Source organism: Lithobates pipiens, unplaced genomic scaffold (assembly GCF_037356315.1).
Source record: "Lithobates pipiens isolate NorthernLeopardFrog02 unplaced genomic scaffold, aLitPip1_a1.2 Scaffold_8, whole genome shotgun sequence".
In the NCBI taxonomy this organism is placed as follows: domain Eukaryota; kingdom Metazoa; phylum Chordata; class Amphibia; order Anura; family Ranidae; genus Lithobates; species Lithobates pipiens.
This window is the reverse complement of record NW_027507903.1, coordinates 305,236,779-305,308,867: the sequence shown is the minus strand read 5'-3', so window position 1 is coordinate 305,308,867 and position 72,089 is coordinate 305,236,779. Positions and strand designations below refer to the sequence as shown.

General features: G+C 44.8%; 1 protein-coding gene across 1 annotated transcript; it reads left to right on the top strand.

The window, feature by feature from the left end:
• The first annotated feature begins 31,343 nt into the window (after nt 1-31,343).
• LOC143963097 (uncharacterized) lies at nt 31,344-46,272 on the top strand. Its single transcript, XM_077472661.1, has 10 exons — nt 31,344-31,493; nt 34,389-34,477; nt 35,640-35,702; nt 37,579-37,635; nt 39,170-39,220; nt 39,950-40,015; nt 42,056-42,106; nt 44,034-44,066; nt 45,599-45,699; nt 46,120-46,272. The coding sequence occupies exons 1-9, from the start codon at nt 31,445-31,447 to the stop codon at nt 45,680-45,682; spliced, it is 543 nt and encodes a 180-aa protein (XP_077328787.1). The 5' UTR covers nt 31,344-31,444; the 3' UTR covers nt 45,683-45,699; nt 46,120-46,272.
• The last annotated feature ends 25,817 nt before the right edge of the window (nt 46,273-72,089 follow it).

The window sequence follows — 72,089 nt, the reverse complement described above, 5'->3', positions numbered from 1 at the left end:
TGTCTTAGGCTTCCCTTTATCTCTCAGATTCATCCTTTTTCTAATAAAGTTAATAATATCATCAGAAAGTATTGGTCCATACTAAGCAAAAATTATCCTTCTGTCCCTGAGTTTTGTTTCTCCCCTTTAACATCATATCGTAAGGGTAGGACCATATACAATCAATCGGTCAGATCTGACCAATATAGGGCACCTACTTCGCGGGTCACATTTTTGGGACCCCCTAATTTTGGTTAATTTCCTTGTTTATTATGCATTCAATGCACTAGTATGATTAAGGAGAAATCCTTTAATCATCCCAATCAAGGTTATAATATCCCTATAAAAGATAATTTTACATGTCAATCGACATATGTTATATACATAATTAAATGTCCATGTGGTTTAATCTACGTAGGTGAAACTACACAAAAGGTTAAAGATAGAATAGACATAAATATTCTATTAGGGATAAAAATGATAAATTACCTCTTTCTAGACATTTTTTTTAGAAATGAACCATACAGTTTCTCAATTAAGATACATGGTAAGCAAAGGTATTCCAAGTAACAGACGAGGGGGTAACAGAGAATTGGAAATGAGAAAAAGAGAAGTTTACTGGATAAATCGCTTAGATTCTTTGTATCCTAAGGGGTTAAACACGGATTTTGATCTTTATTTATTTTTATGATTATTTGATATTGACCGATACGATCCCACATTGTGAGATTGTTTTGGACATTTTTGTTTGTTTTTTTGTACATATTTTATTGTTTTTTCTATAGTATGTAGATATATAAATTAATCTTGATCATGAATTGATTATGTTTTTGTGTATATTTTTTTTTTGTTTTCAAATATTTTATTAAGAAATAATAAGCAGAAACAAAAATATTTTGTGGTAGAGCATATACAACCATACAGAACGAGAAAAGCAAGTTACATAGTAAGCATCACGTACAGTCAATGATGAAAGAACTAGTCAATGCATGTGAATCATTCATGTACAGTGAGATCCATATGGATAAAATGAGTATTAACATCTCAGATACAAGATACCACATGGTTCTAAAAAAAAATTTGGTATAATATAGAGAAGGGAAAGAGAGAACCCAAAATCAGAATGAGGTAAAATAAAATAAAAGGTTATTAAACCAGGGGAAGGGAAGAGACCAGCACATTCAATGCAGGAGCCTGAATACAGACCACGGTTTCCATTTCGCATCGAATAATGGGATAGAGTCATGTAGCGTGTGATGAATCTTTTCTATATGCATCATTAGGTCTATGAGTGAAAGGATCTGAGCAAATGGTAAGGAGGGAGATTTCCAGTTAAGTGCTATAGACCAGAGCATGGCCAGACAAATTGAATGAATCAGGCATCTTAAATGTTTAGGAGTATTAGGTGGGGCTACAAATAACAGGGCATGAGATATGTCGATATTAATAGTATAACCTGCTACTCTATTGATTAAGTCGAAAAGTAAACGCCACACTGGCTGGATCCGGACGCATTCCCAAAATATGTGTTTAAAGGAGCCTGGGCAAGGGCATCCCCTAAAACAAGTGGGGGAAACCTGGGGAAACATACTATGCAACCGATGGGGTGTATAGTACCACCTAGTGAGTAACTTAACTGCGGTTTCTCTAAGTGAGAGAGCTTTTGAGCACTGGTGCATGTTCCTCCAGGCTTTGTCCCAATCCATAGTGTCACAATCCAGTTCCAGCTCACATTCCCATTTAAGTCTGTATTGTAGACCTACTGCCTCCACTGCCGACGCCAAAGTTTTATAAAGACCGGAGATTAGGCCTCTCTGTCTAGGAGCCGTGTGGCAGATATCTTCAAAATACCCCGGAGGCAAGGTGTAAGGGCCAGGATAATGTTGAGAAAAAAAATGACGAATTTGTAAGTAATGGAAAAATTCAGTATTTGGGATTTGGAATCTGGATTGCAACTCCTGAAAGGTGGCAAAATGGGAGTCAATAAGGAAGTCCTTTAAGGCGACCAAGCCAAGTTCAATCCAAGTACGGAATGCAATTTGGGGATTGTGGGCCGATGTGAATCTAGGGTCACCTAGGTATGAGGCCCCCATAGGTGTCTGGGGTACCAGGCAATACTTATTACCATACATATGCCAGAGACGTAGGCCATCTAGAACAATAAGATTTGCGTGAATATGAGGGCATTTCGGTAAGTATGGGGACCACATAATGTTTGGCAGAACTCTAGGAAGTATAGATTCCTGTTCAAACTGAACCCACGGCACCCTAGAATTCCTAATGGACCATTGAGCCTGTTGGGAAAATCTACTTGCCAGGTAGTAAAGCCAAATTTGTGGAACTCCCAGACCCCCGTTTGTAGCAGAACGGTACAAGACGTCCCTAATGAATCTGGGAGGTTTATCTTGCCAAATAAACCTATTGAGATATGATTGGATATTATTAATATATGAGTTGGAAATTCTTATTGGGAGAGACCGGAAAACATATAATAGGCAGGGGATAATGACCATCTTAAGAGCCGTTATGCGACCCATAAAGGAAATGTGTAAATTTGACCATGATTTCAGGGTGGACTTAATTTTAACAAACAACGGAGGGTAATTAGATGAGAAGAGTTGTTTATAATTGTTCGACAGAACTATCCCTAAGTAGGAGAGGTGGGTAGAAGACCAATGAAAGGGAAAAGTCTGTTTAAGATGTGAGAGTTCCAGCAAGGGAATGCCTATGGGAAGAGCTTCGGATTTGGATAAATTGATGGATATACCCGAGACATTAGCAAATTTCGATAAGACGTCAAATAAATTGGGTAGGGAGATTAGTGGTTTGGACATAAACATCAGGACATCGTCCGCATACATGCAGAATTTGCTCGTTAAGGATCCTTTTGTATACCCAGAGATATTGGGATTATTCAAAATAGTTATAGCAAGGGGTTCGAGGGCCAAGGCGAACAGTAGCGGGGATAAAGGGCAACCCTGCCTAGTGCCCTTACCTACACTAAAGAAGTCTGAACAGCAACCGGGGATCTTTATCCTAGTCTTAGGGTTCCTGTAAAGGGTATGGAAAGAGTGCAAGAATTCATCACGGAATCCTAGTCTTTGTAAGACATTAGTAAGGTAGGCCCATGAGACACTATCGAAAGCCTTCTGAATGTCAAGGCTAAGTAACAGAAGACTACGCGAGTGTTCATTAGCATCTTGAATAATATTAGTTGCCAATCGAATGTTATCAGTGATTAGTCTGTGAGGAATGAAACCAGATTGGAATGGGGAGATAAGGGAGGGGATATGCGTGGCAAGTCTATCTGCAAGGATTCTACTGAAAAATTTTAAATCATTATTCATAACTGAAATTGGTCTATAATTTTGGGGGAGCGCATGATTCTGGTTTGGTTTGGGGATCAGGGACATGTTTGCTAATAACATTTCTTCTGGAAAGCTGCCGCCCTGCATCACCCAGTTAAAGAGGCAGGTGAGTCTGGGAGCTAACACTGATGCAAATTTTTTGTAATAAATGGCAGCAAAGCCATCAGGGCCTGGGGCAGAACCTTGTTTAAGGGATTTGATGACCTTTAAGACTTCCACCGTAGAGATGGTGGAGTTTAGGTGTGCTATTTGTGACTCAGATAGGGTTGGCAATGGCACCTCATCCAGTCAAGAGTTATGCACTGGGACTTTGATATTCGGATCATGAGCAAACAAGGAAGTATAGAATTTTTCAAAGATAGCTAAAACTTCTTTTGGGTGAGAAGTGAGGTGACCCTCGCTAGAGGTTAATTTATATACATGCGTTGTTCGCTGGGAGTGTTGTAATTTGCGTGCGAACCTTGAGGAGGCTGCACCATCTGACAGAATGTGTCACGCTTTTGCGAATCTGAGAAGTTTTTCTGTTTTGTTTGTTAAAAGGGAGTCAAGTTCCAAGCGTTTACGATCAATCTCCTGTCTGGTAGAGTCTAAGTGTAATGAGGACGTGTTCTTATACAAGTGATCAATCTCTCTCGTCAAGGTTAGAATCCTACCATTTAATAGTTTATTACGGGCAGCCGATATCGCTATCAGTTTACCTCTTAAAACAGCCTTATGCGCGACCCAGATTGTGGAGGGTGATAACTCTGGTAGGGCATTAATTGAAAAGTATTCCTCTATCGCATCTTCTATTTTGGATACTGTGTCTACATCTGTCAGGAGAGATTCATTAAGTCTCCAAGAATGTAATGTGGGGTATAACTTAATGAAAATGGTGGTGAAAGCTGTGGCGTGATGGTCCGACCAAACGCAGGGGTAAATACAGCTCTGCGTCGAATTTGCTAGGATAATGGGAGAGGCAAAGATGTAATCCAACCTGGCAGAACTGTTATGGGGGTGGGAATAGAAAGTGAACTCTCGAACCCCTACGTTATGTGCACGCCAGGTGTCCGAGAGTTGATACTCCAAGAGCCCATGGGTAAGTGATTTGGGGAAGGCCCTAGTGAGGGGGATGTGGGAGGAACGGTCTAGGTTGGCATTAGCCACCAAATTAAAGTCCCCACCTATAATTAAGTGAGGGGAGTGAAAGGAAGCTAGTTTAGCGAAAAAAGTTTTAAAGAAGGTAGCTGGGGCATCATTGGGGGCATACACACTTGCAATTGTCAATTCCCTATTATGTATCATTCCCTTGATAATAACATATCTACTATCAACATCTCTATAAACCCGTTTCACCTCCATAGGAAAAGAGGAATGTAGGAAAATGGCAGCACCCCTTGATTTAGAGTGATATTGAGAGTAGAACGCTTGAGGAAAGTTTCTATGAAAAAATTTAGGATGGGAATTATGTGTGAAGTGGGTTTCTTGAATGAGAAGTATTTTGGCATTCGTTCCCTTGTAAAAATCGAACGCCTTACGTCTTTTCGTGGGGGAATTAAATCCCTTAACATTATGGGACACACATGTGATCGCCATAAGCAGGAACAGAGGGAGTGATCAGCCAAGAAGCCCCAATCATAAAACAATAATTGGGAAATATAATTTGGGGAGGACCATAACAAGGGAAAGCAGATAGGGGTGCAGCCATTAACCCGTTAAGAAATACATATATACGTAACATAGTCCAAAGCAAGCCTAATAAAACGTGGCAATGTCTGTAGCATTGAGAATAAAGAGATTGGTCAAAAAGTGCTGGACCCCCAAAAAAAAGGGGGAAGAGGAGAAAGAGAAAAGAGAAAAAAAAAGGGGGGGGGAACATATAAATGTTGAAAAGGAAACTTTTTTGAGAAACCAAAACCCCTGAACAAAACCATAGTCCAGAACACGTAGAGTCCAGTCAGGATTTGTATATCTGGGGGATCAGGTAGTCAGGGGAGCCGACAACACCAACAAAAAGAGAACCGCCAGGTCCCCGAGCACCTGAAAGGAACAAACAACCGGAAAAAAAAGGTAACTCCGAGACACCAAGGTCTCAGTCCCAGCTTGATATGGCAAAAAAAAGAAAAAGAGGCACAACAAACCGTTCAGGTATTCTGCTGGGGGGGGGGAGGCATGTCGCAGCACCGAAGGACACCAGCATGGAGCAGTCATAATGGGAACAGAGGAAAATGGGGGGCATACCTGCTTCTAAAAACACAGAGGGTGAAATGTCAAAAGAGAAGCATAGTGAAGTAGAGAGCTTCAGCGAGGACTTCCTCCGTTAGGTTCACCGATCCCGTAACGAATCCTCCTCCTATCCCTCCGTGACGGTGGTGTCTGCCAGATAGTAGACATGTGCATTCGTTTTCGTCCGAATGCATTTTCGTCCGAATTTCAGCTATTTTCGTTTTCGTTTTGACAAACGATAACGAAAGCACAAAATCCGAAAAACGAAAGATCCGACATAAATAAATGCTTTATTTTCGTTTTCGTTGTTACAACAGTTCGATATAGAATAGGAGATTCGACATGACTCTGACAACGTGTTTATAGAACCTATGGTCGAATGTGCCTAACCTTACCTCTATTAGTCCAAGATTATATAGAGAAAATATTCGACAGAGAAAAGATTTGACGGAGAGAAAAGATTCTGCAAGTTACTGTCCTAAAAAGTGTTTGGGGACCCGGGTCCTGCCCCAGGGGACATGTATCAATGCAAAAAAAAGTTTTAAAAACGGCCGTTTTTTCGGGAGCAGTGATTTTAATAATGATTAAAGTGAAACAATAAAAGTGTAATATTCCTTTAAATTTCGTAGGGGGGGGGGGGGGTTGTCTATAGTATGCCTGTGAAGGGGCGCATGTTTCTGGGGCTTAGAACTGTCCCTGCACAAAGTGTCATTTATGCAGGAAAAAAAGTCCTTTAAAATCACTCGCAGCTATTATGAATTGTCGGCTCCCGTAATACAGAGAACACTCATTGAAAGTCATTGATAAAAAAATAAATAAATAAATAAAAAAAAAAAGCGTGGGGGTCCCCCAAATTGAATTACCAGGCCCTTCAGGTCTGGTATGGATATTAAGGGGAACCCTGCCTCAAATTTAAGAAAAAATTTGACGTGGGGTTCCCCCTAAATATCCATAACCAGACCCTTCAGGTCTGGTATGGATATTAAGGGGAACCCCGCGTCAAATTAAAAAAAAAATTGACGTGGGGTTCCCCCTAAAAATCCATACCAGACCCTTTATCCGAGCACGCAACCTGGCAGGCCGCAGGAAAAGAGGGGGGGACGAGAGAGCGGCCCCCCCTCCCTCCTGAACCGTACCAGGCCACATGCCCTCAACATTGGGAGGATGCTTTGGGGGTCCGTGACCCCTCAAAGCACCTTGTCCCCATGTTGATGAGGACAAGGGCCTCATCTCCACAACCCTGGCCGGTGGTTGTGGAGGTCTGCGGGCGGGGGGCTTATCAGAATCTGGAAGCCCCCTTTAACAAGGGGACCCCCAGATCCCGGCCCCCCCCCGTTTGAAATGGTAAGGGGGTACAAAAGTACCCCTACCATTTCACAAAGAAAGTGTAAAAAAATGGTTAAATAAAACAAACACACTTTTGAAAAATTCCTTTATTAAAAATAAAAAAATAAAAAAAAGATTCCAGCGGCGGTAATCCACTCTTGCTATCCAGCGACGGACGGTCATCTCTCCCGCGATGTCATGTCATCCAGCGCAGCGAATCCTTCGTTCTTCTGTCTCCGCAGAGGAGACAATGCAGGGATTCCGGCTGGCTGACGTTTCTTAAATACGGAGGGCGGGGCCACCCGTCACCTGACCCCGCCCCCCTCTGACGCAAGGGGAAACCCGGGGTTCCCTGTGACGTATAGGTGACCCGCACCCCTCTGATGTAACACAGGCAGGTTTCCGTTACATCAGAGGGGGGCGGGGTCACCTATACGTCACGGGGAACCCCGGGTTTCCCCTTGCGTCAGAGGGGGGCGGGGTCAGGTGACGGGTGGCCCCGCCCTCCGTATTTAAGAAACGTCAGCCAGCCGGAATCCCTGCATTGTCTCCTCTGCGGAGACAGAAGAACGAAGGATTCGCTGCGCTGGATGACATGACATCGCGGGAGAGATGACCGTCCGTCGCTGGATAGCAAGAGTGGATTACCGCCGCTGGAATCTTTTTTTTATTTTTTTATTTTTAATAAAGGAATTTTTCAAAAGTGTGTTTGTTTTATTTAACCATTTTTTTACACTTTCTTTGTGAAATGGTAGGGGTACTTTTGTACCCCCTTACCATTTCAAACAGGGGGGGGGCCGGGATCTGGGGGTCCCCTTGTTAAAGGGGGCTTCCAGATTCTGATAAGCCCCCCGCCCGTAGACCTCCACAACCACCGGCCAGGGTTGTGGAGATGAGGCCCTTGTCCTCATCAACATGGGGACAAGGTGCTTTGAGGGGTCACGGACCCCCAAAGCATCCTCCCAATGTTGAGGGCATGTGGCCTGGTACGGTTCAGGAGGGAGGGGGGGCCGCTCTCTCGTCCCCCCCTCTTTTCCTGCGGCCTGCCAGGTTGCGTGCTCGGATAAAGGGTCTGGTATGGATTTTTAGGGGGAACCCCACGTCAATTTTTTTTTAAATTTGACGCGGGGTTCCCCTTAATATCCATACCAGACCTGAAGGGTCTGGTTATGGATATTTAGGGGGAACCCCACGTCAAATTTTTTCTTAAATTTGAGGCAGGGTTCCCCTTAATATCCATACCAGACCTGAAGGGCCTGGTAATTCAATTTGGGGGACCCCCACGCTTTTTTTTTTTATTTATTTATTTATTTTTTTATCAATGACTTTCAATGAGTGTTCTCTGTATTACGGGAGCCGACAATTCATAATAGCTGCGAGTGATTTTAAAGGACTTTTTTTCCTACATAAATGACACTTTGTGCAGGGACAGTTCTAAGCCCCAGAAACATGCGCCCCTTCACAGGCATACTATAGACAACCCCCCCCCCCCCCCCTACGAAATTTAAAGGAATATTACACTTTTATTGTTTCACTTTAATCATTATTAAAATCACTGCTCCCGAAAAAACGGCCGTTTTTAAAACTTTTTTTTGCATTGATACATGTCCTCTGGGGCAGAACCCGGGTCCCCAAACACTTTTTAGGACAGTAACTTGCAAATTAGCCTTTAAAATTAGCACTTTAGATTTTGAACGTTGGAGTCCCATAGACTTTAATAGGGTTCTAAAGTATGCTATATAGTTAGCTCCGTCGAATCTTCTTTATACATTCGACAGACACCATAAGCCTTCCAAGACAGATTCGACCGTAATTCATGTGGATTTTCGGACGAATGCAATTTTTGAACGAAAAACGAAATAAATAAAAACGAATTTCGGGAGTAACTAAATAAATTAAGCTTTCGGACGAAAACGAAATTCCGAAACGAAATATTTTACTCTGCACATGTCTACCAGATAGGTGCCTGTCTTGGGGTCAGTGGAGGTCTCCGAGCTTCTGCAGCATCCAGGAGGCCTAGTTTCACCAACAGATCTTGGCCCTCTTGAAGCGTAGATACCGAGTAAGTGCTGCCATTATGAGGGACTATCAATCTAAACGGGAAGCCCCATCTATAACGAATGCGAGCGGATTGGAGTGTAGAGGTGATTTCTTTGAGGGACCGTCGTCTCTTAAGGGTGGCGGGTGAGACATCCGGGAAGATCTGGATCTGGGTGTCGTCAAGAAAAATACGTTGTTTGTTTCTGGCTGCACGTAGGATCTCCTCCTTCACCAAGAAATCCTTAAGGCATAGGATGATATCTCTTGGGGGTTTGTCTGCTGGTGGTTTCGGCCGGAGGGCCCTGGGAATGCGGTCGCATTTAAACGCAGCAGATTCATGGTCAGGCAGGAGGGATTTAAACAAACGGATCACTGTGGGAATTAGGTCCACTTCTGTTTCTGGGATTCCTCGGAGACGTAAATTGTTATGCCTATTCCTGTTGTCGAGGTCCTCGACTTGCATTTGTATCATGGGGAGAGCAGAAGCAAGAGTTTCGTGTTCTCTGCTTAAATCATTGTGAGCTATTGCTAGCTCATCATGTTTACTTTCAAGTCTCTCCGTTCTGGAGCCTAAAGCTGCTATTTCCTGCAATAAAGTGTGAGACGTTTTATGTAGTTCGGTCTGGAACTTAGCAGCCATCTTGTCATATATGGCTTCCAGGCTAGCATCAAGATCAGCTTTAGAAAGGGTGTTAGACTCACCAGCCCTTGTCAGTGGTGGGAAGAGATCCGAAGAGATCTGCGGCACGGAGGCCGGAGTGGCGGCGAAACTGCTCTGATCCACGCCATCTTGAGACATCACGCCGCTGTCCCTCGTCCGGAGAAGATAGTGGGTTAGCGTATGTTGGCTCGATTTGCGGGAGTTCTTCTTTTTTGCAGGCATGCACCGTGGTGAGGGGACCTGGGGGGTGTCAATGTTAGGGCGATAGAGAGGTTTTGTAGCCCCCAGGGTGCTGATTAAGTCCCGGTCTGGACGGAGCTCTCACTCTAGGCTGCCATATCGTTCAGCGCCGCGCATGCGCCCCTTTGTGTATATTTTTTATAGATGAACTATATTATCAAGTATATTATCATCTAGGGAAGGATCCTTTTGTCCCTTTTTTCAGCTGTTGTTCTAAATACCTATAGATAAAAAATTATGTTTCTTGATCATACATCACGGGACACAGGAGCTCATTACATAGTGGGTTATATAGTCACCTCTGGTGATTGGACACTAGTTAACCCCAATTAAGGAGAATTCCTCCCCTATATAACCCCTCCCATATGGGAGGCACCTCAGTTTTGTCGCCAGTGTCTATGGTGGTTGGTCACGTAAAACATGTGCTATGAAGAAAGCTCTGTGCAGGTCCCTGTGGGGGCCTAAGGGCTACAACAAACCGGATCCATATCTCGGGCCGATATTTGACTCCCAAGATGGTATGGAACCCGGGCCTCGTCAGCCGAAGAAACGAGGTTTGGCCTGTAAGTCCTCTCCTATTGGAAGACTGGGCTCTGGGAAAACCAGACTTGGTGTACTGTTTACACAGAGCGCATAAAAGTTTCTGGCAGAGTCTTTTACAAGGTCCAGGTAGGAGGCTCTTCTGAGAAAGAGCCCCAGATAAACCAGAAGGTTGGCTAACACTGCCCGCCGTGATGGGTGAAGGCTGGAATTTGTCTGTTTCAGCAATTCCTGCGGCGAGGACAGGTAAGGGAAGTTAATCCTATATATAATTATATGATGGATTTCTTCATTTTGAGTAGTTGTATGTCTTACCTGGTTTCCACCACTAGAGGGAGTAAGAGCAGCCTGATGCATACTTACATGCCTTTCAGTACACACGCTCAGTGAAGCCTGGTTCTCCAGAAGTCTCACGTCTCCACTGCAGTCCCTGCCACAACAACGTAATACAGGGCTCCCTCCTAGTCTGGGGGTCCCACGCAGCTCTGATGAGACTCCTTTCCCCCCCCTGGATTCGTGCATGCGCGCAGGCGCGTGCATGCGCGCTCCTGGGCTAATGGAGGAGGGGGGAGTGTGGTTGTGAGCCGTGCACGTTGGTGTGCATGGCACTGTACTGCGCAGGCGCCAGGCGGCAGTTTTTAAAAGCCAAGAGCGTCAGGGGACTGTAAGTGAGAGACACAGGAGCTGTGGGCAGTAAGCATCCCAGGGGATTGGATCCAGGCAAACCTTAGACACCTACTCAGCATCAGGTTGTGCAGTATTAAGCATATATATGTTATTGTGAGACTTTTAGCACAACAGTGATTGCACTTTGTACTAGTACCTCTGCTTTGTAGCTTAGGACTATGTCTCCTCGTAAGAGGGTCTCAGGGGGAGGTAACAAAGGCACTGGTAAATCACCGCCTAGGTCCAGGGGTTCTAAAAATGCCTGTAAGTTACCATCCCCCCCTGCAAGACTGGAGCCAGCCTCACAGGACGAGTCAGTGGAGGAATCAGAGGAAGAGGAGAGAGTCCCCTCCTCCCAGGCACTCAGAAAACAGGTGCAGTATTATACTGAATTGGTGCGTACCACATTCAGAATGCCTGCTGCTGAAGTCGCTACGTCCTCTGTTTCTTCCCTAGGAGTCAGGAAAATCCCACAGACTGCTTTTTCCTTCCCAATTCATCCCTTAATGGATAAATTGATGTATGAGGATTGGGGACATCCCGATAAACTGTTTACTTCTCCTAAAAGGTTTTCTATGCATTATCCTCTGGAGGAAAGTTTCACCAAGAAATGGGGGGTCCCATCTGTCGATGTGGCTGTTTCTTGTGTGAATAAAAACCTGACCTGTCCTTTGGATAATGCTCAGGTATTTAAAGATCCAACTGATAAAAGGTTGGAAACATTATTAAAAGCCTCCTTTTCCATGACTGGCGCTGTAGTGCAACCTACAGTCGCAGCCGTGGGGTTGTGTCAGTTCCTCAAGGAACAGGTTAAGCGGATGCTTGGCCTCCTTCCCAGTGAGGAAGTGGAGAATTATGCAGAAATACCTCAATTCTGTGTTTTATGATTGATGCGATTTTGGATTCTGTCCAACAAGCATCTCGTTTATCTCTCCTGTTGGTACACATGCGAAGGGCCCTATGGCTAAAGAATTGGGCAGCTGAGCTATCTTGCAAGAAGCATTTGATTGGGTTCCCATTTAAAGGGGAACACCTGTTTGGAGAAGAATTAGACAAATTCGTCCAAAAAATTTCAGGGGGTAAATCTACTCTCCTTCCAGTCAAAAAGAGCAAACGTCTGTCATTTAGGCGTTCTCTCTCTCCCGGAGCATCAAGCTCTAAGCAGTGGCGACGGCCTTCTCAATCCTCCTCTACAGGAAAGGCTCAGGGCCGGGCCCAAGGGCAGAAAAAGACTTGGGGGCGGAAGCCTGCCAAGCAGAGCCCGAAAGCTTCCTTGTGAAGGGGCGCCCCTCCTCGGCCGAGTGGGGGGAAGGCTTTGGCAGTTTGCGGAAGCCTGGCGGGAAGAGATTCGGGACAAGTGGGTAATCTCTTCGGTGTCTCTGGGCTACAAGCTAGAGTGTCACGGTCGATCTGTCGTTCCGGTCGTACATAGGAGACCTGCCCGCAGGTTTCCTTTACGGAGAGCTCGTCGGTATCCTCAGACGCGTGTTAGCGCGAACGAACGCACGCGAGTGCATGTAGATTCCAACAGGCGCACGCGGGTGCGCGTCGGCACGAACGAGCGCACGCGGGTACGCGACGAAGTGAACGGCCATACGCGGGTGCGCGGGGTCACGAACGGGAGCGCGGTTACCCGCGGGGGCACGCAGACTCGCCGTGCGACCGTTCTTGGCGCCCAAAGGGCTACTTAAGGAATCAGCTTCTGTTCCTTCTTGCTGTCCTGTCTATAGCGTTACCTGTGACTTCTGCTATCTGTTCCTGCTTGTTCCTGATTACCGTACCTGGCCTGTTCCTGACTTCGTTTGATTGCTGCCTGCCACCGACCTCCTGCCTGCCTGACTACGTCTCTGCCTTCTCCTGTGTACTTCTGCTGCCCGCCTGATACCGACCCGGCCCGTCCACCTGTGCCTGCTGTTCTCTCGGACTTCTGCCGGCTGTTCCAGTCACCCACCTGTGCCTACGCTGTGACCGCATCCCGTCTGCCATCGGGTTTCTACTCTCTTGGGCTTCTGTGGATCTCTGCTGCTGCATACCCGGCCTGGCACTTGTGCCCTCCGAACTCGTGAATCCCTGTCCCCACTTCCAGGGACTCTCGAGCCGGAGGCTTACGAGGAGCCGCTCCCTGCATTCTGGGCTCTCCAACCAGGTACGTGACAGTACAGGACAGCCATGTCCGAGCCCACGCAGGGAGCCTCCCCTATGGACGAACTGTGCCGCCACTTAGCCGGCCTTACCCAAGCCGTGAAGAATTTGCAGGAAGGTTACGGTCGACTGGAGGAACAGGTCCAGGCCCTATCTGCTTCAGCACCAGCTATCTCCGGACCCTCTGCTCCACCTTCAGTGGTAATGATGCCACCTGAACCTAGGGTTCCCACTCCAGAACGGTTCTCCGGCAACCGGAATAAATTCAGGGCCTTTCGCAACTCCTGCGAACTCTTTTTTGCTCTACAACCCCGAACCTTCTCTCTCTCGAGGCAACCAAAGTGGGGTTCGTCATTTCTCTACTGACAGACGAACCCCAGGCCTGGGCGCATCGTCTCCTGGAACGGAAGGACCCCTCTCTGGACACCCTGAATGCCTTCTTCCAAGCGATGTCTCGGCTGTACGAGGACCCCCAGCTTGCTGCCACCGCAGAAGCAGCCCTGCATGCGCTCCAACAAGGCAACAGGCCCGTGGAAGATTATGTGTCTGAGTTCAGACGCTGGAGCTCAGACACGGACTGGAATAATTCAGCCCTCCGCTACCAGTTTCGCTTGGGCCTCTCAGAGTCGTTAAAAGACGAACTGGCCCGAGTGGGCACCCCTGAAACTCTAGAAGCCCTCATAGACCTTTCTGTCCAGATAGATAGACGCCTGAGAGAACGCAGCCAGGAGCGTTCTTCCACAACCTCTCGCCCTGTCTGGATGTTGCCACGTGTCCCAAGTTCCAACCCTCTGGTTCCTTCTGCTCCTGTTACTCCAGATTCTTCCGAGCCATGCAGTTGGGGCTACTTCGTCCATCCTTGACGCCTGAGGAACGCCAACGCCGCCGGTCCGGCAATCTTTGTCTCTACTGCGGAGAACCCGGACATTTCGTTCGCACTTGCCCTGCCAAATTGCGTAAGTGCCTACTTCCTCCTCCTGTTTCCTCCCCTGCCTTGCTTAGTAACACCTCTCATCTGGCTGTGCCTCTTCTTTTGCAGCTCCCAGGAAGGACTGTCAAAACCAGCGCAATTATTGATTCCGGGGCTTGCAGCGGCTTCATGGATCTGTCCTTTGCCTTAAGTAATGACATCCCTCTTCGGCCTAGGGTAAAAGGACTTTCGATATATCTGGCCGATGGTTCCATCCTTAAGTCAGGTCCAGTGACCCAGGAGACGTCCCCACTGCTTGCCATCGTTGCTGGAACCCACCAGGAGCTTCTGTGCCTGGATATCATTAAGTCTCCTCTCTTCCCCGTTATACTCGGCATGCCCTGGTTGAAGGCCCACAATCCTCACATCAACTGGTCCACCGGAGGAATAGAGTTCCCTTCTGCCTACTGTCTTCAGCACTGTTTCCCTGTTGATAACAAGGACTTCTCTTCGTTGCTTTGTTTAGAAACAGATGCTGAGGCCCGACAGGCTGTGCCCAAGGACTACCATAACTTCTTGGACGTATTTAGCAAGAAGGGCGCTGAGACCTTACCCTGGGGTAGAGATTCCCTTTGGGAGAATCTTCCCCTTATCTGAGACTGAGTTGGGGACCCTGAAAACCTATTTGGACGATAACTTGGAGAAGGGTTTCATCCGGCCTTCCACCTCCCCGGCAGGCGCAGGGATCTTCTTCGTCGAGAAAAAGGATCACTCCTTACGCCCGTGTGTGGACTACCGGGCACTCAACAAGGTCACAATAAAGAATCGCTATCCCCTACCATTAGTGCCTGAACTATTTCTGAGACTGGGGTCAGCCGAAGTATTCTCTAAGCTGGACCTTCGGGGTGCCTATAACCTCGTCCGCATACGTAAGGGCGATGAATGGAAGACTGCCTTCCGTACTCGTTTTGGGCACTTTGAGTACTTAGTTATGCCCTTTGGTTTGTGCAATGCCCCCGCCACATTCCAACATTTCATAAAAGACATCTTCAGAGATTACCTTGATTTGTTTGTGATAATCTACCTAGATGATATCTTGATTTTTTCTTCTTCTTTAGCCGAGCACCGGGAACATGTGAAGAATGTCTTAGCCCGACTCCGTCTTCATGGTCTGTACGCCAAGCCCGAGAAGTGCGTCTTTGAACAACAAAGGATCCAATTCCTTGGTCTAATAATTTCGGTGAAGGGGATAGAGATGGACCCCCAGAAAATTTCAGCCATCCTGGATTGGCCCGCTCCCTCTGATAAAAAAGGAGTCCAACGATTCGTAGGATTTGCCAATTTCTACCGGAAATTCATCAAGGGATTCTCCTCCATCATTTCCCCCATCACCGGACTGACCAAGCAAGGTCAGAAGTTTCAATGGACTTCCAAGGCACAAGAGGCTTTCAAGACCCTGAAAGACTTGTTTATATCAGCTTCGATCCTAAGGCACCCAGATTCGACCCTGCCTTATATCCTGGAGGTGGATGCCTCGGAAATTGCGGTCGGGGCGGTGTTTTCCCAGAGACAGGGGCCTAAGTCTCTCCTGCATCCGGTCGCCTTCTCCCGCAAACTATCTGAGGCAGAGAGGAATTACGATGTCGGCGACCGTGAACTGCTGGCAATCAAGGCGGCACTCGAGGAGTGGCGCTACCTTCTCGAGGGCGCCACCCATCCGATCTTGGTCTACACCGACCATAAAAATCTAGAATACCTTAAGTCTGCCAAAAGACTGAAACCAAGACAGGCCAGGTGGGCACTCTTTTTCTCTAGATTCGTGTTTCATATCACGTACCGTCCGGGATCAAAGAATGTTAAACCTGATGCCCTATCCCGCATGTATAGTGAACCAGAGGGTCCCTCTTCTCCTGACACAATCCTCTCCTCCGGGAACTTCCTCCTGCTTCAGGGAGACTTACTCTCCCAAATTAAGCAAGCCTCCTGCAGTCCGGTCCTCCCACCTTACACTCCACTAACCTCCAGAGATGGTCTTCTTTGGCACCAGGACAGGATCTACGTCCCCCAAGAAGTGCGTGTCTCGGTCCTCAGCTCCTGCCACGATCACTTGCTGGCCGGCCACTTTGGGGTACTCAAAACCATGGATTTGCTTCAACGTACTTTCTGGTGGCCACAGATGAAGAAGCATTGCAGGGAATATGTGGAGGCATGCACCACGTGCATTCGAAATAAAGGCAGTAAAACAAAGTCTTGGGGCCTGCTGAAACCACTGCCCGTTCCGGATAGACCATGGAGGATGATCTCCATGGACTTTATCGTGGAGTTGCCACCTTCCGAGAATTACTCCACAATCTTTGTGGTGGTTGATAGGCTCACCAAGATGGCCCACTTTTTACCCATGAAGGGCACCCCTTCGGCCGCAGAGACAGCTAAGACTTTCATCAGGGAAGTTGTGAGGCTTCACGGCATTCCCGCTAATATTACTTCTGATAGGGGGGTGCAGTTTACGTCCAGGTTCTGGAGAGCACTCTGTGGGGCCTTGAAAATTGAGCTTTGTTTTTCCTCGGCCTACCACCCTCAGACCAACGGCCAGACTGAGAGAACCAACCAAACACTGGAGCAATATCTACGTTGCTTTTCCTCCTTTTCCCAAGATGACTGGGCATCGCTCTTGCCACTAGCGGAATTTGCGTACAACAACTCTGTCCATTCCGCCACCAAGCAGTCTCCATTTTTCGCAAATTTTGGCTTTCACCCGCTTTTTCTGTCCAGTGATCTCCCTGAATGTTCAGTACCGGCGGTACAGGAAGACCTCAATTTCTTCGAAACCAATAATAAGCTCCTACAAGAGACTTTAACTAAGACACAGGAATACAATAAGGGGGTCTTTGATAAGAAAAGAAGAGGGGAACTCAATCTCAAAGTCAGGGATCAGGTCTGGCTGTCCACCCTAAACCTAAAGTTGGCTTGTCCATCCAAGAAGCTGGGTCCCAAGTTTGTGGGCCCATTCCCTGTTGTGAGGAAGCTGAACGACGTGGCATTTGAATTGAAGCTTCCGGAGTCATTCCGGATCCACCCGGTCTTTCACGCTTCCCTACTTAAACCTACTGTCCCAGACTCTTTTGCCAATCGGAATGCCAGCCCTCCGGAACCTGTGGTGATTGACGGAGAAATGGAATACAAAGTCGAATCCATTCTGGATTGCAGGAGAAGACAGAATCAGACTCAGTTCCTAGTTAAATGGAAGGGTTATGGCCCTGAGGAAAACTCTTGGGAACCGGAATCTAACCTACACGCAAAGAGGCTAATCCTTGCCTTCAAAAGGTCTCACCCGGATAAGATGGCGCAGTTGGGTATCCGGAGGCTGCCCCTTGGAGGGGGGCAATGTAACGGTCGATCTGTCGTTCCGGTCGTACATAGGAGACCTGCCCGCAGGTTTCCTTTACGGAGAGCTCGTCGGTATCCTCAGACGCGTGTTAGCGCGAACGAACGCACGCGAGTGCATGTAGATTCCAACAGGCGCACGCGGGTGCGCGTCGGCATGAACGAGCGCACGCGGGTACGCGACGAAGTGAACGGCCGTACGCGGGTGCGCGGGGTCACAAACGGGAGCACGGTTACCCGCGGGGGCACGCAGACTCGTCGTGCGACCGTTCTTGGCGCCCAAAGGGCTACTTAAGGAATCAGCTTCTGTTCCTTCTTGCTGTCCTGTCTACAGCGTTACCTGTGACTTCTGCTATCTGTTCCTGCTTGTTCCTGATTACCGTACCCGGCCTGTTCCTGACTTTGTTTGATTGCTGCCTGCCACCGACCTCCTGCCTGCCTGACTACGTCTCTGCCTTCTCCTGTGTACTTCTGCTGCCCGCCTGATACCGACCCGGCTTGTTCCCGACCTCGTCTGCTGTCACCCGCTGTTCCTGTCTGTTTGCCAGTGCCTGCTATACCCGCTGTTCCTGCCTGATTGCCTGTGCCTGCTGTACCCGCTGTTCCTGCCAGATTGCCAGTGCCTGCTGTGCCCGCTGACTGCTCCAGCCCATCCACCTGTGCCTGCTGTTCTCTCGGACTTCTGCCGGCTGTTCCAGTCACCCACCTGTGCTTACACTGTGACCGCATTCCGTCTGCCATCGGGTTTCTACTCTCTTGGGCTTCTGTGGATCTCTGCTGCTGCATACCCGGCCTGGCACTTGTGCCCTCCGAACTCGTGAATCCCTGTCCCCACTTCCAGGGACTCTCGAGCCGGAGGTACGTGACATAGAGTTTCAGGAGATTCCACCTTCTCGCTTTCTAAAGTCAAGGATCCCCAAGGATCCAGTAAAGCAAAAACCGCTATTTCTGGCCTTGGATCATTTACTATCCCAATGGGTGATAGTAGAAGTGGACCCAAAAGAACAGGGTTCAGGGTTTTACTCGAATCTCTTCACCGTTCTGAAGCCAAATGGAAGTGTCAGACCTATCCTAGATCTGAAGGATCTGAACAGTTTTTTACGCATCCTGTCCTTCCAAATGCAGTCAATTTGTACTGTGGTCTCCTCCCTGCAAGGGGGAGAGTTTATGGCATCAATAGACATCAAGGATGCATATCTCCATGTACCAATTTTTTTCTCACCAAAGGAATCTAAGGTTCGCGGTAGAGCGGTGCCATTTTCAATTTGGCCTTGCCGTTCGGGCTCGCTACGGCCCCTCGAGTCTTCACAAAGATTCTGGACCCTCTCTTGGCAAACCTAAGAGCTCAGGGTATAGATCATGGCTTATCTAGACGACTTGCTTCTCATGGAGAAAACAGTAGCGTTCCTGAACCACAGTGTTTCCAGAACACTAGAACACCTGAAACGCCTAGGTTGGATTATAAACCTAGAAAAGTTGTCCATACAGCCTGCTACCAGTTTGGAATACCTGGGTATGTTTATCGACACCGCTCAGGGCAAGGTGTTTCTTCCAAGGCCAAAAGCCTTGGCCATCGGGGATCTGGTGCGCCTAATTCTGGGCAGGAGATCTTCCCCCATTCGGCTATGCATGAGACTGTTAGGGAAAATGGTCGCCTCCTTCCGTTCCATTTGCCCAGTTCCACTCAAGGCCTCTGCAAAGATGCATCCTTGTGGCCTGGAACAGGAAGCCCCAATCCTTGGATCTTCCTATGCGTCTATCCCCAGGGACACGCAGGAGTCTCTTCTGGTGGTTACAAACCGAGAATTTGCTGAAAGGCAAAACCTTTCTTCCTCTTCCATGGAAGGTTATTACGACAGATGCCAGCCTGACAGGCTGGGGAGCAGTGTTAAAGGAGACATGCTCGCAGGGGAAATGGTCTGCGATCGAGAGGCTATTGCCCATAAATGTCTTGGAGATCCGGGCAGTTTATATGGCTCTCATAAGGTGGTCTTCCAGACTACGGGGTCTCCCTGATCGGGTTCACTCCGACAATGCCACAGCAGTGGCCTATATCAATCACCAGGGCGATACCAGGAGTCTGGTAGCGCAAAAAGAGGTGAATCGCATACTTGTCTGGGCAGAAAAGCATATTCCATGCCTTTCTGCAGTCTTCATTCCAGGAGTGGAAAATTGGCAGGCGGATTTTCTGAGCCACCAGCAGTTGTGCCCAGGAGAATGGGCTCTGCATCCCGACATGTTTTGGGACATATGTCGCAGGTGGGGTACTCCAGACGTAGATCTGTTTGCATCCAGGTTCAACAGAAAACTGGACAATTTTGTGTCAAGGACAAGAGATGCACTTGCTCAGGGGTCAGATGCTCTGACAGTTCCCTGGGATCAGTACAATCTGATTTATGCTTTCACCCCGTGCCTGCTTCTGTCGCGGTTCCTGGGAAGAGTCAAGAGGGAAACAAAGTCGGTCCTTTTGGTAGCCCCGGCTTGGCCCAGGCGACCGTGGTACGCAGAGATCATGAAGTTGGCCGTAGGCAGGCCATGGATCCTCCCTCTCTGGCCAGATCTGCTCTCACAGGGTCCAATCTACCATCCTGCTTTACACAGTCTGAATTTGACAGTTTGGCTGCTGAGACCCACATTCTGAGAGACCGTGGGCTTTCGAGGCCAGTCCTTTCTACTCTGGTTAATGCCAGAAAGCCGGCCTCCAGGCTTATTTACTACAAAATCTGGAGGGCATATGTTTCCTGGTGTGAACTCAGGGGATGGCATCCTAGAAAGTATGTCATTAGCAGGATCTTGGCCTTTCTCTAGTCAGGCCTAGAAATTAATTTGGCCGTAAGCACTATCAAGGTGCAGATTTCGGCCTTGTAAGCATTTTTTCAGAAGCCACTTGCATCGCATTCCCGGGTGCGGGCTTTCATCAAGGGGGCTATGCGGATAAGGCCGCCAGTCAAACCTCTGGTATGCCCATGGGATATAAATTTGGTTCTCTCGGCTTTGCAGAAGCAACCTTTTGAACCTTTGCATCTGGCTTCATTAGTTCTTTTGACCAAAAAATTGGTTTTCTTGGTAGCCATTTCCACGGCTAGAAGAGTGTCAGAACTAGCAGCTCTCTCCAGCAAAGAGCAGCATCTAATTGTTCATAAGGACCGGGTGGCCATGCGCCCCAACAGGTCCTTTCTACCTAAGGTGGTTTCGGGATTCCATTTGAATCAAGATGTAATCCTACCATCCATTTTTCCGGACCCACAGTCCGCAGAAGAAGAATCCTTGCACACTTTGAATGTGGTTAGGGCAATCAGTATCTATCTTCAAGCAACGGCTCAGATAAGGAAAACTGCTTATTTATTTTGCCGGAAGGCCCTAGGAAGGGCCAGGCGGCATCAAAATCCACTCTCTCAAGGTGGATCAGACAGATTATTTCTCAGGCCTATAGTGTTAGAGGGAAAATCCCTCCTTTTCAAGTGAAAGCGCACTCTACTAGGGCTTCTTGGGCAGTGCATCACCAGGCCTCCCTGGCTCAGATCTGTAAGGCTGCAACTTGGTCATCAGTCCACACATTTACCAGATTCTATCAGGTGGATGTCAGAGGGCAAGAGGATATCGCCTTCGGGCGCAGTGTACTGCAGGCTGCAGTTTAGGTCCTCCGGCCCATGGTGGTCTATAATTATAATCTGTGTCTCCCTCCCCTCAATCTGAGCATTGGTTTGGGACATCCCACTATGTAATGAGCTCCTGTGTCCCGTGATGTATGATCAAGAAAATAGGATTTTTATATACAGCTTACCTGTAAAATCCTTTTCTTGAGAGTACATCACGGGACACAGGGCTCCCGCCCCTCTTGGGTTTTACGTGGTTTCCTATTGCTTTGATACAAAACTGAGGTGCCTCCCATATGGGAGGGGTTATATAGGGGAGGAATTCTCCTTAATTGGGGTTAACCAGTGTCCAATCACCAGAGGTGACTATATAACCCACTATGTAATGAGTTCCTGTGTCCCGTGATGTACTCTCAAGAAAAGGATTTTACAGGTAGGCTGTATATAAAAATCCTATTATAAGAAACACAAAGGGTTTATTATGGAGAATGAATCCAGCTGAATTTAATAAATTGATCAGTGGCATATGTTAGCCATAAGCCTTTATATATGGACATTGTTAAATTTTTCATTGTAGGTATGTGGTCATGAGGAAGGGCGATATCATGTTTAGCCCAAAATGTCACCAGAATTATACCTGATGTAATGTAAATTTTTATCAATAAATTTACTCTTGTTTGTGCAGCAATCCCTTTTTTTTTTTTATATATTGAGTTTCTGGGAAGGACTGGTTGCTGGCACATTTGTTTGACTGATCGTTTAAGCATCTTTCCCACCACCTTTTATATATATAAATTAAATACACTGCAGCTAACTGAATCACCTGCCTGCCTGAAGTATATTAGAAACAGTACACCAGGAATGGCCTGCAGTCAGATCTAGCTAAACTATATATATATATATATATATATATATATATATATATATATATATATATATATATATATATATATTTATATATATATATATATATATATAAGCCTGGATGAATATACAAGAATGGATGTATACTTTCTCTCGGTCAACGGCAGCAATGCACTAAACAGGGCTGGCATGCAGGTGGCCTTATATAGTGTGGGGTGTGGACTTAACCCCCTGAGCCATAATTCAATATACATACATACATATACTCTGCATTCAGTGTAGCCTATATATACAGTGCATCCCTGATCATGCCGCACTGGCATGGTGAGAAAAAACTGAGCTCCCCTGACCCTGTCCTGGTGCCGTAGTTGCACAGGTACTCATTGATGGCCCTCTGCTGCATGTGCAGCCACTGCAGCATGGCCAACGTTGAGTTCCACCTGGTGGGCATGTCACATATAAGGCGGTTCTTGGGCAGGTTCAACTTCTTTTGGAGCTCAGCCAGCCAAGCACAGGCAATAAATGATCGGCGGAAATGCACACAGACTTTCCTGGCCTGCTTCAGGACATCCTGTAAGCCTGGGTACCTGCCCAAGAACCGCTGCACCACCAGGTTAAGGACGTGAGCCACACAGGGCACATGGGTCAGTTGTCCCTGTCAGAGGGCGAAGAGGAGGTTGGTGCCATTGTCACAAACCACCAATCCTGGCTTAAGCTGGTGTGGCATCAACCACCTCTCGGCCTGCCCCTGCAGAGCTGACAAAATATCTGCCCCAGTGTGGCTCCTGTCCCCCAAACAAACCAACGCAAGCACAGCATGGCATCGTTTTGCCTGCGTACTTGCATAGCCCCTTGAACGCCTATGGAGCACCGCTGGTTCAGAGGACAGAGCACTGGAAGAGGCCATGGAGGAAGAAGAAGTGGAGGGGGTGGAGGAGAGAGCTGTGTCACAACCAGTAGTAGCATTTTGGAGGTGTGGGGGTGGAACAACCTCCAACACTACTGCACCTTGTCCTGCATCCTTCCCAGCTGCCAGAAGAGTCACCCAATGGGCCGTGAAAGACAGGTAATGTCCCTGTCCATGCCTGCTGGACCATGAGTCAGCGGTAATATGCACCTTACCGCTGACCGCCCTGTCCAGCGAGGCAAGGACATTGCCTTCCACATGCCGGTAGAGAGCCGGAATCGCCTTCCGTGAGAAAAAGTGGCGTTTGGGGACCTGCCACTGAGGAACCGCACATTGCACAAACTCACGGAAGGGGGCCAAGTCTACCAACTGAAAAAGTAGCAGTTGAAGTGCTAGCAAATTAGCCAAGCTAGCATTCAACCCCTGGGCATGTGGATGGCTGGGAGTGAACTTCTTTCTGTGGTCCAGCTGCTGGGTCAGGGAAATTTGCCTGCTACAATCGGACATGGGTGTACTGCTAGCAGAGTCCCCGCAAGCACTTCGCTGTGACACACCTAATTCTACACCTTCATTCCTCTCAGTGCAGGTTTCAGAGAGGACTGAAGGTCTAGTGGGGTTGGAGATCCCAGCTGATGAGGAGCAAGGAGACGTCCGCTTTGTTCTTTGGTGTGGGCCTATGAGGTAAGCTTGCCAATGAGCTGCATGGCAGGTCAACATATGTCTGGTCAAGCATGTGGTGCCCAAGCGGCTGATGTTTTGGCCACGCGAGATATGCTTGAGACATATGTTGCAAATAGCAGCGGTGCGATCTGATGCACTCATCTCAAAAAAGGCCCACACCAAAGAACTTTTAGAATAACGTGTAGAGGCAACGCCCTGCACAGGCGGAGCTCTGCGGTGTGATAATAAATAATTGTTAAACATATATTTATTTGTTCCTTTGACAATAGTGATTTTACAGATCTATGACGGTAAGTAAATGCATAGTTACAAATTTTAATAAAACATAGTTATGACATAAATAACATGACACATAGCATAACATGATGTGGATGAATGATCTCCGTGACAGAATTCCCTATAGGACTATATAACAAGTAGGGTCTAAAATATATTGCATTAAAAGCATGGTAGACCGTCTGTAGGACAAGGTGCATCTGTGTAAGCCCGATGCATTTTGTGGGACAATGCCGACTCTTCAGGGGCTGATGCAGCATCATTCTATAGAAATACAAATGTGTATAAGTAGCTGAGTGTAATGAGTATACCTTTTTCCTCTCCCATAGACAAAAATTAGAAGTTAACCCGTGCAGTGTATTTATTATAGTTGTATTATGTATATGAGCTGAAGTATTAGGAATAGTTAACTTTAATCATTCTGCTGCATCTGCTCCGCTGTAGTTTTACTGCGGCAGGTTGGCTCGGCTGGGTAAATTGACGTTACCTTACGTCACTTTGCCTTTTGGTCACTAGGGGCATGCCCGCAGCATGTGCCTGGAGCCGTTGCGAGTGCCTAGCGGGGGCGCAATGACTGCCGGGCACCAGCGATCGCTCATGATAGAGCGAGAACCAGGATCTGTGTGTGTAAACACACAAATCCCAGTTCTTTCACGGGAGTAGAAACAGATTGTGTGTTCATATTAAGTATGAACACCGATCTCTCTCTCCTCCTAGACAGACCCACCCCCCCCCCCCCCCACATTTAGAACACAGTGAGGGAACACAGTTAACCCATTGATTGCCCCCTAGTGTTAACACCTTCCCTGCCAGTGACATTTATACAGTAATCAATGCATTTTTATAGCATTGTCACTGGTCCCAAAAATTTGGCAAATGTGTTCAATTTGTCCGCCGCAATATCACAGTCCCAATAAAAATCACAGATCACCGTCATTACTAGGAAAAAAATGTAATATTTATTTGAAGCACATAGTCACCTTTAGATTTTGTTTTTATTTTTTCATTCTCAGATATATTTACGATATGATTTTAAAAGACTGCTGCACTGATATTTACTGGTTGTTTGCATTACCGTGTTTTAGTGATCCCTCAGAAGTGTTTAGCAGCTCTTGTTACAGTATATAAGCATTAGTATTTTTTCTGTTATTTTTCACGATTCTAGTAGTGCAGGGGTACATATTTTATTACATTTAATATTATTTATGTGTATTGCCTGGACCGATCCTTAGCCTTTTTGCTGACCATGTCTTTGCCTGCCATCTATCTGTATCAAAAATGATATCAAAATAATTTGGGTACAGTGTTGCATCATTTTCATTTAAGGTATGACAGCACAGAAATCGAAAAAAATGCCTTGGGCAGGAGGGAAGTGAAACAGTCAGAAATTGAAGTGGTTAATAATTTAAGTTAGCCAACAAAGAGTATCTAAACATTCTGTATGAATAAATGTCTAACATGGTGCAACTCTCTACTACTGCCATCCTAGGCCTTGCATAGACAGCTTTAGGTGATCATATGCTGGTGTTTTAATTTCAGTCATTCATTTTGAATTAGGATAACAATGTGAAATGCTTCTCTAATAAGGCTGGGAGTGTAACAAGTTGCAGGAAACTTACAGAAACATTATGCAATAGTAAAAATCTTTTCAAGGGACCCCTTGTAGGTTAGTTAACCTCCCTGGCGGTATGATTAGTTCTGGTTTTAGGTGCTGAAAGTGGTACAAATATTTTACATGGAAATTTGGCGTTTTATATTGTAGTCCTGTAATTCTTAGGAATAACTCTCTTAAATCTGTTCAAACCAGAGTCTAGCAGACATCCCGGGTATGATAAAGTTTATAATATAATAAATAATAATAAAAATTATTCAATAATGTAATCAAATCCAAAACACTGAAATTTGCTCATTTGCAGAATTGTCGCTGTCATTAGATTTAGTGTTTGATGACGAATTTCTCCACAAATCGCTATCGCTCAATTCTGCAAGTGATTATAATTTATTATCACTGTTTTCTAGTTGGTCTAAAATCACTTTTGACATAAAGGGACACTTTTTGGTTGCTATGGACAATCTCCAAATTCCAGGCAGAAAAAACAGTATTTATAATATAAAAGTGCATGCAGGGCACTGCACAGACCACTAGGGATAAAGGGGGTGTGTAATTTTTTTATACAGTACTGTAATCTTACAGATTACAGTACTGTGTGTGTTTTATGTGTTTTTACTTTTTTTAATTTGGCGCCGATCTCCGCTCCCGTGCGCCGTAACGTCGCAGGGAATGGAGCTCGGTGGCATTCGGGCACTGTGTGAATCGAGCGGAGGACAGCTCAATCACATCGCTGGATCCAGGGGACAAGGTAAGTAACTTCTCCCTGTGTCCTCCCTGTATCCAGCGATGCGATCCCGAATCTGGCTCGGGGTTACCGCTTATGTTGCTAAAATCACAACCCGAGCCAGACTCGGGATTACCGCTAGGGAAGTTAAGATGCAATTTTTCTTATAAACATAATGGAGCCTTTTAAATGCTGCGCTACAGACTGTCTAGACATTAATCTTTCCATCTCCTCAGGTAAAGTCTGGGTGTCACCCTCAATAGCACAATATCTTTCCAAGCCCACATCAGTATGTCACTCAGTCAGCATATTTCCATCCGTTTCTCACACCCAACATAAACAGCACTGCCATTCTCATTCACAATCTGGTTACGTCTCACATAGATTACTGTAATTCCCTTCTTTTTGGTCTCAATTTCAAGTCCCATCATAAACTGCAAATGTTTCAGAACTCTGCTGTTTGCATCATCACTAGGATCCCCTGTTACTTACTTTAAGCCTGGGTTAACACTGATGCAAATTTACAACGGGTTTGATGCGTTTAGAAACACACAGATGCACAGGTCATGTAAAAAGCATTGTATTCCATTTTTCTTTCATTAACATCTATGCGTTGCAAATTTGGTGTGAGGAAAAAAAGGGTCCTGTGCGTGTTGACTGCGGGTGTGATGCAAATTCCTATGGTGCAGTGTGAATTTTATCTTCATAGGCTTCAATTGAACTTGCAGTAAACTTGCAGCACACAGTTCACATCTCTGTGAATTGTTCACTGTCTGCCTCCTGAAATTTGCAGTAAAATTGTGGTAAATTTGCAGTAAATTTGCACCTGTCCACTTCAAAATGCAAGGCAAATTCGCACCTCACACAGGACAAAAAAAAATATCAAATTTGCAGTAAATTGCATCTCAGTAGTGTGAACCTAGGCTTAAGGTCATTCATAACCTCACTTCTCCGTACCTTTCTAAACTCCTGCATATCAACATACCCACTTGCACTCTTAGGTCTTCTTCTTCCATTCATCTCAATTATCCATCTGCCTGCTTGACCACTTTGGGATTAAGAGCCTTTAGGTGCTCTGCCCCTCGACTTTGGAATACCCTGCCACCTGACATCCGCAGCATTGATTTCCTACCCATCTTCAAATTATATTTTTAAATCCTTCTTTTTAATCTAATATACTCTGACTTAATCAATTTGGCTTTGTAATTCACTGGTTATGTAATGTATTTTATTTCCTTTATTTATGTTTTAGTTGCTTTGTTTTTATCTTTGTAAGGTGATCTTGGGTGTTCTGAAAGGCATCTATGAATAAAATGTATTATTATTATTGTTATTATTATTATTATTAATAATCAATCTGGTTGAATTACTAAAGACAAATTGTTGGTGCACTTTGCAAGTACAGTTGCACTTTGCAAAGGCATTTGCTCCAAAGCTTAGTAAATGACGGGAAGCTATGCTGACTTCCAACATCCAATTATGCGCAAGCAAAAATGCTGTTTATTTATTTATTTATTTTTCTTGCACGTGATTGGATATTCTTTGCACAGTGAAGTTTCACTTAATTTACTACACTCTGGAGCAACTGCACTTGCAAAGTGATCAGTCTATTTGCCTTTAGTAAATCCAACTCACAGAATCATGTAAATTAGGGTTGCTTTAGTAAAGGAGTAGTAATTGTTCTCTTCACTCTTTACGGTAAAGGTCTGTTCACTTCAATCAGCCAATTACATATAAAGCAAAATCATGTTTTTACTGTTTTTTATTTTGTTTAATTTCGCCTGGGCAAAGTTAACACAATTAACCTTTTTTTTTTTAACTAAGCTTAATGAGCATTCACTAATTTTAAGTAAACATTTTTTCTTTTAGCAAACTTTATTGCTTCAGCAGATTTATATTATACAGTTCATATTTATTGCCAAGAGGCATTAGACTGATAAAAAGTTCAAAAGAATGTAGTATCAATGTATTATATGAAATTACCCACTTACACCATCTCTATTTGTCCTAGAGAAAATTGTCAGTTCAAGAGATTCATGATAGATTCTAAAATGTTTGCTTTGTCTCCGAAACAAGATTTGAGGATAAATCTTTTTCCTTTGGTTTTAGTTGCATCTTTGGGACAGGGACAAGGAAATCTCTATAACACCACACAGACAACAGATAATAATAATCTGTGGGTAAACACGGGCCGAATGTTGGGACACATTGGCTGGTTAAAAAAAAAAATGTCCGACATCCGGCTCGTCTATATGTTGGTCTGCCCGACAGAAGCTGGCTGTCCAGCCGGCTTCTGTCGGATGTGCATACTGAAAAACCAGCATCTGACCGCCTCCCGATCAGTGCTCTCCACCAGTGAGAGAGAGCACTGATTGGAGTGTTCTGGTGGGGGGCCGTCTCCCTTTCAGAACACAACAGCTCAGCAGGGGAGATCACTGAACTAACCTTGCATGGCTAGTGCAGTGGCTCCAACCAGAGTTGACAGTTTTTTTTTTCATTTAACCTGGTTGGTTGAGTGAAATTGCTCCTCTAGCACGCACATGCGCTGTGTGCATGTCCATGGCCGTGCGAGCGCGCGGTGTGGGCGGGCGGACCCCTGTGACGTCAGACGCCGTTGTTTAGCGGTGTGCGCCTGATGCCGGAAGGGTTGGGAGCTTAAATAGTGGTCTGTGTTAGACCACTGTTGAGCAGTTTCCAGGACTCCACATGCCGGGTTGTGTTGTTGGACATGTTTATACAGATTAGTGTATTGCTGTTTTGGTACCCAATTACTAGGACCTCTAGTACCCTAGGTCTCCTAGTCTTATCTTACTTTATCACTTTTTTCATATGTGCTTAAGATGATTGCTCTGTGTACCCCCACAGATGGCGATCAATGCCCAGGTTCATGTTTGTTTCCTGGCTAATGAATTACCATATCAATTATCAGGATTACCTGGTGTGCTAACCTGCAATACACCTGTGGTGTCTATCTACAACAGCAACCTGTGCATACATGCTTACCAGTTCCTCTCTTTGGTGAGTGTATCATATATATAGTAGGTGATACTTGCCCTGCACACTATTACATTTGTATTCTTTGGCTACTATGGTGTTGCCCTGTTTTATCTACTTCTATGAACATGGGTGGAGTGCACTGGATAATATAGTCCAAATGGTATGTTTGGCTTTCATTTTCACTTTTATCTCACTTATATCCCTTTCACCATATCCTTTGTGGTGGTTTCCCTTTTTCCCCAGATTATTTATTTCTTTTTCCTCCTCTTCTTCCTAACTTGGTTAGGTTTTTTGGTATTTTTTTGTATGTTTAGGACACCTTAGGATGTACAATTAAGCACCCTCTTTTTAATAGGCTCTTTTTATAGCCCTTATGCACACAGTCTATTTTTCACCTCTTTCCACCCATATATCGCTCTTTAGGTGTGTATAGGTTAATGTCTCATCTTACTTTAACTCTCATATCATATATATCTGTTTAAATTTGAAGAGTCCTTTACAATCCCCCGCATCTGCCGTGGGAGGAAACCGATGGGTCCTATGATCTACTGCTTCCTCCTTTGTGGGTGAGCTGACTATTTAAATATTTGCAAATCTTCTGTTATGTCATTATATGATTCGCTGCTATTTGATTATTTGCAAATATTTTTATCTATTCTGTAGACTAACCTCCTGAAGAAGCAGTTTTCTGTGAAACCGGTAGAGGAAACGTTTCTATACCCCTCTTTAATAGATACCTTACGGGGTTACCCATCAATAGTTTATTAAATTGTGGTGTATACGATTTTAGCAATATGGAAGTTTTGATGGATTTCATTTTTTTGCCCTTATTAAATTATTTGTAATTTTTTATAATAAAGTCTTCTGTGAATCTTGTATTTAGTACCGCAATAGTCCCCTTAACAAACATTTTTGGGTGTGGATATCAAGGGAGCAGCCTCAGCAACTGCCCCAATATCCTTAGAATTCCAAATTCTTGATAATTATCAATTGAGATGATGGTATTGTTATATGTATTACGTATATTTTGTATTTGAGGCTATACTCAGTCTAAAGCCGCATACACACGTAGCGGTATGTCCGACGTACTTAGTCTGGCGGACTTCCCGCCAGACTGTCCGTCGGACTTTCCGAACGGGCTACTTGCCCACACACGGCACTTTTTCAGTGGACTAATACGGCGTACTAAGTCCGCCGTACTATCCGCCCTACTTTTGAAATGAACGGACTCGCCCACACACGCGGAGGAAAGTCCGCTCATTTCGAGCGCGTCTCCAGATTGGAGTGCGACACGGCATTCTAAGTCCGTCGTACTTTCGGGTCAAAAAAGTATGCCGGAGGCTACACACGGGGGGATTGTTTGGCGGACTTGAGTTTGCCGGACTTTTCCACCGGATTGTTTGATCGTGTGTACGCGGCATATGGCTGCTTGGTTGATTGAAAAAAAACCTTATAGTGTGTACCTGGCTTTAATCTAAAAAGTCCTTTAAAAGAGCTCATCTTTTCACTAAAGCTTTGAATGGCACAGGGAGGCTCAAATTACCAAAATTGTAAGTGGTTTTAGTTGTTCATTTTAGTTTAAAAAAGCACTACATTATGTGATCATATGTAATAAGTAGAATGGTAAATATCACAAATAATGTATTTATATTGCTTGTTATTTGCAGATCTATAAACCCAATTCATTCCATAACATTTGGCAAATAGTAATGTAAGGATAATCTGGCATCGCTAAGTGGTGTGGCTTGGAAACTTTTCAGAAGTGCACTGCTGACAAAATGTTATGTGGAATGTCACCTGATGATATAACTACTTCTTCCTAATATTATAATAATAATAATAATAACAAAAAAATATCATGTATATTAATATTGGTTCATCAAATCTAAGGCAATCCCTACATATTCGTCAAGAACCCCAATACCCACTGTCACCATGAAAACAGCAGTTGTCATTCTATTAGTTATTCTAAGATGTTGCTTTGGTAAACCAACATGAATGCAAAATTGGCAATCTCTAGGTATACATTAAGAACCCACAAAGCCACTGTCATAAAACCGCAATTAGCTTTTTATGGGTTATTTTAAGCTGTTGCTTTGGTAAGCCAAAATTAATATTGATTCCATAACATTTGGTAAATTGTAATTTAAGAATAATCTTTGCTCTGGCTTGGAAACCTTAAGTACTGACAAAATGTCATGTGAAAGGTCACCTGATGATATAAGCATCTTCCTACAATATAAATACCATCTAATTTAGCATTGGCTCATCAGATCTTGTGGCAATCTCTAAGTGTTCCTCAAGAACTCACAAACCCATTGTCATCATGAAAACAGCAGTTGTCTTTCTATTGGTTGCGCTAAGCTGTTGCTTTGGTAAGCCAAAATTAATCGAAATATTTCTCTTAAGAATAACTTTCAATAATTATGTTTAACTTGATGTTACCCACGTGGCAAAATCAGATTTTAGACATGAATGTATTGCATAAGCGGTCTTAGTTATTCAACTAAATTATTTTATTTTAATTTAATCTGTGCTGATTTTAACTTTTAACAATTATGTTCTAGTTTTAAATTATTAGATTGTCAGATCTCATATGTTTTTATGATGATCTTCATAAACAGTATTATTGGACGTTTCTCATTTGTGTAAAAATATTATTCTAGATTGGCTGGTTTATTCAATCTAAATAATTCATTAGTAAACTCTGAAAATTCAATGCTCTACTATTTGTGAGGCATATCTTTTATTGAAAATATAAAAACGTGTTTAATTCATTATTATGCATACATTTTGATGCATCTACCCCCATTCCAGTTAAAGGTTGTAGAAATCACAGACATAGAGTGTAGATCAGAGATGTCTTTGCATGTGTTATGATATACTGCAAGTAACTTAATTTTCATTAAGGCTGGGTTCACACCGCTGCGGCTGGGAGACCCGAATGTGATTCGCACCGCACTGCAGTGCAAATCACATCCGATCTCTGTGCGATGTGAGTTCAGCCATACAGATAGTATGGCTGAATTCGCATCGCACCCGCTCCAAACTCGCACAGGACCCTTTTTTTGGTCCGCAGCAGAATCGGATCGCATAGGTGTTCACATAGGTGTTCACAGGTGTGAACCCAGCCTCAACTAGTTGTTGGATATGTCACATTCTTGTAAAATTCAATTCATGTATTGACACCTAAAACTGTAGAAGCCTACAGGAAATGCTAGTGACAAGTTCCTTGCTCTCGATTTACTTTTTGATAACAGCTTCTATGGTTTAGATCCTCTTTAAATGTGTTTCTGCATTATATCCATTATGTTAATACTAAAAGGCAGCTGGGGGACATAAACAACTCATTCTCAAGGACAACATTTGATGTAAGAGTCTTTACTTGCATTTCAATGCAAGAGAAAGGCCCTGGTCAGATGTTGCTTGTCTACACATTGATATGACATTATCAAACCGTTCAACACAGTGGTGGACAAAGTCACCAGGGTGCCCCACATTCAAACACTGTCCATATACAAACTCTTATGTATTGTGAATAGATAGAATATGAAAAGTAGCCTTTGCTACCAAGAACCCTCTCATAATATTCTACTAGGGTTGAAGAATGAACACTCCTTCTAGAACAAGGGGAAATGGGAGAAGTCTCCTGCATATCTCAGTGCCCATTAGACTGTAATGAATGTGTTTGCTATGCTACAACATTTGGTCATTGCAAACCAGGAACACAGTTGGAGAATATGAAGAATGATTTCCATGCCTCACCTTTCTAGACAGGAGGAGACACCAGATCCAAATCTCATAGATGAGGCCCTAAGTTTCAGAAACCCTTGTACAGTTGCTCAGTCTTCACAAATGGTATATCTAACCCAGGTGCCAGAGAAGAATGCATTACAATAATGCCCATCTAGCCTGTTGATGTTAAGTAAACAGTACTAATAATATACATGATAAACAATCATTTGTTAAAGCGGGAGTCTGCCAGGACTCCGCGTTTTTTTTTTTTTTAAAAGCCAGCAGCTACAAATACTGCAGTAGCTGACTTTTAAAATAGTGACACTTACCTGTCCAGCGCGCCCGCGATGTCGGCACCCGAAGCCGATCTCTAGATTGTCTCTCGGGTCCTGCCGCCGCCATCTTGGGTATGGGAATCAGGAAATGGAGCCTTTCGGCTTCATTTCCCGGTTCCCTACTGCGCATGCGCGAGTTGCGCTGCGCAATAAGGACGGTCCCCGCTGCCTCTGGGATCTGTGTGTTTCCCAGCAGGCAGCGGGGCACTTGCGGAAAGGGGCGGGCACTTGCGGAAAGGGGCGTAATCTACACCCCTTTCCGCAGAGAGTTATCCCGGAAGTGGGTGCAGATACCTGTACTGTACAGGTATCTGCACCCCCCTCCCCCCTGAAAGGTGCCAATTGTGGCGCCGGAGGGGGGGAGGGTTCCGATGAGCAGAAGGTCCACTTTAGGGTGGACCTCCGCTTTAACCTTGCAAATCTTTTGGGGGTTGTACTTTACAATTATTTAAAAGCTAAGTGCTTTGAATAGTATCTATGAGGGATTGTGCTTCACAATTAATGGAAAACTGAGTGTTTTTTATGAATTAATGTTTTCCAATGCAGATTTATTTGAAAATATAGATTACTAATAGGGGAAAATATTGTCCTTGGCATTCTGCATTCAAGACTAATAAATCTACAGAAGCATGCAGTAATAATAAATTGCTTTTGCTTATCATTTACCATAAAGCCCAGTTGAACCTTCCTGTTTAATTATGTCAACAAAATAAGGGTACATAAGAAATGCAAGTGCTTAAAGCTTTTGTTTACAAAGCACCTCCAGCTCTCATAAACAGTCTGTCCCCCATCAGTGGTCTGCAGAGCAGGACTGTGCAAGAGGTCCAACACACCCCCTGTGAAACAGTTAGATATCTCCAATCAGCAGGAAGTGTGAGCTTTGCTAATTGCACAACTTTAGCTCAAACTCACAGGGGACATGGAAGACTGCTGCAGAAAGTCTCACAGACTGTATAAGTTCTTCTATGAAAACTATGGGTGAGAGACAGTTTTAAGACAGCTGTATCAGCTTTACAAACAAAAAGAACAGTGAGGCTTGCACACTTGTTATTTACATAATTTATTAGGAGGATTTAATTGAGCTCTAAATTAACAATAGCACAAAATAGAAATGTGAAATAGCAGTAATAATTATAATAATAATAATAATAATGAAAATGACATCACCCTTATCCTTGTCATTATCTATTTGTTTTGCAGACATCCCTGCTGCTTCTAAAACTCATGGAAAACATACTCACCCTGCTCCCAGTCCAGTTTCACCTGACTGCATAGTAAGATTATTAAAGGTATGTCAGATTAAGATCGTATGAGAAATGGCTTGGTTGGTTGGTTGTTTGATAATGCCAAAATTAAGATAACACCCAAAGATATCTGTGTTAATAGCTACAGTTAAATATCAATAGTTCTATTAAATTCACAATCAATAAATCTTTATGAGAAAAATAATCACTTGTTGACTGACTTCCTGTCTCAGTTCAACTTTCAGTATGCATCTGCTTAAAGTCCAACTTTACGCACCTTTTAAACAGTTATCCAACAAGAGTTAAAAAAAAAATCAGCTCTAGCTGCAATATTTACCTCCTTATCTGTTGCAGCCCCCCACAGGACATCTCAGTCTTGTGGACTAAATGACACCCAGGTATTTAGCCTGAAAGACTGAAGGTAACCTGTGAGAGCAGAGCATCATGAATCACCTACCAAGGTGCCCTGAACTCATGTATAATGATGCAGAGATTGGTGGTAACATCATCACATAGTGCTGTTCTCTGCATCACTGGGGACCACCCACCACTGTAGAGGATCAGAAAAAGATGAAGCCCATCGGACCAATTAGAAAGCAGTAGGGAATGGGCTGTAGGGAGTGAAGTCGAAAGGCTTCACTGCCGGATTCCCTTACCAGGAATGGCATATATAAAAAGTCAGCAGCTGCAGTATTTGTAGCTGCTGACTTTTAATTTGTACGTGGGGGGGGGGGGGGGGGGGCTGGACCTCCTCTTTAACAAGAAGCATGCTGATAGAAAGATTAAGCAACAAACAGATGAGTTTAACACTGTGCTGCTTCTCCATTTACTGTCCAATGCCCAATGTTAAGTGATGCTGGCCATCAGACTGGGGACATCTAGTGGCAAAAAAGTTATATGGGGACATTTCTGGATTGAAGGTGAATAACACAACAAAAGGTGTTTTTTATTTTTATTTTTTTATTTTAATTATTATTGATTATTGATTTTGTCTTGTTATTTTTGGCTGAAGTGTATTACACGTATATCATCTTCCATTCAGGTGAAATCGAATGAAACTAGTGCATGCGTTTCAGTGATGTGAAACCTCATTGAAAACAGTTTTTTAATTTGGCAGAATATAGATCAAAGTGTCAGTATTGTTATATAACTTCTATCATGCCATTCAGCAAAATGCATTAAAATAAATCATTTTATATATTTACAGAGTTCTCTCCCCGACACTCTTATCAGACTCCAGGAAATGTTGTGCTGGTTTTCGCAAGCTGAGGTAAGGGTTTTTTTTTTTTCTGTTACGGTACACTGACCATTAAGAAATATAATTTCAAAATACACTGCATATTGAATAATAATATTAGCAATAATAATAATAATAATAAAAGTTATCAGTATCATTAGGATTAGGGAAACATATAACTGCTTCAAGTTATCTTAAACCTGATCTTCAGTGAGGAGCTTAGAACTAGCGAAAGGCATATACTGTACTTTCTTTTTAATGTGCTCATCCTGGAAAAAGTATATGTCAGGGACTGACTGCTGGATTACAGAACTCTTTTCCCCCTCCATATGTGTATATTGATTTCTTGCCAGTGAATCTTTACTGCTTTGCAGGCCACACACAGGGGATGATTTACTAAAACTGGACAGTGAAAAATCTGGTGCAGGTGTGCACGATAGCCAATCAGCTTCGAACTTCAGCTTGTTCAATCAAGATTGACAAAAAAAAAATGGAAACTGATTGGTTTCTATGCAGAGCTGCACCAGATTTTGCACTTTCCAGTTTTTGTTTTCAAAAATCATCTTATTATACCCATTTAAATGTGCACAAGCCTGACTCAATTTTGTCATCTTTGCTATTTTATGTACTTCTCAATCATGGCTGTTGCTGCACAATATAAGAAGCGCTTTCCCAAACTTCAAAAGGGGAACCCTAAATGATGGAATGAATAACTCAAACACATTGCAAAAAAAAAAAAAAAAGCATCTACAATGTAACCCCTTACTTTATTTTATTTTAGGCAATTATATCTTGAAGCAAAGTTTTGCAGTTGTGCTAATAAACTAAAAGCTGCAATAAGAATATCACTAGGATACTACAAATATTTAGTATTTTCCTTTATTTATGAAAACCTACAAAATATATGTATTTCATTTGTTTATTAAAATGAAACTGCCATTTTTAAAAATATCAATAATAATAATAATAATGATTTGTTAAGATAGACAGAAAAAAAAATAGCTGATGTAATCATAAGTAGGAAAAAGTGATTTGGTATTATCAAAAGGCAAAGAGTTTGGGAAGTAACTGTTGACTCCATTTACAAATAAGGACAATTAGTGATTCCTAACAAATCAGATACATTTGTATGCACTTGCCCTAGCAGTTATTAATGATTGGTTGGTGATTGGCTTTTGGCTGATTTTAAAGCCCCTTGATTGGCTTGATTGGCTTTAAAACAACCTATCTGTGCCACCATTCTTGGTCAGGTATATAAATACACCAATGAATGCAGTTATTTATTAAAAATTATTAAAGGTATTTTAAATGCAACTAGTGTAAATATCTAAACGTTACTCAAGTAATCCCCCTGTGGGGATTGGGAGAGACAGTCCAGGAAGCCAATGATTGCCCTACACCCATATGTGCTGACAGAAGGTGACAGCACAGACATACCCCATCAGACTGTTACTGTTTTTAAAGTCCAATCACAAGCCGGTGGAAGGAAGGTGACAAAGCTATGTTGCTTAAAGGCAGTATGTGTAGCAGGGCTGAGTAAATCACAGGACTGGAGGGACAAAATTCCAAATGCAGATACAGTAAGACAGATACTCTGTGGGTTTATTTTACTAAAGACAAATAGGCTGTTTACTTTTCAAAGGAATTTTAACTTAGATTACTGAATGGGGTGAAGCTTTGCTGAATTCCATCATCCAATATTTTAAGTAGAGCAGAGAGAAGTGATACAACTGACTTGGCTAGCTTAAACCCAGCCATCATGCTACATAATTACAAATACATATCTATTTATATCAATCAATCAATCAGAAGAGGGATATTACATTTGTCTTTGTTCAATGCTGTGCATTTTTTTATAACATGTGTTTGCTCTAAAAACGGTTATGTAAGAATTGTCATTCTGTAACAGAAAACGAACAATGCAGAGTTATATCGCAAGTTCCTCACTGCATTCCACCAACTTCTGGTAAGATGCTTCTGTTATTTCCTCCCTTAAAACTTTTTTTTATTTATTTTTTAAGATAACTGTGCTGGGAAAAAAGTATTATCAGCAAGAAGGCAGCAATGGCAGTTTATATATTTCACTCAGATAGCTTCCTTTTAAAGCAATATAGCCAGGGCTGCTGTTAGAAATCACAGGGCCCTGTTCAGGCTACCTAACCCCTCCATCACCACCAAATGGAATCAAAACAATATTTTCACAAAAAATTTACTAAAATCATTATTAGTGGACACAAACACAGCATAACATACACAATTCATGCAAAGTGATAAGACTGTACTGAGTTAATAAATCAAGATCTATGTGAATGAGATCTTGGGGCTTGGTCACATGGGCACTGTGGCCTGTACAGTTTTAACTAGTGGTTTGTTTATGTGACTGGAGCTGCCTGTAGCTTTGTGCAAGCCTATGTTATGCTATGGGGATGCAGCAGTTGTATGAACACAGCCACAGGTCATAATTTGACAGGTGTCTGGGTGCAAGTGTACGGCCCTGAACACGGACATTGTGCATTCAGGGCCACTGAGTTATTCCTGCATTTACAGTTACTGCGTCTCCATAGAGTAATAGGCAACTCCAGTCACATGGTCTGACTCCTCATTCACATGGCCAGAGTACCTATGTGAGGGAGAGTAGGAGAAGCTGGCTATGCTGCAAGGGGAGTCACAGGGGAATTGAATTTAGCAATAAAGCAATACAGCCAGCCATTCTGCTTGTAAGGTGCCTGGGCCCCCTGTTGAACTGATGGGGTCCGGGCCCTGCACAGGAGAGCTGCCTGTAGCCCTAAGTATAGCTTAGTATTTGCTAACAGAATAATTACATCAACAGATTATGGGGATTTTTTAGAAGAAGGGTTAGGAAAAGTTTAAGAAAAGTAGGGTAAATAAAGTTGAAACCAGAAACAATAAATACAATCTCATCTGTTGCTTTTCCACAATAGGTAATTAAATAAATAAATAATAACTATTGGATACATGGCTTAATGCAGGACAATTTTTCACAATTACTCATTTTAATTGCTGATTGTTGCAGCAAAGTGGTTGTTAACTCACATAGATTAATTGTACCTATAGGTAAGCCTATAATCAGGCTCATCTATAGCTACTCTAAATATCTCCTAAACATGCACCATTTAGGAGATATTTACTGTATATGTAGCCAATTACATCATCTACGCACACGATCTGAAGGAACAGCCACCCATGCCGTTCCTTCAGAGCCCTATGCCATGACTGGCAGCTCCTGTGCACATGCTAGGAGTGACGTTAGGCAGCTTGGGCTAGTCACACAGCTCACCCGGAAGGATGACGAGTCCGCGCACCCGGAAGGAAGACGGGTGAAGATGGATGCATCCTCCAGCGGTAACAACGCATAGGTGGAGGGCTTCTTTTGCAGGTAAGTTTCATATTATGCCTTTACTTTGCAGATCAGAAAAAATAAATAAATAACACTGCAGTTTACTTCCTCTTTAATATGGTATTTTATCATATCTTAACAGAAAGATGCTGGATGTGGTGTGGATCAGCTTCTGAACATAGAAGACGTCTTGGTAAAACAGATTTTGATGGAGATGATCATATCATTTCACAATACACTTGACTGTTGTATATAATTTCTTACGCTGCCAGTACAACAATTGGTTCTCCTAATCACCCACCGCCCCCCCCCCCTCACCCCCCATTTGCATACTCTTATTTTGTTTATTCATCAGCTACTTGGTTCAGCTGCCCAAAAAAAAAATGTTTTATATAAGTTCCAAACTTGTTTTAATAGGCCATTACAGAGGGATCTGGACTCTCCCCACCACTCATGTGACATGGCTAGGCCAATCACAGAGTGAAAATCACATTCTTCTCTACAAAAAGGCCTAAAAAAGGCACAGCAGAAAGTACTGAAAAAATACTTATGTGCAGATTTTAGATGTCAGCCAGCCATGCATGCACAACCTCAAATGGTGTTTTAAACAATTGGTCATTGTGTAAATATGTACATTAAACAGTAAACATTTGTAGATCTGTAGTGGAGCAAACACTTGAGGCATGGTTTAATGTGAGAGAAAATATGGTGATTGTTTTGTCCTCTAAGTATGCTATCTTTAATGGGACATGTCAAGAAGGGTCAAATGGTCTCCGATCTTATCATAAACCATCAGACCAGGCAAACAATCTCTTATGTCTCTAGGCACCTCTATTTTCAATACTATTAACTTCTCATCATATAATGAGTAGACATACACTGTACATACCATGAAATATACTAACATTTATATCTTTGATAGGAAAACGTTGGTGACAAACTTGGAGAAGTGTGTCATAAAATTGTTAAGCAAGTTCTAAGCTGTGCGGTAAGTTGCAAGTATCAAAATAATTATAATGCTATGTAAAGCTGCTCAACAGAGTGAAGCAATTGCTACAGTTTATTGAAAAATAATTTCTTACATTTTTCATTGAACATTGAATTTAATTTTGTATTGAACCAAATACCTCAATACAGTTACATGGTCTCCATATTACTTCACTATAAATGTAGCCTATCATGTCAATCCATGCTGATGAGGAAGCCTAAACTCCTAAGAAAAAATCCATCAAGTGGGTTCCCAGAACTTTTACAGTGTGGTGGTCCTCACCTGTGTTGTTTTATGAACTTTGTAGGTAGGCTTAGCTTCCTTTGGGGAAAATCCCCAATAAACCATCTCAATTTGCAATTGGTAAGCATTGCAAAAGTGTAAAACTTATCAGTAATATTTAATCAAGGGCATCTATTTCTTTATTTTTAAGAGGTGATACACAAAGGGCCATTTTGAAAACCTAAGGTTTTTCATAACACTTCCATTATAGAGCTAAGCAATTAGATGACCATACCGCAAATAAGAACACTGTGCACTGGCATAGTGTAAGAATTTGTGTAAAAATGAATCTCTAGGCATTCAAATGGTTGGCTTATCTGGTTTTAAGGAACAATTTGGTATGACTGCAGCTCATAGACTGCAGCATTCGATCTATCCTCTGCAAAGAGGTGGTAAACAAGATGCTTCCTGTTCACTCCTGTCAGTGGCTCCACCACATCAAGTAAGTAGCTAGGGAACCATTCCTCCTCTTAACAGGAGTATCATGGGCCAATCCCACCAGGTATTCTTTCAGTTAGTTTCAGTCCCCCACCTTATTTTTTCATTTTTCTCCCTTCCCTTCAGACTCTTCTTTCTGGACTTTCTTCCTGCTTTACATCTCTAATCATCGCTAACTGCTTCTCTCTCTTAGTCTCCAAGTATACTCTTTTACATAAAAAAATACAGCCCTTTGACGTGTCTTCTCCCTACAAAATATAGGTTGCCCTTATGGTTAATACAAGGCCTCCAGGCACCTATTCATTTAGTCTGGTGTTACTTTATAATCCCATCCCTTTCTTTTTTGTGTTTTTATTCATTCTGGATCGACCTGCTTTGCATGTCTTGCATTTTAGCCATCATCCACTCAGTATCCCCCTCTTTCTCCTCCGTGTAATCCACCAGGTCATTAATGGTGGAAGCATATTCTCCCATATTGTGTACTATATGCTCCACTCTGGATTCTACAGCATGAATATGGTGTTAAATTTGTGCATATATGCCTGTAAGGAGCTTCTGAGGGGAAGAAGCATGTCTTTGAGAACAGTGTCTATCACTGGTTGATGTGTGGTTGGGAATGATTCGATAGAATTAGGCAGCTCCCTCGTGTCATCCCCTGAATCCTTGATAGGGATAGGTGCCAGGCTGCATCCAGCTCAATCAAGCCTGAATTTTGCTCTGTCCGGGCTGCGGTATGCTGGGAAGGGAGGGTAGGACTTGGCACTGTCTGGGGAGCCACTATTATGTGAGGATGCCCCTGAATTTGTGTTAGTTTGGACTCTGGCCACTGGTGTAGATGCCAGGCCACCGCCATCTTGCCTACCTCCATGCTGCCTTTTAATAAAAAAGTCTGTCAATCTCTGCGGCTTCCGTTGCTCCTTTTTTTTCCTGGTCATCTTCCCCCGATGTCCTGGGACCGGATCACCTGGAGAAGCGGATGAATCTGTGTCCCGGAGGGTCTCTATATGCCGTGGGATCCCTGTGGCAGCAGGAACTCTCAGATCAAGCTGCTATCCATCTCTGTAGCAGGCCATGCCCCCCGCCATTCAGTTTTATTAATCGTTTTTAGTAGGGTCCATGTAGAACTAATTCATAGTCATCATTTTATATTTTTGCATGCTTCTTGTGTTGACTATATATACTGTATATGAATATTGCTTCTTATGCCTTTTCCAAAGGTAACCAAATGTTAAGTATGGCAAATTCTTGCAATTTGTTTTAGTAATCTGTACTTGTATTGTAATAAACCAATGTGTTTTATTTTTTTATGAATTTTTATAGGAGGACCTTAAATTAACCGAAAAGCTGTTTGAGTTCCTATGCCAACTGGCAGTAAGATACATTTTATTATCCAATCTAAATTTTTTAGCATGTATTCTGTAAATAAACCAGTGGATTGATAGTGTTATGTTTTGCCATGTTGTAGAAAATGTTATTTAATCATATATCTTAGGTTCTGTTCACATCTTGGCATATGGGGGCGATAATCGCGGTAAAAAGCGCAAATACAAACGGCGGACACCATTTTCCCAAAAGAGGCTCATGTACTTCTTTTGGGAGACAGGTTTCCATGTTGCCATATTGTAGAAAGTGTTATCTCATCATATATCTTAAGCTCCATTCAAATCTTGGCATACGGGGGGGGGGGGGGGGGGGTTGGACGATAATCATGGTAAAAACGTGCAAATGCAAACGCCTAATGCCATTTGCCCAAAAGAAGCTCATGTACTTCTTTTGGGCGAGAGGCATCCCAGAACTCTGTTCTGATTGTCACCCGATGAATCGTGGGAAGATCGCGGCGTGTTTGGGGTGCTATTGAAATTGACGGGCAACGCACCAGGATGCACGGGTGTACACCATACCCAAATATATATATATATATATATATATATATATATATATATATATATATATATATATATATATATATATATATATAGATAGATAGATAGATATCATTTTTTTTTTGGTCAGAGATTTCTTTTGGTAGTTTTTATTAACCATATATGTAAAAAGACTAACATTTAAAACAAGAAGTTTCCCTTACTTTCTTGTAAAATAAAAAAGTTAGGATAATTTGAACACTTCAAAATTACTCCTTTTTAGAAAGTTAAGTACCCCAAGGTGGTCTCTTTGTTTTGCCACAATTTTCAGATGGTATGGTGGTATTGAGTTGGTAATGGTGCACTAAATATAGTGCATTCAGGTCATGCATAGAGGAGGTGGTAAAGGGGTAATGTACACATCACATGCAGTGGGAGGATAGAGAAGATGGAGTTCATGTGCAGATGTGAGGATAAGGGAGGTATAGGGTTCATATACAGGGAGACACGGTATGGACATCAGATGCACTGTATGGAGGTAAAAAAAAATGTTACTTGCATCTGCTGCTGCCTTGATCTGTACAGTGATCAGGAACTAATAAGTGACTAATTTATTAGTTCCCCTTTCCTCCCCATCCTCGGTTGTGAGAGGAAAATGTAGGGAACACATCTGTGATAGCTCAGCTCACAGTCATAAATTGGCGTACTGGCTACCTGATTTTTTATTTTTTTTGCTGTGCCATTTATAAATGATGCTGCAGAAATTAGCATCCAGCACTTAGCTGTTTAAAGGCATCTGGTAGTAATCAAGTAGATAACTAAACAATAGAAATAATTTAATTTGCAAAGTAAATGTTTTATTAGCTTACTGACTATTGTGGGCATGTCTTAACTTCAATCCATGGGCACACAAAAGTATTATTTTTATTGATTACGATTTTTTTGAAATACCTTTTTTACATAAGTAAGTTTTCATACAAATACACTCAACTAAGTGAATATTTACTTTGCAAAATAAACATTTTCTGCTCTTTTGGTGAAATAACCCCAGAGAGTTTTTATTAGCTCATTTTGATTCTGTTAGTCAAGTCATTGAAAATATATACAGAAACACTGGGTTTGACTGACGAAAGCAGAGGCTTTTCACCCAGCAAAGTAAATGTTAATGAAAAAAAGATGAAGCTAAGTTTGCTTTGCATAATATATCATAAGCAAGTGAGAAACTTTTTTAAAAACTTCCATAACACATGATCGGTATTCAAGTTGAACACAGCATCACCTTTTTTACCTAAATTTGCTTACTCTACTGGCTCTAGTTGTTTTGAGTGTTGAATGATTTCACCTTTGGATGACTGTGTAAACTGCAATCCTGTTGTGTGCTTATAGAAATATATTTGTGCGTGGCTACATTTTAATTTATAATTATTTCCCTCTAGGGTGACGTTCTCATAAAGCTGAGTGAAGCCCTTGTAAGTTATTTATTTATTTTTAATGATGTGAGAAAAATTATTAGACATATATATATTTCGTAAATAGCAATAGGCACACAGGCTAGGGACTAAGGATGAGCCGAACACCCCCCGGTTCGGTTTGCGCCAGAACCTGCGAACAGACCTAAACTTTGTGTGAACTCTAGAACCCTATTAAAGTCTATGGGACTGGAACGGTCAAAATCGAAAGTGCTAATTTTAAAGGCAAATATGCAAGTTATTGTCCTAAAAAGTGTTTGGGGACCCGGGTCCTGCCACAGCTGACATGTATCAATGCAAAAAAAGTTTTAAAAACGTCAGTTTTTTCGGGAGCATTGATTTTGATCATGCTTAAAGTGAAACAATAAAAGTGTAATATTCCTTTAAATTTCGTACCTGGGGGGTGTCTATAGTATGCCTGTGAAGTGGTGCATGTTTCCTGTGCTTAGAACTGTCCCTGCACAAAGCGTCATTTCTGCAGGAAAAAAAGTCATTTAAAATCACTCGCGACTATAATGAATTGTTGGCTCCCTGTAATACAGAGAACAGTCATTGAAAGTCATTGATAAAAAAAAAAAAGCTTGGGGTTCCCCCAAATTCCCGTCAAATTTTTAAAAAAAATTACGTGGGGTTACCCCTAAAAATCCATACCAGACCCTTTATCCGAGCACGCAAACTAGCAGGCGGCAGGAAAAGAGGGGGGGACGAGAGAGCGCCCACCCAACTGAACTGTACCAGGCCACATGCCCTCAACATTGGGAGGATGCTTTGGGGGTCTGTGACCCCTCAAAGCACCTTGTCCCCATGTTGATGAGGACAAGGGCCTCATCCCCACAATCCTGGCCGGTTGTTGTGGGGGTTTGCGGGTGGGGGGCTTATCAGGATCTGGAAGTCCCCTTTAACAAGGGGCCCCCCAGATCCCGCCCCACTGTTTGAAATGGTAAGGGGGTACAAAATTACCCCTACCATTTCACAAAGAAAGTGTATGAGAATGTTAAAAAAGACACACACACCGTTGAAAAAGTCCTTTATTAAAAATAAAAAAATTGAAAAAAGATTCCAGTGGTGGTAATCCACTCTTGCTATTCAGCGACGGATGATCATCTCTCTGGGGTCCAGCGATGGCTGATCTGATCCAGCGACGGGTGATCTCTCCCTCCAGCACAGTGCAGTCCATCCATCCTCTGTCTCCACTGGCGGAGACACTGCGGGGATCCCGGCAGCCTGACATTTCTTATATGAGGAGGGCAGGGCCACCCGTCACCTGACCCTGACCCCCTCTGATGCAAGGGGAAAGCCTGGCTTCCCCAATGACCTGTGTGTGACCCTGCCCCCCTCTGATGTAACAGAAACTTTGGCAGCCTGGCACTTTGTTTCTGTGTAACCAATGGGTAATTCAGTCTACTACCTGTTTTGTATATTCATGATTTAAATATCAGTTGAGATTAGTTATTAGTTAATTAATGATTCTTATGTTATAATTAAACCAATTCAAAATGGATTCTAATTAAACAATACTGCCTCCTCTTTAGAAAGGGCTGGATCTGGAAATCGTCACAGGCTTAACAAGTCAGCTTGGTGTTGGGGGCAAAGGCAAAATTCTTGGCGTCCTTTAAGGAAACAAATTCATTTTGTAAGTCCCAACAGTTTATCTTTAATAATATGTCACTAAACAATATTTATCATGTGAAGATGAATGAAGATTATTTAAAATTGTATATAATAATTTTTTTGCTACTACTATATGCAAGTCATGAATAGTATTAATAATAGTAATAATATAATGAAATGCGTTTATTACTGACACTGACATGTTTGAACTTAGAAAGCTGCTTGGATGTGTTGTGAAATAGCTTCAACCATTCTAAACTAGTCCAGGTTATTGTGACTACCACTAACTATACCTGATATTTTATTTTTTTTAACTTGACTGGGAAACATATATAATGGTAACACATGAAAAAAAACAAAAAAAATAGAAATGTGATTTTTGTTTATTGTACAGCATAAGTACATTTAAAGAAAATAATTTTTTGAATTTTTTTTCTTTCAGGGATGTCTAAAATTGGAGGTTGTTTAAAAAAAACAAGACTTATTGGTAGTGATCTTTATTTTGCTGTATGCTGGCATATATCTATTATTCTGTAACTATTGATATTTGATCATGTACTTAGTTCACTTTCTATCTAATAAAATACATTCTCATTAAAAAGTATTTCTTTTGTATTTATTTTTTAGAAATAGACAAAGTTTTAAGGTAGAAAATTATAAAAATAATAGGGAGATATATGACAGAACAATTATTTATTGCAAATCGTACACAAGCAAAGGCAGAGGCTATGGGCTGATAGTGGAGTTATACACACGCCAGGGATAAAGAAAGAAAGACAAGCCTATGTCAACTAAGCAGATGTGTAACTTGGGTTTGATAAGGGATGAGGAAAGGATAAAAAACCCAGGTAAATTAAACTTGTCACACCAGTAAATCGAATAAATTTGTGTACAAACTTACTGCATCCATATGGGGACTAATGATGAGCTCAATGTTTGGGTCAAACATAAGGTCAACCCTAACATCGGGTGTTCACCCGTTCCCAGAACAGCAAACACTATGGACTATGGAACGCCCCATAATGCACTGCGTGATTGCAGTGCATTGCTGTATGATGATTGGCCAAAGCATGCGTTGGCCAATCACAGCACGCTCTGATGAAAGAGCCATAATTGACCAAGGGCACCCTCAGGGGGACTAAGTCCATGCCCCACACTATATAAGGCTGCTTACATATCAGCTGCATGTAGTGTTGTAGGAGTGGACAGAGAGATAATAACTTGAGTTAGATTAAGCAGGCAGGTTATTCAGTTAGTGGTAGTATATTTGATATATATATAGTCAGTCTAGTATATATATATATATATATATATATATATATATATATATATACAGTGCATTTAGCATAGACTATATATTTATATATTCAGTGTTTGGTCTATATTTAGTCATTGCAGGCAGTGTATTAATATATATATATATATATATATATATATATATATATATATATATATATATATATATACTTCAGGTGGTGTACACAGAATATAATACAGTGCAGCCGTTGTACACTTTCTAATACAGTGCAGGCGGTGTACACAGTATCTAATACAGTATGTACAGTATCTAATACATGTCAGGTGGTGTATTAATAATTAATTTATATTATCCACTTCAGATCCGCGCTATTGCCAAATGACGGCATTAGCGCGGACCTACATTTCCGGGACTACGTCTATTGACGTCGTCCCGGTTACGAGCGGCCTGCGCGCCCCCTGAGGGGCGCGCGCGGCGCGCTCTGTGATCGGCGAGTCCGTGAGACTCGCCTGATCACCGATCCGTGTAAGGGGTCGATCCCGACCCCCTTATCACGTGATCAGCTGTCAGCCAATGACAGCTGATCATGTGATAGAACGGAGCCGGTAATCGGCTATTATTCCTCCTCGCGCTGTCAGAGAAAAAAAAAGCCGATCACCGGCGGCCGTGATCGGGACATCAGTCCCGATCACGGCCATCAATACAAGGGACCACCTGCCACCTGCCTGTGCCCACCTGCCTCCCGCAGTGCCATCCTGAAGTAAAATAAAAGCAAAAGTAAGTGCCCCCCGTCAGTGCCCATAGTGCCCACAGTGCCACCCACAGTGCCACCCACAGTGCCACCCACAGTGCCACCCCACAGTGCCACCCACAGTGCCACCCACAGTGCCACCCAATCTGCCTCAAAGGTGCTGCACCCCAGTGCCGCCCATCAGTGCCCAGCAGTGCCGCCCATCAGTGCCCAGCAGTGCCACCTATCAGAGCCACCTATCAGTGCCACCTATCAGTGCCCATCAGTCCCATCTATCTGTGGTACCTATCAGTGCCCATCCGTGCCACCCATCCGTGCCACTTATCCGTGCCACCCATCCGTGCCATCTTATCTGTGCCCATCTTTGCCCATCAGTGCCGCCTTATCTGTGCCCATCGGTGCCGCCTTATCTGTGCCTATTAGTGCCGCCTTAACTATGCCTATCAGTGCCCACCGGTGCAGCCTATCAGTGCCCACCAATGCAGCCCATCAGTGCCCACCAATGCAGCCCATCAGTGCCCACCAATGCAGCCTATCAGTGCCGCCTAATCAGCGCACTTCAATGAAGGAGAAAAATGACCCGTTTGCAAAATTTTATAACAAACTATTAAAACATGATTTTTTTTTTTTTTTTTTGCATCTTTTTTTGTTTGTTTAGCAAAAAATAAAACTCCGAGCTGTAACTAAATACCACCAAAAGAAAGCTCTATTTGTGGGAAAAAAATGATAAAAATTTCATTTGGGTACAGTGTTGTATGACCGCGTAATTGTCACTCAAAGTGCATCAGCGCTGAAAGCTGAAAATTGGTCTGGGACTGAGGGGGGTTTAAGTGCCCAGTAAGCAAGTGGTTAAATATATATATATATATATACACACACCACCTGACGTGTATTAGAAACTGTACACACTGTATTATATATATATATATATATATATATATACTCTGCATTCAGTGTAGCCTATATCTACAGTGCAATCTGTGGTGTATACTTTTTAATACACTTCAGGTGGTGTACACAGTATCTAATACAGTGTGTATAGTTTCTACTACACTTCTGGTGGTGTACACAGTATACAATACAGTGCAGCCGTACAGTTTCAAATATATATATATATATACACACACACACATATATATATATATATATATATATATATATATATATATATATATATATATATATATATATATATATATATATATATATATATATATACATATATATACATATATACAGTGGTGGGAAAAAGTGTTTGCCCCCTTCCTCATTTCCTGTTCCTTTGCATGTTTGTCACACTTAAGTGTTTCGGAACATCAAACCAATTTAAACAATAGTCAAGGACAACACAAGTAAACACAAAATGCAATTTGTAAATGAAGGTGTTTATTATTAAAGGTGAAAAAAAATCCAAACCATCATGGCCCTGTGTGAAAAAGTGATTGCCCCCTAAACCTAATAACTGGTTGGGCCACCCTTAGCAGCAACAACTGCAACCAAGCGTTTGCGATAACGTGCAATGAGGCTTTTACAGCATCCTGGAGGAATTTTGGCCCACTCATCTTTGCAGAATTGTCCTAATTCAGTTACATTAGAGGGTTTTCAAGCATGAACGGCCTTTTTAAGGTCATACCACAACATCTCAATAGGATTCAGGTCAGGACTTTGGCTAGGCCACTCCAAAGTCTTCATTTTGTTTTTCTTCAGCCATTCGGTGTTGGACTTGCTGGTGTGTTTAGGATCATTGTCCTGCTGCAGAACCCAAGTTCGTTTCAGCTTGAGTACACGAACAGATGGTCGGACATTCTCCTTCAGGATCTCTTGGTAGACAGCAGAATTCATAGTTCCTTTTATCACGGCAAGTCTTCCAGGTCCTGAAGCAGCAAAACAGCACCAGACCATCGCACTACCACCACCATATTTTACTGTTGGTATAATGTTCTTTTTATGAAATGCAGTGTTCCTTCTACGCCAGATATACTTGGACACACACCTTCCAAAGAGTTCCACTTTTGTCTCATCGGTCCACAGAATGTTGTCCCAAAAGTCTTGGGGATCATCAAGATGTGTTGTGGAGAAATTGAGACGAGCTTTGATGTTCTTTTTGCTCAGCAGTGGTTTTCTCCTTGGAACTCTGCTATGCAGGCCATTTTTGCCCAGTCTTTTCCTGATGGTGGAGGCATGAACGCTGACCTTAACTGAGGCAAGTGAGGCCTGCAGTTCCTTGGACGTTGTTGTGGGGTCTTTTGTGACCTCTTGGATGAGTCGTCGCTGCGCTCTTGGGGTAATTTTGGGCGGCCGGCCACTCCTGGGAAGGTTCACCACTGTTCCATGTCTTCGCCATTTGTGGATAATGGCTCTCACTGTGGTTCGCTGTATTCCCAAAGCTTTGGAAATGGCTTTATAACCCTTTCCAGACTGATAGATCTCAATTACTTTCTTTCTCAATTGTTCCTGAATTTCTTTGGGTCTCGGCATGATGTGTAGCTTTTAAGGATCTTCTGGTGGACCTTACTGTGTCAAGCAGCTCCTATTTAAGTGATGCCTTGATTGTGAACAGGTGTGGCAATAATCAGGCCTGGGTGTGGCTAGAGAAATTGAACTCAGGTGTGGACAACCACAGTTATAGTATGTTTTTAACAAGGGGGGCAATCACTTTTTCACACAGGGCCATGATGGTTTGGATTTTTTTTTCACCTTTAATAATAAACACCTTCGTTTACAAATTGCATTTTGTGTTTACTTGTGTTGTCCTTGACTATTGTTTAAATTGGTTTGATGTTCCGAAACACTTAAGTGTGACAAACATGCAAAGGAACAGGAAATGAGGAAGGGGGCAAACACTTTTTCACACCACTGTATATATATATATATATATATATATATATATATATATATATATATATACACAGTGCATTCGGGCGTGTATACTTTCTATTACACTTCAGGTGGTGTACACAGTATCTAATACAGTGGGTACAGTTTCTACTACACTTCTGGTGGGGTACACAGTATATAATACAATGCAGCTGTTGTACAGTTTCTAATACAGTGCAGGCGGTGTACACAGTATCTAATACAGTGTGTACAGTTTCTAATACATGTCAGGTGGTTTGTATATATATATATATATATATATATATATATATATATTTGTAATCGGAGTCTTCAAGTGGGAAATGCAATATTACTTAAGAAACAAGGCCTGAGGTGTGCCATGGCCTGGATGGTCAGTATGCCTGAAAAGAGGGCATACCCTGAATGTAAGAATAAGAAAAATACTATGAGTATGAGTGAATAACCTGGGGGAAACGGGTGGGTGGGCACCTAGAAAACCCCAACCCTGGCCCTGACAGAGGAGGAGGGTTATATAGTCTCCGACTCCTCCGTCAAATACAGGCTGGCCTACGGCCAGCCTTCCAACTTGTAATCGGAGTCTTCAAGTGGGAAATGCAATATTACTTAAGAAACAAGGCCTGAGGTGTGCCATGGCCTGGATGGTCAGTATGCCTGAAAAGAGGGCAAAAAGACACAAGTTTAGGTGGGAGAGGGAAGGTAGAGATCCCATCCCTAAAATGACGTATGCCCAAACGCCAACCGTAAGTAACCGGTAAGTATCCGCTGTGAGAGTAGAACCCACCGACTCCAGACCTGGAGATGAGAAGGAACCTCCTTACAGCCTGCAAGCTACGCAAACCCAATTGAACGTCCCGTGAAGGATAGGATGAGCCTGATGCCCAAGGTGACCCGGACATGAGAATGAACTGCTATGAATGAGAGGATACGTGGGGAAAAGAGAGCAAGGGCTGACCCGAAGAACCCCTACAACAGACACCAGAAGAAGCACCGTGAAAACACCCCTTCCCATACCTGGTAAGAGGATGTGAGAGGGTGAGTGGCAAAAATACCAGTGATAGGAGAGGAAACCTGGCTGCCTGATGGATGTGATGGAGTAGATGCCATGGCAAGCATCATCAACATGGCGACACCAAGACAAACTGGTCCCACCGGATGCGAGCAGGTCATGCTACTGCCCGAGACCTCCCAACCGAGACCGAATCCTGAACCGAGGAAGGAGAAACAGACTCCAACCCAGGGGAATAAGTCCCATAGCATGAACCAGCCATGCCCAAAGTGACTAAAGCACCCCCCTCCCCACCTGGAACAAACCGGGGAGGAGCAAAGATGACTGGACCGACGTCCCTGAGCAGTACTCCAGGCAACCTCCTAGACAAGAGATCGGAGCTGAGAGTGGAATCCAGAATGGTGACGACGTCGCCCAACCTACCACCTAAGGACCGTGGCTTGGACACACCCTGAGAGTATGAATCCCAGGGCGGTAACCAGGGCCTCTATGCAACAGGATGTCCACTAAAGAAAATTGTTGTCTGCTTCCAACCTGAGGGTGCGCCCAGTGGCGAAAAGACATCTGTACGTGAGTGCAGGCATGGTTGATATTGGTATGGATGCCAAGACGGCCCAACCTGAAAACGCAACTAGAAGGAAAGACAGACAACCAGACATGAGAACAACAACAACGCCCCTCTGCCTACCTAAGAATGAGAACATGGCAGAAAAGTCAAGACCACAGCGCATGAATGAACCTAATGATGAACCCCCCCCCCCCCCCCCCGTGTGTGAGTTGAGAAATAGTGAGTTAACCCGAGTAACCCGCAGCGCAGAGACAGGTAATTTAACAGAAACTCAGGCCTAGAGTACCCACAGACCGTGGTGGGTAGAAGATTGTGGTCAACAATCATTAATAACGAAACCTCAGCCCGTATGGACCTGTAGACGTGACAGATCCCGATGTGCGAGCCCTAGCTAACTGACCCCGGTACAAACATGAACACAGATACGATGAGACATGACAATCAATGCAGACAAACCTAACCAGAATATGTCATAAGTGAACAACGCCCTTCTGAGAACTCTAAAGCCAACGCAGAGGTTGAAACACCATGACAGAAACGCTGAGCAGAAACGCTATGACAGAAATACTGACAGAAAAAATGTCACGACAATGCCATGACAGAAATGCTAAAAGTTAACCTGGGTAGAACGATGACTGAAATCCCGGGGCAGAACGCTATGACAGACATGCTGGCAGAACGCTATGACAGAACTCCAGGGGCAGAACACCGACAGATAACCTGGGCCGGAAAGCTATGACAGACATGCCAGGCATGATGCTATGACAGGAACCCAGGGGCAGAACACCGACAGATAACCTGGGCCGGAAAGCTATGACAGACATGCCGGGCAGGATGCTATGACAGGAACCCAGGGGCAGAACACCGACAGATAACCTGGGCCGGAAAGCTATGACAGACATGCCGGGCAGGATGCTATGACAGGAACCCAGGGGCAAACCACTATGACCGCCATGCTGGACAGAGCGCTATGACGGAAATACTGGACCGAACGCTATGACGGAAATACTGGACCGAACGCTATGACGGAAATACTGGACCGAACGCTATGACGGAAAAAGCTAGACTATATGCTGTGACCGAACCTGGACAGAACGCTATGACAGGAAAGCTAGAAAGAATGCTATAACCTGGAATGCTGGACCAATCGCTATGACAGAATTGCTGGGCCGAACGTTATGACAGAAAATGCTGGGCCGAACGTTATGACAGAAAATGCTGGGCCGGACGTTGTGACAGAAAATGCTGGGCCGAACGCTGTGACAGAAATGCTGGACCGAACGCTGTGACAGAAATGCTGGACCGAACGCTGTGACAGAAATGCTGGGCCGAACGCTGAGACAGAAATGCTGGACCGAACGCTGTGACAGAAATGCTGGACCGAACGCTGTGACAGAAATGCTGGACCGAACGCTGTGACAGAAATGCTGGACCGAACGTCGTGACAGAAAATGCTGGGCAGAACGCTGAGACAGAAAATGCTGGGCAGAACGTTGAGACAGAAAATGCTGGGCAGAACGCTGAGACAGAAAATGCTGGGCAGAACGCTGAGACAGAAAATGCTGGGCAGAACGCTGAGACAGAAAATGCTGGGCAGAACGCTGAGACAGAAAATGCTGGGCAGAACGCTGAGACAGAAAATGCTGGGCAGAACGCTGAGACAGAAAATGCTGGGCAGAACGCTGAGACAGAAAATGCTGGGCAGAACGCTGAGACAGAAAATGCTGGGCAGAACGCTGAGACAGAAAATGCTGGGCAGAACGCTGAGACAGAAATGCTGGACCGAACGCTGTGACAGAAATGCTGGACCGAACGCTGTGACAGAAATGCTGGGCCGAACGTTGTGACAGAAATGCTGGACCGAACGCTGTGACAGAAATTCTGGACCGAACGCTGTGACAGAAATGCTGGACCGAACGCCGTGACAGAAAATGCTGGACCGAATGCTGAGACAGAAAATGCTGGGCAGAACGCTGAGACAGAAAATGCTGGGCAGAACGCTGAGACAGAAAATGCTGGGCAGAACGCTGAGACAGAAAATGCTGGGCAGAACGCTGAGACAGAAAATGCTGGGCAGAACGCTGAGACAGAAAATGCTGGGCAGAACGCTGAGACAGAAAATGCTGGGCAGAACGCCGAGACAGAAAATGCTGGGCAGAACGCTGAGACAGAAAATGCTGGGCAGAACGCTGAGACAGAAAACGCTGGCAGAACGATATGACAGAAAACGCTGGCAGAACGCTATGACAGAAAACGCTGGCAGAACGCTATGACAGAAAACGCTGGCAGAACGCTATGACAGAAAACGCTGGCAGAACGCTATAACAGAAAACGCTGGCAGAACGCTATGACAGAAAACGCTGGCAGAACGATATGACAGAAAACGCTGGCAGAACGCTATGACAGAAAACGCTGGCAGAACGCTATGACAGAAAACGCTGGCAGAACGCTATGACAGAAAATGCTGGCAGAACGCTATGACAGAAAACGCTGGAAAAAACGCTATGACAGAAAATGCTGGCAAAACACTATAACAGAACGCTATGACAGAAAATTGCTGATGGAAGCTACCACAGACACCCGGGCTGACCCCAATATATCACCGACCAAAGAAACCACCAACAAGTAAAGCAGCAACCTGGGTGGACTGAGATCCTCCATCACTGCAGCAGAGATGCCAGTCTGCACTGTGGGGAGGAAAGGAGCAACAGGTGGGTGACAGCCCATCCCCCTTACAAGCACCAGGACCCACCGCTCACTTAGGCAGCCAGCCGATACCAACCTCCCCCCCCCCCCCACATGAGCAAGGGGAGAGAGGATCCAGCAGCTGACCGATCACCAGGCGGGTTCTCGGCAGCTCTGGCGACGGACATGCACGGGGAGTGGAGCCAGCGGTGGCCGACCCCCCCTCACCCCCCGCCATGCGAGCAAAGGGAGAGAGGAGCCTGCGGGCGGCCGACCACCCCCCCGCCATGTGAGAAATGAGAGCGAAGCCAGCGGGCGGCAGACCAACCCCCCCCGCCGCCATGCGAGCAAGGGGAGAGAGGATCCAGCGGGCGGCCGATCACCAGGCGGGCTCCCCGCAGCCCCGCCTATCACACCCTCCCCCCAGGGAGAATCAGCCGAGCGGCCACCACGTGGAGCCCCCCCGGACGAATCGACAGCACAACACACATGGGGAGAGAAAGGAGCTGGGGCGGCCGATCACCCCCCCCCCCCTCCCCTCCTGGAAGAAACAGCGGGTGGGTGGACAGAGCAAACGTGTGGGGAGAGAGAGGAGCTGGGGCGGCCGATCACCCCCCCACTCCCCATACTGGCAGACACGGCGGGCGGATGGCCAGAGGAAACGTGGGGGGGAGAGAGGAGCTGGGGCGGCCGATCACCCCCCCCCCCCTCTCCCCACGCTGGCAGAAACGGCGGGCGGATGGACAGAGGAAACGTGTGGGGGGAGAGAGAGAGGATCACCCCCCCTCTCCCCACACTGGAACATGACAGGAAACGCACCCCCGCTTCCCCACCAGCATGAATGCAGAGCAGAGAGTGGTGGGGGATAGCTGGACAGCCCTTCCCCCATGAGCTGCCTACACCTAGAAAACCCCAACCCTGGCCCTGACAGAGGAGGAGGGTTATATAGTCTCCGACTCCTCCCACAAATACAGGCTGGCCTACGGCCAGCCTTCCAACATATACTCTGCATTCAGTGTAGCCTATATATACAGTGCATTCGGTGGTGTATACTTTATAATACACTTCAGGTGGTATACATAATACAGTGCAGCCGTTGTACAGTTTCTAATACAGTGCAGGTGATGAACACAGTATCTGATACAGTGTGGGTAGTTTCTAATACACTTCTAGTGGTGTACACAATACAATACAGTGAAGTCGCTGTACAGTTTCTAATACAGTGCAAGCGGTGTACACCGTATCTAACACAGTGTGTACGGTCTCTAATATACTTCTGGTGGTGTACACAGTATACAATACAATTCAGCTGTTGTACAGTCTCTAATACAGTGCAAGCGGTGTACCCAGTATCTAATACAGTGTGTACAGTTTCTACTACACTTCTGTTGGTGTAAACAGTATATAATACAGTGCACCCATTGTAAAATTTCTAATTCAGTGCTAGCATGTACACACAATCTAATACAGTGTGTACAGTTTGTAATACATATATCAGGTGGTGTATTAATATATATATATATATATATATATATATATATATATATATATATATATATATATATATATTTATACAGTCTACAGTATCTAATACAGTGTGTACAGTTTCTACTACACTTCTGGTGGTGTACAAAGTACACAATACAGTGCAGCCGTTGTACAGTATCGAATACAGTACAAGCGGTGTACACAGTATCTGATGCAGTGTGTGCAGTTTCTAATACACTTCTAGTGGTGTACACAATACAATACAGTGAAGCCCTTGCACATTTTCTAATACAGTGCAGGCAGTGTACACAGTATTTAATACAGTGTGAACAGTTTATAATATATTTCTGGTGGTGTACACAGTATACAATACTGTGCAGCTGTTGTACAATTTCATTAGGGATGAGCCGAACACCCCCCGATTCGGTTTGCGGCAAAACATGCGAACAGACTGAAAGTTTGAGCGAACACTGTAAAGCCTCACAGATATTCTTGTTGAGCGCAGGAACGGGTCCTGCTGTGAAATATTAGAGCAACTATTGTAATTACATGTCCCTGTTAAACAGGGGCAGAAAAATTGGGCCTCATGCACTGGCGGGGGTGTCATAGCACTGAAACGCCTCATAGATACTTTCGTTGAGTGCAGGAACAAGCCCTGCTGTTAAATACTTGATAAAAAATTGTAATTACACGCCACTGTTAAACAGGGGCAGAACAATTGGGCCTCAGGCACTGGTGGTGGTGCCACAACACTGCAACTGCTCACAGGCACTCTAGTTGAGCGCAAGAACAAGCCCTGCTGCAAAATATTACAGCAAAAATTGTAATTACATGCTACCGTTAAATGGGCAGAAAAATTGGGCCATAGACAATGGTCGTGGTGCCCTGAAACAAAAATGTTCTTAGAAGCTATCAACATGAACATTGAGGAGAAATAGGATAGTCACTCAGCATAACAGGATAGTCACTCAGCATAGGCTGTCTTCAAGGGATATAGAAAAATGAATCGTTTACATCAGCATCAGGTGCTTGGTAGCTGGTGATCCAAGACTGATTCATTTTTATGAAGGTGAGCCGATCAACTTAGTCTGTGGACAGGCACACTCTGTGATCAGTTACAAAGCCTTCAGCAGCACTGAGGCCGCGTACACACGGGCGGACTGTTCGCCCAACCTTGTCCGCTGAACAGTGTTTGGGCGGACAGTCTGCTCGTGTGTGGGCTTTCAGCGGACAGTTTCAGCGGACAGTTGGACGGACAAAGTCTTTCGGAAATTCCGAAAAACTGTCCGCTGAAACTGTGTTTGAGCGAACAGTCCGCCCGTGTGTGGGCCTGTCCGCTGTACTTTCGAAATGAGCGGACTGTTCCCGCTCGGAAAGTCCGCCCATTTCGAGCGTGTGTACAGGTAGGCGGGGCCCGCGAAGGAGACGTCGCGGGCTCCGCCGCCTGGAATGGGCTTAAAGGGGAACCCCAACGCCGAAAACATCGGCGTGGGGGTTCCCCCAAAGTCCACACCAGACCCTTGTCCGAGCACGCTACCCGGCCGGCCAGGAAAGGGGGGCGAGCGAGCGCGCCCCCCCTCCTGAGCCGTACCAGGCCGCGTGCCCTCAACATGGGGGGGTGCCTTGGGGAAGGGGGGGCCGCGCGGCCTCCCCACCCCAAAGCACCTTGTCCCCATGTTGATGAGGACAAGGGCCTCTTCCCGACAACCCTGGCCGTTGGTTGTCGGGGTCTGCGGGCGGGGGGCTTATCGGAATCCGGGAGCCCCCTTTAAGAAGGGGGCCCCCGGATACCGGCCCCCCACCCTATGTGAATGAGTATGGGGTACAATGTACCCCTACCCATTCACCTGTGAAATAAAGTACAAAAAAAAACACAACACAGGGGAAAAAATATTTTATTGCACAGCTCCGGGGGTCTTCCGTCTTCGGGGGTCTTCTCGCCGGACTCCTCCGCTATGTGTGTGTAGCTCTTTTACTAGCGGAGGAGTCCGGCTTTCTTCCTCCCCGCCGCCGGCCTCTTCTCCCGACTTCGGGGGTCTTGTCCCCCTCTTCGGTTCTTCTGCCGGGCCACCGCGCCTTCTTGTAGCTCTTTTACAGGCGGTGGCCCGGTCTTCTGTCGCCGCTGCCTTCCGTTCTTCTGTCGCCGCCTTCGGTTCTTCTGCCGGGCCACCGCGCCTTCTTGTAGCTCTTTTACAGGCGGTGGCCCGGTCTTCTGTCGCCGCTGTCGCTGTCGCCGCCTTCCGTTCTTGTTCTTCTTCTTGTTCTTCTTCTTCTTCTCCAGGCGATGTTGACACGTCGCTCCCTCCGGCCGGAATGCCAGAGCCGCGCTGTGCAGTCACTTATATAGTGACAATGGGGCGGGGTCACATGGTATATGTCACATGGGTTGGTCACATGGGTTGATGTCACATGGGGACTATGACATCGTAAGGGGGCGGGGTCACCATGTGACCAACCCATGTGACATATACCATGTGACACCGCCCCATTGTCACTATATAAGTGGCAGCGGAGCGTGTCCCTGGCATTCCGGCCGGAGGGAGCGACGTGTCAACATCGCCTGGAGAAGAAGAAGAACAAGAAGAAGAACAAGAACGGAAGGCGGCGACAGCGACAGCGGCGACAGAAGACCGGGCCACCGCCTGTAAAAGAGCTACAAGAAGGCACGGTGGCCCGGCAGAAGAACCGAAGGCGGCGACAGAAGAACGGAAGGCAGCGGCGACAGAAGACCGGGCCACCGCCTGTAAAAGAGCTACAAGAAGGCGCGGTGGCCCGGCAGAAGAACCGAAGAGGGGGACAAGACCCCCGAAGTCGGGAGAAGAGGCCGGCGGCGGGGAGGAAGAAAGCCGGACTCCTCCGCTAGTAAAAGAGCTACACACACATAGCGGAGGAGTCCGGCGAGAAGACCCCCGAAGACGGAAGACCCCCGGAGCTGTGCAATAAAATATTTTTTCCCCTGTGTTGTGTTTTTTTTTTGTACTTTATTTCACAGGTGAATGGGTAGGGGTACATTGTACCCCATACTCATTCACATAGGGTGGGGGGCCGGTATCCGGGGGCCCCCTTCTTAAAGGGGGCTCCCGGATTCCGATAAGCCCCCCGCCCGCAGACCCCGACAACCAACGGCCAGGGTTGTCGGGAAGAGGCCCTTGTCCTCATCAACATGGGGACAAGGTGCTTTGGGGTGGGGGGGCCACGCGGCCCCCCCTTCCCCAAGGCACCCCCCCATGTTGAGGGCACGCGGCCTGGTACGGCTCAGGAGGGGGGGCGCGCTCGCTCGCCCCCCTTTCCTGGCCGGCCGGGTAGCGTGCTCGGACAAGGGTCTGGTGTGGACTTTGGGGGAACCCCCACGCCGATTTTTTTCGGCGTTGGGGTTCCCCTTTAAGCCCATTCCAGGCGGCGGAGCCCGCGACGTCTCCTTCGCGGGCCCCGCCTACCTGTACACGCGCTCGAAATGGGCGGATTTGCCTCCGCCTTACGTGGGCGAGTCCGTTCATTTCAAAAGTTGAGCGGACTGTTTGGCAAACAGTTCGCTGAAACAGTCCGCTCGTGTGTGGGCAAGTCCGCTCATGCAAATTTTGAGCGGACTGTTTGCCGAAACTGTTTGACGAACAAGGTTGGGCAAACAGTCCGCGCGTGTGTACGCGGCCTGAATGTGCATTCAGAAAGAATGCTGGATGCAGGACAGGCCAGTAGCTCAATTGCATATTGTGCAAGCTCTGGCCAGTGATCCAGTAACTCAGTGTATTTTCGGTTGGAAAGGCTGCAGACTAAAGAATTGTCTGAACCCTTTGGTCAGACAGCCACCTTCGCCTGAGCAACACGATGTCCAGGAGGACCAGGAAATTGTAATCTCCCAGGCTCTGGAAATGCATTGCACAAACCTTTCTGCGAGGCCTCCTGAAGATGTTTCATCCTCATGCTCCCTCTGCGAAGGCTGGATAAGTTCCACAGCCTTACCCTTGTAACGTGGATCAAGAAGGGTTGCCAGCCTGCTAATGATCCCTCTCCTTGATACCACGAATCCAAGAGTCCTTTTGCAGGCTTTGCAGGATCAGGGAGGCCATGCAGTGAAGGTTTGCTGAGGCATTCAATCCGGAGTCCTCTGGGCCACTAAGGATTACATGATCTACAGCCACCTCCTCCCAGCCACATAAAGTCCATAGATTTCTAGTAGGGATGAGCTTCGTGTTCGAGTCGAACGTACGTTCGACTCGAACATTGGCCGTTCGGCCGTTCGGCGAATTCCGAACGTTTTGGCCGTTCGCGTCAAAATTCGAGTGACGCGCGCGCGGACCACAATGCACTGCGTTGGCGCAGTGCATTGCTGCCCGATGATTGGCCAAGCATGCACTGTGACCCCGCATGCTTGGCCAATCGCAGCGCCGGCAGCGAGGAGAGCCATGATTGGCCACAGGCATCCTGCCTGTGGCCAATCATAGCTCAGGCTGTGTAGTGCACGCCCCACACTATATAAGGCCGCCTTTAAGGCGGCCTCCTGTAGTGTGTTACTTTGCATCTGAAGCAGTGGGTGTTCTGTGTACCTTCAACACAGTACACACCAATCGTTTTTGGCTGATTTCCTATCTTGCTGCTGTGTAGTGGTTGTTGTCTGTGCCCTGACTGCAGTATACACCACTATATTCACCTCACCTATATAGCTAGTGATCTAGCTTTAACCACTTAACAACTGCCCATTGCCGATTAACGGCTTCAGGGCGGTTGTTTAACTCAGAGAGGCCGTTAATTAACGGCCTCCCAGAATTCTGCTCTCGCGTGCCCCGAGGTGTGCGCACTCGAGAGCATCCGTGACCGCCGGGTCCATAGGACCCGGCGCATCACGGTAAACGGCCGCTCATAGCGGCCGTTTACCACGTGATTGCTCCGTCAAATGACGGAGTGATCACTTGGAAACAAACCGGCGTCATGTTATGACGCCTGTTCCTCCCTCCCCTTTCTGTACCGATCGGTACAGCGGAGGGGAAAGAGATCGGTGTCAGCAGCGATGTGGGCTGCATCTGCAGTGCCCACATCGCTGCTCACCGAATTTAACCCCTCAATTCCCTGCCAATACTCTGCAATACCAGTGCATACTCTGCAGTACCCTGCCATTACTCTGCAGTACCCCGCCATTACTCTGCAGTACCCCGCCATTACTCTGCAGTGCAGTACCCCGCCATTACTCTGCAGTGCAGTACCCTGCCATTACTCTGCAGTGCAGTACCCTGCCATTACTCTGTAGTACCCCGCCATTACTCTGCAGTGCAGTACCCCGCCATTACTCTGCAGTGCAGTACCCTGCCATTACTCTGCAGTGCAGTACCCTGCCATTACTCTGTAGTACCCCGCCATTACTCTGCAGTGCAGTACCCCGCCATTACTCTGCAGTGCAGTACCCTGCCATTACTCTGCAGTGCAGTACCCCACCATTACTCTGCAGTACCCCGCCATTACTCTGCAGTGCAGTACCCCGCCATTACTCTGCAGTGCAGTACCCCGCCATTACTCTGCAGTGCAGTACCCTGCCATTACTCTGCAGTGCAGTACCCTGCTATTACTCTGTAGTACCCCGCCAATACCCCGCCAATACTCTGTAATACCCTGCCATAAATTGCCATACCCAGCCATACTCAGAGATACCCAGCCATACTCGGTGATACCCTGAAATACCCAGCCATTGACGCCCCCCACCCCTCACCGCCCTCCGGTGCTTCTACCAACTCGCCAGTACGATCAAAGCCAGAATCTTTTTTTTATTTTTTATTTCAGGCTTCCCAGCCTAGAGGTGAGATGTGGGGTCATATTGACCCCCCAGATTTCACTGTAAAGAGGACCTGTCACCCCATATTCCTATTACAAGGGATGTTTACATTTCTTGTAATAGGAAAAAAAGTGATCAAAAATATATTTTTGGGAAAAAAAATGTCAAACTAAAATAAATAAAGTAAAATGAACAATAAAAAAATAAAATAAAAATTTAAGCGCCCATGTCCCCATGTGCTCGCATGTGCCACACATGTGAGGTATCGCCGAGAATGTTAGAGCGAGAGCAATAATTCTAGTCCTAGACCTCCTCTGCAACTCAAAACATGTAACCAGTAAAAAAATATTTAAAGCGTCGCCTATGGGGATTTTTTAAGTAGCGACGTTTGGCGCCATTCCACGGGCATGTGCAATTTTGAAGAGTGACATGTTTGATATCTATTTACTCAGCATAACTTCATCTTTCACTTTATGCAAACATTGGGCTAACAAGTGGTTAATAATAGAGCTTACAGTCAGTAGTGTTAGGAGATAGTGCGTGCTGTCTGCGTGCTCTGTACCCAGTACATACCGCTATAATATAGGGCAGGCCCCTACTTTCAAACATCCAACTTACAAACATCTCCTACTTGCAAACGCAAGGAGACAGCAGCAAGTGAGATGAAAAAAGATGGACGACAAAACAAATTATACAGGGGTGATAACCCTTCCCTATGTTTTCCAAAAAGCTTAAAGATAGTTTTTTTGACTGGAGCTACACTTTAAAAATGTACCGGTTGAAAATGACAAACAGATTCAGCTTAACACAACAAACCTACACAGTCCCTGTCTTGTTTGCACCGCCTGTATACTGCTGTTCTGAGTATATAGGGCCTGGGGGCCACACGCATTTCCTTTTTTTAATATGGGTACGGGGTTCCCCTTAATATGCGTACAAGACCCAAATAGGCTGGTAATGGGCAGGGAGGGCTACCCATGCCATGTTTCTCAATGATTTTCAACCATATTGCAGGAACCAGATATAACGTTAAAACCGCAAGCAGTTTTAAATGGTGTTATTTCCGTTTAATGTCATTTTGTGCAGGGACTGTTCTAAACACGGGAAACACGTGGCACTTCACAGGCATACTACAGACACCCCGCAGGCACCATATTTAAAGGAATATTTCACTTTTTTTTTTTCACTTTAATCGTCATTAAAATCAGTGCTCCCGCCAAAACGGTAGTTTTTAAAACTTTTTTTTGCAGTGACCCATGTCCCCTGAGGCAGGAGGCAGGTCGCCAAACCCTTTTTAGGACACTATCTTGCATATTAGCCGTTAAAATGAGCACTTTCCAATTCGAACGTTCGAGTCCCATAGACTTCAATGGGGTTCTAACGTTCGTACCGAACGCGGGGGTCGTTCGCAAGTTCTGGTGCGAACCGAACCGGGGGGTGTTCGGCTCATCCCTAATTTCTAGGGACTGAAAATGATCCTGTGAAGACTGCTGCTGATGCTGAGTGCTAGGCTCTACTTCCATGCTGACACGATCTTCATCCTCCTCCTCCTCCTCTTCCTGTGTGTTATCGGTGGGCTTGCAGGAATACTGTCTGGATAAAGGGGGCCTTGAGAGGTGAGGAAGTCCTCCTCTTCCTCCCTCTGTTCTGCCTCAATTGCCCTGTCCATTATTCCATGAAGCGTGTGCTCCAACAGGAAGACTAGAGGGACAGTATCACTGATGCATGCACTGTCACTGCTCACCATCCTAGTGGCCTCCTCAAATGGTAACAGAACAGTGCATGCATCCTTGATCAGTAGCCACTGGCGTGGCAAAAAAAATCTGAGCTCCCCTGACCCTGTCCTGGTGCCATACTCACACAGGTACTCATTGATGGCATGTGCAGCCGCTTCAGCATTGCCAGCGTTGAGTTCCACCTGGTGGGCATGTCACAAATGAGGCGGTTCTTGGGCAGGTTGCATTCCTTTTGAAGGTCAGCCAGCCAAGCACTGGCATTATATGATGGCAGAAATGCCCACAGACTTTCCTGGCCTGGCCCTGGAGATCCTGTAAGCCCAGGTACCCGCACAAGAACCACTGCACCACCAAATTAAGGATGTGAGCCAAACAGGGAACATGGGTCAAGTGTCCCTGTCGGAGGGTGGAGAGGAGGTTGGTGCCATTGTCGCAAACCACAATTTCTGGCTGAAGCTGGCGTGGCGTCAACCACTTCTGAGTCTGCCCCTGCAGAGCTGACAGAATATCTGCCCCAGTGTGGCTCTTGTCCCCTAAGCAGACCAACTCAAACACTGCATTGCATCTTTTTGCCTGAGTGCTTGCATAGCCCCTTGAACGCCTACAGAGCACCGCTGGTTCTGAGGAGAAATCTGCGGAGGAAGAGGCCATAGACGAAGAAGAAGAGGAGGGGGTGAAGGAGGGATGTGTGGCAGAATCACCACTTCTAGCATTTTGGAGGCGTGGTGGCGGAACAAGCTCCAACAATACTGCACCCTGTCCTGCATCCTTCCCAGCTGCCAGCAGAGTTACCCAGTGCACCGTAAAAGTAAAGTAATGTCCTTGTTCATGCCTGCTGGACCATGAGTCAGTGGTAATATGCACCTTACCACTGACCGCCGAGGCCAAGACATTGCCTTCCACATGCCGGTAGAGAGCCAGACTGGCCTTCCATGAAAAGAAATGGTGTTTGGGAACCTGCCACTGAGGTACTGCACATTCCACAAATTCACGAAAGGGGGTCGAGTCTATCAGCTGAAAAGGCAGCAGTTGGAGTGCTAGAAATTTAGCCAAGTTAGCATTCAGCCGCTGAGCATGTGGATGGCTGGGACCAAATTTCTTTTGATGGTTTAGCAACTGGGGTAGGGAAAATTGCCTGCTACAGTCGGATGTTGGTGTAGTGATAGCAGATTGCCCACAAGTACTTGGCACACCTAATTCTACACCTTCATTCCTCTCAGTGCAGTTTTCTGAGAGTACTGAAGGTATAGTGGGGTTGGAGATCTCAGCTGATGAGAAGCAAGGAGAGGTCCTCCTTGTTCTTTGGTGTAGGTCTTTTAAGTACTGTTGCCAATGGACTGCATGGGAGGTCGACATATGTCTGGTCAGGCGGCTGCTGTTTTGGCCATGCTTGATACGCTTCAAACATATGTTGCAAAGAGCAACGGTACGATCTGCTGCACATGTATCGAAAAGGGCCCACACCAAAGAACTTTTCAAACTACGCGGGGAGTCAGCAATGTCCTGCACATGCGGAGCTCTGCAGAGTGTTGCAGTCGGGTGGCTGCCCTTAAGCTGGCCCCTGGAGGACATCCTGCCTCATTGGAGATGTACCTCCTCCTTTCTTCTATCCGGCACCCACATAGTCAGTGACCTCATCATCCCCTCCCTCCTCATCACTGGAGCAAACATGGCAGTATGCTGCAGCTGGGAGAACATGGCTGTCAGTTTCTTATCCTTCTTGGGCACCTCCTCTCTCTGGGCTCACGTTTCTGCCTTCCTCAACCTGGGTACCATCATCGGAGCCTTCAAAAAGCTGCACATCCTCCTGCAGCATGTACCCGCCACTGTGGTCGAACAGTTCGGGGGACGCCTCCATGCATGATAGTAGGGCTAGGGAAGGAGTGACTGATGACATTGAGCCGATGGAATAGGCCGCTTTGGCAGCTGCATTGGCAGGCAAACTACTCTGAGCCTGGGTGACAGAGGATGAGGAGGATGAAGACGGCTTAGTTATCCACTCTACCAACTCTTCTGAATGTTGTGGATCAACACGGCCAGATGCCGAAAAAAAGGACAAGCATATCCCACGCCCATGTGCTGAGGATGCACCGTGTCCATGACCAGCACTGTTGGCTATAGACACAGAGCCAACTTGCCCACTTTTATTGGCCTGTGAGCGTCTGCCTCTCCTTGGTGGCCTTCCAGACATGCTTTAAAATGTTATTAGCAAAACACCGCCTTAAGTTCTGAAGTTTACTAGAAAAAATACACAAGGAATGGCCTGCAGTCAGATATAGGCTTGGCTAGACTAGAATGCAGTGGATATATATATGTTGGAGACTGTATATATATTTAATGCACTGCAGATCACTGAATCGCCTGCCTGCCTGAAAGTATATTTGAAAACGTACACCAGGAATGTGAAAATATAGCTGAAAAACAGAAGCTAATAAACTCCGCGCCACTTATGCAAATGTAAAAAGAGAAATAAACTAATAGTCAGTGAATCAAATAAACTAAGTGAAACACTAATAGCTGCTCCCTAGAAACAAGAGAAAAAAAAGAGAAAAAAACTTGTCGTGCTGAAAATAAGGTAATAGTAGGGGCGCTGAAAAAATTATGAATATAAATGTCAATTACAAATGTGAAAATTAGTAATCATAGAACACCTCAGGTAATAGACAACCTATCACCATGAATTAAAAAACAAATGGTTGCAAAGAAATGGATAATATAGATAATACAACAGAAAATAATAAAGTCCCAATTGGATACTAGAAAAACCAAAAAAAATATATCCACAGTCCAAGGCAGTGACGATTGTTTTAAGCGAGCAGCCCCAGTGCCAGGTCGGGCACCGGCATATGTAAGCAGCCATTTGGCCTTATGTTTTTTAATTTATTTTTATTATTAAACGGTGTCACGCTATGGATTTTGTTTGCTCTCCTTTTTTTATGACCTGTCTGAATCTATGAGGAGAAGGTTTTTTCCATAAGAGGTCCACCTTATTCCATGTGAGCAGGGAATTCACCTGCATAAGCCTATTTGACTATCTTTTTAAATAAAGTAGTTAACAGCATCTGGTAAGAAGACAACTTTATCTTCACAGTTGGGGTGTTTTCTGTGTCCAAAATTTTGGTGAAGGGACGTGTCACAACTTAGTAGAAGATTTCAGCCGCCTTCTGGCATATGGATTTAGATGGAGTTTTTCACTGAATGAATCACTGCCTTGGACTGTGGATATATTTTTTTTGTTTTTCTAGTATCCAATTGGGACTTTATTATTTTTTATTGTATTATCTATATTATCCATTTCTTTGCAACCATTTGTTTTTTTTTTTTTTTTTTTTGATTTCAATAGATTTTTATTGAAAGCTTAAATACAATAACAAATTATAGTTTAATACAGTGCACAATTGTATTATACAAGTCAATAGAATACCGATTAGTCAGAAAATAAACCCTGAGATTTATTGAGCGAAGCAGAGCAGTATAAGATATCTGGTGCGAATCAGGCAAAACTTGAAATAAAGACTTCTTACGTAAAAACATCTTCATAGCAATAGAACCAATGGTTCCAGAGAACCCATATATGAACTTAGCGAACGAGCCTCCTGGATCCAACACCCCACATGGGAACTTGCTGTGTCGGGACCCCTGAGACCCCACCTAACCCAGGATCTGGATTCCATGAAACCACTTACTATAAAATAAATATCGGTAAATGAATGCCCCGAAATGGAGGACAATGAATAATTTTAAACTAATGATAACTAATCCAAGTGAAACCGATAGGATTATGAAAATCAAGATGCAGATATGAGGCTAGAGGTTTATGATCTTATTGAGGATTTAAACCTCATGATGTACCTATACTAGGCCTTATAAAAAGCACTAAATCATAGGTAAAATATAACCAAAAAAAAGAAGAGAGAAAGAGAAGGGAAGAAGGAAGAAAAAGAAAAGGAGACAGATAAAAGATAGCTCAAAGGGAAGCGGGTCTCTCTCACCCTACAGCAGCCTGGAGTCCCTGGTCAAGATAGACACTTAGAGGTATAATTTATCCAAGGATCCCATATCGCTGTATGTTTGTCAACCGTATCAAGGAATATGCTTACTGTTTTTTCTTGTACCATGATCCAAGAAATTTTCCTTTTGACCACTCTCAGGGAAACCGTCGTTTTTTTCCAAGCCCTGGCAATAGTGATTTTAGTTCCGACCAGAATAAATCTAATGAGTTGTTGAGTTAATTTCGGGACCCCCTGCAAGGGGAAATTGAGTAAAGCTATTTGAGGTGTTTTATGAACGGGGAAGGTTGTGATCTTCCGTATGATGTGGAATACCTTGTTCCATATATGCCTAATTTTCGGACAATCCCACCAGATATGTAACATAGAGCCTATATGGCCACAATTTCTGAAACAAAGGGGAGAGGCATTCGGATAGATTGTAGCTAGTCTCAGAGGAACCATGTACCATCTCATAAGAATCTTCAAGTTAGCTTCTATGAGAGTCGCATTCAGAAAGCCTTTGGAGGCCCTAAGAGACGCCGTATGCCACTCCTCTAAGGACCATTGTTGTTGTAGATCTGTTTCCCATGCCCGCATAAAAAGTGTTTTACCTTCCACCCCGGTAAGAGCGCGATAGATCACCGATATCCCTCCTTTCTGCTCCATGGCTTGTCCACACCAAAGCTCGTATTCAGTGATAGAAAGAGGGGGGTCAGTTAAAGGCCGTAACGACTTTAGAAAATGGTAAATTTGATTAAATCGGAATCTTTCAGTATCGGGCAGGTGATGCTTTTTAATATAGTGTTCCAAAGAGAAAGGACCAGAGGGTGAGATAAAGTGGCCAATCCTATATAAACCCTTATCTAGCCACCAACGGAAGGCCATAATATCCTGCCCCGGAAGGAAGAGGGGATTCCTGAAAATGTGGGAGAGTGGTTTCCAGTGTGAAGTGATAAAATGATTATTTTTCAAAGAGTCCCAAAGTGCTATGGAGTGGGAAAGGGTAGGTGCCATCACGGCTGGTCTGGACTTAGGTGCGCTCCAAAGGAGGAAATCTAAAGTATGGTTAGGGACCGCCTGTCTCTCCATGTGAACCCAATCTGGCAGAGAAGTTTTAAAGTAAATAGTAGATAATTGTGAAAGCTGCGCCGCCTGATAATATGCAAGGATGTTTGGGACCCCTAGACCCCCTTGATTTTTATTGCGGAAAAGCGTATTTTTAGAGATTCTGTGACCCTTGGATCCCCAAATAAATTTCAGGATTCTAGACTGAAAACTACGAATGCGGTCCTTAGGGACAGGGATAGGTAATGACCGAAAGAGATACAATATTCTTGGAAGAAGCGTCATTTTAACTGAATTAACTCTTCCCAGCCAGGATAACTTAAGGGTATCCCAGAAGGCCAGATCTTCCTCTAGCTTACGGAATGTCTGGGGGAAATTAGCTGAGTATAATTTGTCAATTGAAGCCGTAAGGTGTATCCCTAAGTAAGGGAGGTTCGATTCCGACCAATCAAAGCGGAAAGTATGTTTAAGGTGTGAAACTAGTGTAGGTGGAAGGTTGATATTAAGCACCAAGGACTTAGCATAGTTGACCCTTAACCCAGAGATATCGCCAAAATCATTAAGGAGTTTGCATATTACTGGGAGCGAGGTGGACGGAGAGGAAATGAAGAGTAAAACATCATCAGCAAATAGAGCACACTTGTGTGTTTTCGGTCCACAGCTTATGCCCTTAATATCAGGGTTCGCTCTAATTGATATAGCTAGTGTTTCAATGATCATGGCGAAAATCAATGGAGACAAGGGACACCCCTGCCTTGTGCCCCTGAGGATCGAGAAGGGGTTTGAGAAATATCCCTGCATCTTTATTCGAGCCTCTGGAGTCGAGTAAAGTGCGTGGATGATGTTCATGAAAGATTGTCCAAATCCCCACTTTTCAAGAGTGGGGAACAGGAACGACCAGGAAACTGAGTCAAACGCCTTCATTAGATCCAGTGAAAGGAGACACCCCTGTTGAGGGGTACCCCCGTCCCACTTGGACTGCATCAGTGAGATTATGTCCACGGCCCTCCTTATTTGATCCGGGCCCTGTCTCCCCGGGATAAAGCCCACTTGGTCAGCATGTACGTAAAAGCTAATGAATTTAGAGAGACGATTAGCCAAGAGTTTAGTTAAGATTTTAAGATCGTTGTTGATCAAAGATATGGGTCTATAATTAGACACGCAACTGGGGTCCTTCCCAGGTTTGGGAATAACCGTGACAAAAGCTGAATTTAGGGCTTTATCCAGGGGAGAGCCAGATCTGAGGTGATTAAAGAAGCGAGCTAGATATGGGGCAAGAGTTTGCGAGAAATGTTTATAGTAAGGCACCGAGAATCCGTCTGGCCCCGGTGCCGAATTTGACTTAAGGTCCTTAATGACCCCTTCTATTTCTTCTGCAGAAATTGGAGCTTCCAAATCATCCCTGTGGTGATCCTTCAATGTGGGGATTTGAATTGACTGTAAGAAAGAATGAATGGCGACGGAGTGCGAGCCACTATCTGCCTTGCCATAGAGGGAGAGATAGAAAGCATGAAATGCATCCAGAATTTTAGGGGGATTCTGGGTTAGTGAACCATCCTTCATTCGGATTTTGGGAAGTGAAAACAGTTTGGTTTTAGGGGTAAGACGTCTAGCCAGACGGGTACCAAGACTATTATTATGTTGGTAATGGCGTCCTCCCTCCCATCTGAGTTCTTTTTCAGCTACCGCAGTAAGTGCAAGGTTTAAAGCATTACGGGCTACCTCCATCCTATCTAACGAGAGTTGTGTTGGGTTAGCTTTATGACTTCTGCAAAGTGAAGAAAATTCCCTTTCAAGTTTGCGAATTTCTGCCTTACGAGCTTTGCGTAACCTAGTAGATATTTGAATGAGGACTCCCCTTATGGTGGCCTTATGAGCTGCCCATAGCATTGAGGGGGAAATGTCTTCCACATCATTGAGGCGGAAGTAATCTTGGATATGTTGTTCTATTTCCGTAACATGTACAGGGTTGCTGAGAATGGAGGCATTTAAGCGCCAATGAAACTCTGATTGAGGGATCGAACCTCCCTGAATGGAGAGCAGGACCATGGAATGGTCCGAGTAAGCAGAGTCCCTAATGAAAGACCGACACACTAGTGGGATATGTTGTTGGAGGATAAAGAAATGATCAATTCTTGCAAAAGTTTGATGAGGACTAGAGTAATGAGTATAATCCCGAACCCTGGGATTAAGTTCCCTCCAGGCATCGATCAGACCATAGTGATATAATTGTCTGGCAACCTTAAGGCTCTGCTTAGTCGGACGAATCCTATCCCTTCCGAGGGGTCGTGATTTATCCACCCCAGAGTCAAAAGCTAAATTAGAGTCACCGCCGTAAATAACTATTCCTTCCGTCAGTGGAGACAAGGTGCTAAGCATGGATTGGAAAAACTTTGCTTGCCCCTTGTTGGGAGCATAGTATGAGATAAGAGAGTAAATTTGTTCATCGATAATAATTTTAAGAAGAAGAAATCTACCCCCTGGGTCCTTAAATTCGGAAACTAGAGAAAATTGCACCCTTCCTGAAAAGAAAAGGCCTACCCCCTTGGTTTTGTTGTCAGAATTGGCTAAGTAAAATTTGGGGAATTTTGCGTGAATGAAAGAGGGTTGATAAGATTTCGGGAAATGTGTTTCTTGAAGAAAGAGGATATCAATTTTTAGGGAGTGACAATGCTGGAAAATCTTTTTACGTTTGATTGGTGAATTAAGACCTTGCACATTATGGGAGGCTAGTCGCAATATTGGTTTGTGATGAGGAATGTTAGCCATGGAGCAGAAAGGTACAGAAGGTAGGGATACCCTTATGACCTACCTTCTCGCTTGTTACCAGCTGCAGACTGCGGGACACCGGGGACAACACCCATGCTTCCCTATGAACCGTAAGGGAGAGAGAAACCGCTTCATGAGCTATATCAGGGAGAGAAAGGAGGAAAAAGAAGAAAATGAAACAGACAATAAAGAAAAACATAGCAGACACATTTTTCCCAGGTGGGGGATAATATCCGTTCCTCCCAACAAAGGAAGTCAACATTTCTATCCTCACAACGGAGGAGACGTCCAGACTAGATGAAACAGGCCCCTCAGAGACTGTCCCACCCAGAACGGAAAGAGTGCACAGTAGGAACGTCCCAGCCCCCACAACACCAACCTAAAAGCAATCAGTGCAAAATCAACAGATAAAACTGAACACCTGTAGCAAACTATAACTAATGGCTGTGATATATGATTTGTACACCACCTAGG

Excerpts from the sequence above, each read along its gene's own strand:
- LOC143963097 (XM_077472661.1), top strand. The coding sequence starts at position 31,445 with ATGAAAACAGCAGTTGTCTTTCTATTGGTTGCGCTAAGCTGTTGCTTT. Across the intron at positions 31,494-34,388 it reads TGCGCTAAGCTGTTGCTTTG|ACATCCCTGCTGCTTCTAAA; the intron begins GTAAGCCAAAAT and ends TTTGTTTTGCAG. Across the intron at positions 35,703-37,578 it reads GCTGGTTTTCGCAAGCTGAG|AAAACGAACAATGCAGAGTT; the intron begins GTAAGGGTTTTT and ends ATTCTGTAACAG.